Raw genomic sequence first — 71,029 nt, 5'->3', positions numbered from 1 at the left:
AGGGACAGAGTGCACCCTCAGCGTGTTTGAGGAGGATAGAAAACTGGGAGGAATGGCTGATAGCCCAGAGGTCTGTGCAGGCTTTAGGAGGGACCTGGACAGCCTGGAGAGATGTGTGTAGAGGAGCCTCATGACGTTCAACATGGGGAAGTGCAGGGTCTTGCAGCTAGGAAGGAATAACCCCATGCACCCGGACAGGCTGGGGGTTGACCTGTTGGAGAGCAGCTCCACAAAAAGGGACCTGGGAATCGTGGTTGGCAACAAATTCACCATGAGCCATCAGTGTGCCCCTGTGGCCACTGATAACTGGTGGCTGAGGTCTGACGGTACCCAGAGTGCCCCCACAATATTGCAATGGCAGGAGATGTCTTTGGGTGGCCTCTAGCTCCAGGCTGTGGTGTTTCACTGCGGGTGCAGGAATCGCCCTCCACTGCCCCTTCCCTGGGCCACCTGGGTCCCCACTGCCTCTCTGGGGATTGCAGAGCCCTCCTTTCCCCATGTGCACCTGGGTTTAGTGCTCTACCTTCTGGTCCCTGCACTGTGAGTCCTCCCTGTTTCGTTAAAGCTGCACTCAGTGCCCACTCCCAGGCAAACCCTGTGCCTGGAGATCCCCCGGGGGTTCTCTCATCAGCACAGTCACGTGTGGGACAGCCTGGCACAGGCAATGCAGAGACCATTGCCTGTCTGCAGTGGTCACTGAGAGATGAACCCTAGATTGAGGCTAACAGATCACCCTGGAATGCTGAGGTCATCCCCTGGATCTCATGGAGTTCACAAGCAGAAGAGCAGGCCCATTTGTGGTTGCACACCCTTGGGCATATTTTTTGATTCCAGTTTCTAAAGAGAGGCCAGATTCAGGACCATCATAGGGCAGATCCCCTTTTATTATGGAAATGTTATTCTGGAATCCAGCTGTGGCTTAAGGGAGCCCGAGGACTGGTCCTGCCTGTTCTTCCAGGGTACGAGGGAAAAAAAGCCTATCTCTACCAGGTTATGAGAGTTCCGGGGCCATATCTGCAGAATAAAGCATGGAAGGACAGCACGGAAATGAGGAGGACAACTCTAAATAGAGAAAGTCCTGCTGCCCTCCTGAATGTGTCTTCAGAAAAGATGCACTGCCACAGGAAGGCTGCCTCTAGACTTCAATTCACTTTAGTTTTGTGTGTTGGAGCTTTGCATGGAGCCATGGAAACCTGTGGTGACACTTGGTTGCCATTTCTGTCATATTAGAGAGATTTGAGATCACACTCTAAGCATAGGCACGAGAGCTGAGATCTCCTAAACAACACAGGACCCCTGGTCTCAGCCCACCTGCCCTTGTCCCACCATGACTCTGTACCCCAGAGGTCCCTTGGTGTCAGTGCTGGAAAAGACGCTGCAGAGGGAAACTCTCCTCCCTGCACTGGGCACATCCAAGGGAGCTCAAAGAAGCGGCTCAGAGAATCCCCCATCTCTGCTAGTGAAGAGGGAAACCTGGCTTCCCTCTTAATGACGATCTATGTTTAAGTGCTACATGAGAGATTCCTGTGCAGACGTGACAAAAATTAGGTATCTTAGGTATTAGGTATTTTAGTATTTATTGGTTTAAAATGGATGTAAAAGAGAAGTAAAAAAGAAAGAAATGGATAAAATACAGCCTTAATGCCAGATATCCTGGTGAGTGAATGAAACAGTTGTTACTACTGCCCTTGTACCCACTGGATGAGTTTCTTCAGTGCCTCCTTGAGCTCCTTGTTCCTCATGCTGTAGATGAGGGGATTCAGGGCTGGAGGCACCACTGAGTACAGAATGGACACAACCATATCTAGAAGTGGGGAGGAGATGGAGGGGGGCTTCAAGTGGGCAAACAATACGGTAATGACAAACAAGGAGACCACAGCCAGGTGTGGGAGGCACATGGAAAGGGCTTTGTGCCGGCCGTGCTCAGAGGGGATCCTCAGCACAGCTCTGAAGATCTGCACATAGGACACCACAATGAAAACGAAACACCCAAAGACTAAACAGGCACTAACAACAAGAAGTCCAACTTCCCTGAGGTAGGAGTGTGAGCAGGAGAGCTTGAAGATCTGGGGGATCTCACAGAAGAACTGCTCCACCACGTTGCCTTGGCAGAGGGGTAGGGAAAATGTGTTCGCAGTGTGCAGGAGAGCATTGAGGAAACCACTGGCCCAGGCAGCTGCTGCCATTTTGACACAAGCTCTGCTGTCCAGGAGGGTCCCATAGTGCAGGGGTCTGCAGATGGCAATGTAGCGGTCGTAGGCCATGACTGTGAGGAGAGAAAGCTCTGCTGAAAACAAGAAGAACAAGAAAAATATCTGGGCAGCACATTCTGAATAGGCAATGTCCCTGGTGTTCCACAGGGAATTGGCCATGGCTTTGGGAAAAGTTGTGGAGATGCAGCCCAGGTCGAGGAGGGAGAGGTTGAGGAGGAAGAAGTACATGGGGGTGTGGAGGCGGTGGTCGCAGGCTACGGCTGTGATGATGAGGCCGTTGGCCAGGAGGGCAGCCAGGTAGATGGCCAGGAAGAGCGAGAAGTGCAAGAGCTGCAGCTCCCGTGTGTCTGCAAATGGCAGGAGCAGGAACTCATTGAGGGAGCTGCTGTTGGACATTTCACTCTCTCCAGGCTTTGTGGATTGTTCAGAAAGGAACAGATATTGAGCAGTTATCCTAGATTTTTAAAGTTAAATATCTCCCAACTTGTTCCAGTTCTAACACCCTGCCCATATTGTCTCTTCATGGAGATGTTTGTGCAGCTTCCTTGAGCCTCCATGTGGGGTGGCTGAATGTGCTGTGAGGAGCAGGGGCATCTCCGCATGGGCTCCAGGGAAGTCTGTTCAGCTCTACAGTAGTGGAAAGGAGACAAGAGGGGTGATGAGCTCTGAGATTCACAGTTTTTCAGGTGAAATCCCCCTGGTTTGTAAAAGGGCTTTTCAGTATCTACAGCACCACTTCTAATGAATGTGTATTGAGAGCACAATTTGGGTATTTTTAACATTTATTTTGACGTGTATTTTCTTTGGGATGCCCCTCTCACCTCTGCAGAGTGTTCCTCAGAGGCAGAATTTTTCAGCATTTCTACTGGTAATCGTGAGAAAATGGATTTATAGTCACGTTATGCAGAGTGAGGAGAGCTCCTCTGCCTATTAGCCTTGATTGCAGCTGTTGTGTGCCCAAACCTCATTGAGGTGCATGATGATCACCCTAATCAGTTGGCCTAGAAAGAACCCAGCCCCTTCTAAGAGCAGACAAGTCCAGTTGCAAAACCTCCGATCTCCAACTTCTCTCCCTTTCTCAGGGCACCTGAGGGAGGTCTCCAAGCTTCGCTTCTAGCCAAGAATATGCAGGGCTCTTTTCAGCTGCCCATATGCAGTTTCCAAACTGTTTTTTCATACTCTCAGTCTCAGTAACAGATTCTTCAGAGGTCTCCTGGACATCACAGAGATGGCAGGAGGCAGCAATGTCCCTCCTGAGGGCACCTCCAAGTCTATTAAGACATTACAGGCAAAAGGGTCAAATGAAGTTGCATTGAAGATGGACTGTGCTTAAGGGAGAGTTAGCTCAGTTCCTAAACCCATGGGCTGCATTTCCTGGAGTTGCACAGGTTAGAGGGGACTGGAGACGCCTCACTCCCATGCGTATTCCTCTCTTCCACAGCTTGCAGGGCAGGTGTCTGACCTGCATCTGAAAACTCTGCAACCCCAGGGAGCTCAAGAGAAGAACAGGAGGGGAAACAAGGAGCAATCCTGCGATCCTTCTGCCAAGGGGAGAAAGGAGTGACAGGCAGAGGGGCGCTCAGGAACACCCTTACCTCACCTGTGTGGGCATGCTACCTCACAGATGGTGACACTGCAGGCCATGTATCTGAAGCCCCTATATTGGGCAGCAGGAAATGTGCCCATAGCAGGAGGGATGTCCCTGTCCTCTGCTAGAGATCTGGCTGTAGTGGAGTGGGCTGATACCCTGGACCCCAAGGCTGTGAGGGCAGAGAGGCTGCTGGGGGGCAGAGGAGACGTGGCAGGGCTTGCTCAGAGGAAGGTGTCTGCATTGGAAGGACTGAGCATGACTTCCCCAAATCCATCCTCCCATCGTGGTGGGCACTTCCCTCTCCTTCCCTGACCATCTCTGCTGCCCACAGCAGCACCTGATGGCACCTTACTCTGTCCCAACAATTTTTGTCAGTCTGTGCTCACAGAGCACATCACCTTTGTGTGCTCAGTTCTGCCCTACACAAGCCTCTGGGGACAGGGCACAGTCCAGGGGCATCGCTGTGCAGGCACTTTACGGAGCAAGTAAAATAAATTGCACAAGGTGATGCTGATGCTGTCTGCAGACTAAGGTGGGTTGAAGAGGCTCTATAAAGTTTCTCACAGACCCATTGATCTCTGAGAGGGAAGGCTTGAGTCCACTACCTTGGCAAAACAGAATACACTCCTCTTTTCTCCCTGCAGCAGTTAGGGAGATAACGGAAAGTGCAGACAGGAAGAGGAAAGTTCCTACCCTTGGAAGTAGCCCTTCTCTTGATCTTCCTCTTGAAAAGACTCTTGGGACATGTCCTGTGCATGAACAAGGTGAGCAGACTTGACCGAGGCAGCACAGTGTCAACAGGAAGATGATCCTGGCTGACTGGGACCAGCCCTGTCAGAGCTTCTCTGTGCAGCACTGACCCTTGCAGGCAGCAGAGTCACTGCCCAGGGTGTTCCCTCGGGTGCAGGGATGCTGCTCTGATTCAGAAACCTGGAGAGACCTATGTGCACACCCAGCACTTGACACCCCTGCAGCGATACCTGGAAGAAAGGAGCAGCGTGCCCTGCCCTGTGAAGGTGCATCAGGGAATCCCTGAGCTGAATCAGCTCCTTCTCCTGCCATGCGCTGGATACTCCAGGAGAGACAAGTCCTATCAGTCATGGGGTGGGATGGGTTCAGAAGATCCCTCCAGGAACCTCAGCAGCATTGCCCTGCAGCCAGAGACTTACCAGGGAAGGGCTTGTGAAGATTTCTTCCTTCAGTGAGCTCTGCTCTGTCCTCCCGCTCCACACTGCCGTTCCCCTCTCGCTGCCTTCTCTCCTCTGCTGTCCGCAGCAGCAGGCAGTGCCCGCAGCCCTGCTGCTCTTGGCACAGGAGCTGCTCCTGCACTCGGCTGTCTCTGGGCAGTGCTGACAGGCTGCCACGACCTGCAGCCCAGCTGAATCCATGAATTACTCTGTCCCTTGGGATTCCTCCCTCTGGGATGTGTTCCATCGAGTAACCTGTTTTCCTTCTCTAAAGAGTACAGGGATACAGATTCCAACGTTGCAGTTTATTTCATCAGATAATGATTATCTACCAAAGTTAGAAATGTCCCACGGGAAGTCCTGATTCACATCTCTTAACTAGGCAGGACACCCGGACAGGGATAAGAAGGGAGCTTGTTGATACATGGTGCATATATGATTCAGATGACTTATTCAGATGGCTTATTGGGGCTCCACATGTCTGTTCAGAAACGCCAGGTTTGGAGAAGGATTCAGCTAACTCATGAACTCCACAAATACATGGCAGGTGGGATTCCCCCTTACCAGGCTAAGCATGCACATGGTCTGCTTGCAAGCTCCTGGCCTAAAGGTCCTAATGGAATCACTGGAGATAGAGCTTCAGTGGGAGGCCAGGTCAGGAATTTCCTTGGACATCTCTAATGACCCTGGATGCCTTCTATCCTACTAGAGCACTACTCACAACAAAGCTGAGGGACAGGCAGATCCCTACAGCTCAAAAAGCTGATCTATTCCAGTGGAGACCATTTATAGAATCACAGAATGGTTGAGGTTGGAAGGAGCTTTGCAGATGATCTAGTTCAAACCCTTTGATCAAGCAGTGTCACCTACAGCATGTTGCACAGGATCCTGTCCAGGCAAGTCTAGAATATCTGTAGAGAAGGTGACTCCACATCCCTTCTGGGCAACCCATGCCAGTGCTCTGTCACCTTCACAGTCAAGATGCTCTTCCTTAAATTCAGGCAGAACTTCCTGTGCTTCAATTTGTTTCTGTTGCTTCTTGTGCCATCACTAGTCACCACTGAAAAGAGTCTGGGCCATCCTCTTCTGCCCTTTTTATCCTCCCTTCAGGTATTTGCACACCCTGATAAGATCCCCTCTCAGCCTTCTCTTCTCCAGGCTAAAATAGGCTCAGTTCTCTCACCTTCTTCTCATAGGAGAGATGCTGCAGCCCCCTGATCAACTTTAGACATAGATAGACATATACTGGGCTTTCTCCAGTAGCTTCATGTCCCTCTTGTACTGAGGAGCCCAGCACTGGACACAGGACTCAAGGGGTGGCCTCCCCAGGACTTAGAAGGCAGGATGACCTCCCTTGTCCTCCTGACAACAGTCTTGTTGGCTACTAGTCTGTAGGCTACTACAGCCCAGAAGACCTCTGGCCTTCTTGGTGGCAAGGGGACATTGCTGGTTCATAGGCAAGCTTCAAGGGGGCTTGAGTGAGAGAAGGCACGTTTCTCTGGTTGCAAGGGATGTTTGGAGATCATCTAGTCAGATGATGGTCAAGTCAATGTTTGTAAGCACCTGGGAGGCCAGCAGCAGGCACATGGCACTGCTCCTGCTTGGGAGGGGGTTCACATTGTCTGTGCTCCTGACTGGACAGCACCAGGCATTAGCAGGTCCATCCATGTCTGTGAGGGTGACCATGAGCTCTGCTCTTTGCTGAGTCCCGGGCAGGCCAGCAAGAGGCGCCTGGCTGGGCAGTTCCTTGGGAGGTCCCTGCTGGCAGAGCAGCTGCGAGGCCAGCGCTGGCCCATGGCTGGGGACGGGCTCTGAGGCCGCTCCTGTCCCAGCAGCAGCGCGGCCGGCAGCGGGGTCTGGTGCAGACACGCGGGGAGGTCCCTTGTACCAGCTTCACAGTCTGCCAACTGTAGGTCCAATTGCCTTCAAAACAAGTAGTTGAGTTCACAAATAGCATGATTTATTCAAATGCAACATTTACAAAGCAGGTTTTGGATGTCAGTAGAGAAAATTCTCTACTACTGTGTGGAGTTTTTAGCTCGCTCTAATATACAAATGCGCAATCATCACTCACTCCAGAAGATGGGAGAAGTCTGTCAACCTTGAGGAGTCTCCTCAGGCAGCGTCCTGATCCAGAAGTTACGATGGAGTCTTCCCTCTCCCCTCTTCCTTCTTCCCTCGTCCTTCCTCTTTCTTTTTCTTCCTCCTATTTCTCTCAGTTCACCTTTTCTATATTTTCTTTTACATTCAGGTGGAACTTGAGTGACTCTAGTCATACTTACTTTCGTTATTGATTGGTTTAAGTCTTGGGTTAATCAAAAATCCAGAGAACATGCTCAGTGAGGAGTGGTCATTCCTTGGAGGCAGGTAACTTTTGGAATGGGGTGTGTGTTGGTATTATAATGAAAGTAGAATGAGGAAAAGTTTGAGTGAAGTCCATGGGAAGGGAGTGATCTGCCACTATTGCTGGCCTAGCCTCAGACATTTTATTATACAATGATGTGACTTACCAGCTACATGGCACCATCAGGTTGCCACCTCTGCAGGGAGTTCAACAGAGTCTGGCTGCGGTGCCTTTGCTTTGCTCCACCCTCCATTCTCCCTCATTCGTCGTCTGCACAGCACCATCAGATTACCACCTCTGTAGAGAAGCCAGTAATGTTTGGCCATGGTGTCTCCATTCTGTTCCACTCTTCATTTACTCTTATCAGGGTGTGCTAGGAGGGCAGATTGTGTCGTCAAGGGAATCATGGAGAAGTAAACTCCACACATACCAACCATCCTGTAGGTGGTAAATGTAGGTGGTTATGTCTGTAATGCCTTAACTTCTCTTAGGCCCTAGTGTTTCTCTAATTTCCCCTTTCTCAATTTTCCCACACTTCCTCCTCAATCTCTCCCTTCTTGACCTTGCATCCATCTCTACCATTCTCCTCAAATCCATGGCCAATTCTAGGACATCAGGGACATGAGCTATGTGGGATGTGCTGTCCAGGTCTTTCTGGTTGTCTTGTTTGGAGGAGAGTTTTCTTTCCTCACAGTCACGGTCTGTGATCGCTATGTTGCCATCTGCAGACCCCTCACCAAACAAGGGGCAGTTCATGGTAGGGTCACCCAAGGACAAAGCACTAAATCCAGCCAAGCCCAAAGAAAGTCTCTGCAATCCCTGGAGAGGCAGTGGGGACCTAGGAGGCTCAGGGAGGAGGACTGGAGAGTGTTTCGTGCACTCACAGTGAACCACCACAGGCCAGAGCTACTGCAAACCTGAAAACTTCTGCTATTGCAGGAGCCCTGGGGTCACTCCGAGAACCATTAAAGAGCACAGACACATGCCAGCAGTATCAGTGGTGGAGAGCCCTGTTTGCCTGGCTCTACTGCCCACCCCAGCCACCAAGACCAGTGTGGAGTCAGGAGTCGCCCCATGGCCTTATGGCCCCACTGCCCCACTTGTCTCCCTGGAGATTTTCTGACACCAACTGACATGGGGACAAAAAGCTTCCAAGGGGTTTATTTGAAGCAGGCTATGGCTATTGGCGACTACAGCTTGTGTGGGCACCCGGATGCTGTGGGACACGATGTGGGAGCATCTCTGCAGCTCCCAGGACACAGCGCCTGTCGTTCTGTCTCGGCTCTGCGCCAGCCCCCATCTCAGGGTCCCTGTCTGGCACGTGCGTCCGCTCGCTGCTCCTCTCGCTGCCCCGCGATGCAGCGGCAGCAGAACACTCTGCGCAGAGCCCGAAGCGCCGTCCTCAGCCGCGAGCGCCATCGCCGGGGAGCCGCGACGTCCGGGAGGGCAGCGATGCCTGCGGTGGGAAGCAGAGCTGTGGGCAATGGGCTGCAGGGCGCAGGGCTGCACCTGCCTGTCCCTGCCACCAAGGGCTTCCCGAGGGGTTCTGTCCTCGGCACAGCAACTCCCGAGCGCTTCCTGCTGCCGGCCTCGGTGCCACCCCCTGTGCCAGGACAGGCCACTGTCCCCAGCAGGGCTCTGCACTCGGGTACGTACCTGGCTCAACGTCGGGTGTGGGGCTGCAGGAGGAGGGCTTCTCCTCCTCCTCTTGGGGCTCCAAGGCCACCTGCATGGGCAGAGCAAGAACACGCACCCGTCAGCCATCAGCTGGCCCTGCTGAGGGTCCCAGTGCCCCAGGCTGCACAATGGCAAAGGGTTTGGATCAGAGGAGGCTGCCCATGGCTGCACGTCCCAAGGGAAGGGACCTGCGGCTGGCACGGCAATGGGACAAGGCTCGTTGTGGGGCCGTAGCAGCAGGGCTGGACAGGGGGAACGAAGGCAGCCGGGGGCGTGTGTGGCACAAGGGGGCTCGTGCCCTGGTGTGGAGGGGGCTGCTGCTGGGGCTGCCCCTTCCCTCCTCACTCGGCATCCAGGCCCCAGGGCAGAATGTGACCTGGGCTGGAGCAGACTTCATCCTTGTGCCTTTGGCACTGGGAAACGGAGAGGAGCCGGCGTCTCCCCATGGAGACATGGCAGAGGGCAAACGCCTGGGGTGACAGTGGGATTCCATGGGCAGAGGGGTCCCAAGGGATTGGGCAGCTCTGGGCACCCCCTCTGCTCCCCCCAGACCCAGCTCACAGGGCAGCTCCCTGGGATGGCGGGTGCAGGTGAAGCGCTGCTTGCTCACCTGGGGAGCAGGGCCTGCAGCCGGGGGAGGAGCCGCTGGTGCCGTGTCCTCAGGCAGTGGTTGCTCTGGAGTGGGGCTGTCACTCACAGGGGGCACCTTCTTGTCAGACATCTCCCTGTTCACGAGCTGGCTCCGGAGGCTGGGTCTGACCCATGGCAAGGAGATGCTTCCCTCCACCTCCTGGCCTTGCAAAACCTCTTCACCAGCTTCCTCTTCCTCATCAGTCTGGCCCTCATCCTGCTCTGCTCCCAGGTCCTTCTTCCCACTTCTCATCTGCCACTCCTTCTTGGGAGCATGGACATAGAGCCGCTCCAGCACCTCCCACTTGCACCTTGCGTCTTTGAGGAGCTCCACTTGTGTGACCTTCGGGTTCCACAAGTCATAGAAGGAGTTTCTGGCGAGGAGCTAGAGGAGAGAGGGAGGTTTGTGAACAGAGCTTCATTTCCCACCTAAATGGCCTCCTGAGCACAGGGACAACTGGGATGTCACAATGCAGCTCAGCAGCTTGTCCCAGCACCGGTGGGGTTATGGCTGCCCCAGCCCTCCCTTGTGCTCACTTGTTTGGGTCGCACATTGAGCGATCCTGAGGCTGTCAGGGAGAAACATGTCCCCTCGCCCTCCTCTTCCTCGTCCTCGCTCTCCTCCAGGCTCTGCTGCTTCCTCAGGAAGGTGCCTTCTCGCAGCTGGGCCAAGCTCTGCCCGGTGCGCGCCAGGCAGCTGCTCTCGAGCTCCTCCAGCGGCTCCGTGCGGATGCTGAGCACGGACAGGCAGCGCGCGGTGTTGTCCGGGTGCACACGCAGCGGCTCTGCTCCCAGGTGGCAGACGATGCCCACAGGCTGCTGCTTTGGGCCCTGTCCTGTCCCTGCTCGGCGTGGTGGGGCAGCCTTCCGGCTCTCTGCCCTCAGCTCCACCGCAATCTCCGCAAAGATGCTGTCCACGAAGCCAGCAGGCTCGAGCAGGGACGAGCACGTGGCCTCCAGTGAGGCCGTTTCACCGGGTGAGCCGGCAGCAGCCGTGTCTTCTGCAGAGCTGGGTGGTGCCTCTGCGAAGGGCAGGCTGGGGAGTTCAGCCTCCCGGGAACCCTCCTTGGCTGCCAGTGCGCACTGCTGGGCATCCTGCGGGGCAGAAGAGGCTCTTTCCTCCTGGCACTCCTTGACGGGTGGCACTTCCACTTGGGGAAGCTGCAGCTCTCCCCCTTGGCACTCTGAGGATGTGCTTAGCACCAAGTCCTGATTCGGCACCGCTGCCTCCAGGTGCTGGTCCTTGAGCTGCTGGCCCACCTGCGGGGAGAAGGAGGCCCGTGATGGAGGTGCATGGATACAAGTGGCCCCTGAAGCACAAGAAATCTCAGCCCTGTGTCCAAGGGAGGCTCGTGGCTGCACACAGCCTGGCTGAGCTCAGTCCAGAGCTGCTTGCTGATCCTCAGCACAGAGCTCACAGGGTTTGGGTGGCCCTGGGAGGACCCTGGTTGGCGTCTTTTGTCCGAGAAAAAATACCCAAGGCCGAGAATAAATGAGCTGTCCTCGGAAGAGCTCGTGTCTGGCTATCTCACCCCAGCTCCCCTTCCAAACCACCCTTGTGCTCTCCGTGTCAGTCCCATCCCTGCTGCTCGCCTCTCCCTTCAGCCCCACTGCCCACCTGGCTCCCGCTCTCCTGCAAGCCTGAGAGCCCGTCTGTGGGCTGGGAGCAGGCGTTCACCTGCTGCTCCTTGTCCATGTCCAGGATCCTCTTGTGGGGACCTGACACTGGCACCAAGGAGAGCTGCTCTCTCCTGATCGAGCTGCTCTCCTCAGAGTGGGCACCTGGGGTATTTTCCCTCAATAAAGGCATGGTCACCATGGGAACCGCCCCCTCACAATGGCCTGGTGAGCACGATGCCACTGCCATCACAAAGCCCTGGTGAGTACCATGAGGACCCCATCACGATGTCCTGGTGGAGACCAAGGGGACCCCATCACGATGCCTTGGTGGAGACCACGGGGACCCCATCATGATGCCTTGGTGGAGACCAAGGGGACCCCATCATGAAGCCTTGGTGGTGACCATGGGGACTTCATCATGATGCCCTGACCATCTCCATGTGGATGCCCATCACCATGTTGCTACCTCCAAGTCCTGATTCCAACTTCTGAGCCTGCCTGGGAACTGCTATCCGGGGAGCAGAATGAATGTTCCTCCCTCCAGCTCTGCACTCCCCAGGCCTTGCAGAGGCTGCACTTCTTCAGGCGCTCCATAGCAGAGATCCACACAAGGCCATCGCTGTTGGTCTGCCCATTAATCCTCACCCTACAATCCTGACTGACTCTCTGTCTGTCCCTAGGCAGAGTTCTCTGCATCTTGCTGCACTCTCCAGGGTTTCCTTTGTCCACCTTACCTACACCTTTCCCTGCCATCCCAGCCCATCACTTCCTCACTCTTGCTGGAGTCTTCTTCTTCTCTGAGTCATTCTCAATTTAAGGCTCTCCTCACCAGCTCGGCCAACTGGTTGATGACCATCAGATGGGCAGATGGGAACAGTCTCCTTCCAGATGACATGTGACAACATGCAGTCTTGCTGCCTTGCTCTAGGCTCAGCTCCAGGTTCTCCTCCAGCTCCTGCTGAAAAAAAAAGACAAAAAGAAAAGGAAAAAAAAAGGAAAAGAGACTCTTTGTTCTTCATCCTCTCCATCCTCTCTCTTCTTGCTTGTCTTAAGCTGGTATGAGGGTACATTAAAGCAATATGAATTAGGGTATCTGAAATGCAGAATTAAAATCTGAATCCTTCGGACATGTTTCTCCTTCTTGTATCAGTGCGTGCCCAGATGTGCAGTGCTGCTGCTGCTGGAGGCCAGTTCTGTGCATCGCTGTGCAAAACAAAGGCCACTCCAAGGGCACTCACTGAAGACTCCAAGGCCAACAGGGAAATCAGCAGGTTGTGAGGAAGCCCCAAAAGTGCCTTCACCCACTCTGCCCATCGACAGCACTAGCATCACCTTTGCTGGCCTCAGCAGGCCACCAAGCACAGGAAAGGGGATAACCAGGGGATGCCACGTACCCAAAGGCCATGCCAGTGCCATAGGGACCATGGGTGTGCATGTGCAGGTGCTCTAGGTGAGCACACTTGTGACTCTCACCCTGGACTAGCCTGAGGGACAGGGCAGGATGGCTCCCAGAAGCACATTGCTGTGTTCCGCTGTGCTCCCCTGGCACAGTTAACTGCGGGTGACATTCCTCCTCTCCTGGGAGCTTTCTCACCCAGAGACTCTCACCCCTCACCCAGACTTGCTTCTGTGCTTCTGTGGTTCTGTGGCCCAGCTCTCATAGACAGCAGTGCCTGCCCTGCCCACACCCTGACCATGGGGCTGTTGCCACCTGCAGCTCCCCTGCCCTCCCCTCCTCTAAGTCTTAGCCAGCTCCTCAATGGCCTCCCTGATTTACCTCGTGGCTTCACACTGCTCACAGTGAGGAGAAAAAACAAAACAAAACAAAACAAACAAACAACAACAACAAAAAAAAACAGGAGGTACCAGTTGCTGCCCACAAAAAAAAAAAAAAAAAAAAAAAAAACCCTAGCTTTTGCCTATGTGGGATTTACAATTAGCAGGACACTAGGGTCTCCTGGTCTCCTGTCCCAGTCAGAGTGAGATGCTTCCTGCAACTCAGTTCCTTTTCCCAGTGCTGAACAAATCCAGAAACTCTTCTACACATTCAGGATAAGAGCCACCTCCTATTTTATGTTCTGATAATTTGAGACACGAGGAAGGACTCGGGCCAGGTCAGCACACCCTGTGGCACAGTCCACTATCCCCAAGATCTGAATTGCTCTCCCATTGCCATATTTCCTGCTTAAATTGACTATTTCTAACATCCCCTTTAGGGCATGACCTGGACATTGCAGCACCGTGACTCCTCCTGATACTCTGCTCACTCAGAGACCCAGCTACTGGTTTGTGCTTCAGGGAGGTTAACGCTTGCTCTGTGTTTCATATGCTGTCCCTTCAGCAAAGTCCTAAATTCTGGGTATATCTCCCCGCTGCCCTTCGTGTCCGTTCCCCTGCAGCCCTCCTGCCTTGGCAGCCTCCTCCAGCACTTGCTGCTGTCCAGCCCGGGCTGTGTCCCACACAGTGGTTAGCACAGAGCCATCCCGGGTCAGCTCCCTCGGCCAGGAGAGAGGCCAGGCAAGGCTGGCCATTCCCTCACTACAGCACTGAGCGCAGCAGGACGGAGCTGGCCATGCTGCTCCCCAGCTCTCCCCACTGCCCTGCCCTGTCCCCAGCCCACCCAGCAGAACAGCCCAGGCTGGGGGTGGCCCTGCAGCAGTGCCCACTGCAGAGCGGGGGGCACTCACCCCACAGCCCAAGCCCGCTGTGGGCACGGCAGCTCCAGGGTGCAGGGCTGTGCGTGTCAACTGCACTGTTAGCCTCCAAGCTGGAACTGTCCCTAGTGGCACAAGGACACAGATGACAGTGGCACTTTGAGTCCCTTGTTCCTGTGTCCCACAGATTCCCAACCCCCAGACTACCTGCAGCCCCCCAGGCCAGCCCCTCTCTCCAGCACAGTGCAAGAGCCCCTGCCCTGGGGATCCTCTGGCAGCTCCTGCTGCTTCAGCATGCACAGAAGCAGATTTCTCTTTCTCATTTATTCCTCCATGTAGCATAGAATCCTTTCCTCTTCCTCAGGGATGTCCCTGCGCCCTGGAGACTCTTTCCCCAGGTGGGTGCATCCATGCTGGCCTGCCTGGCAATTTGCGGAAACAGCCCTAAGCTCTCTGAAAAGCCCCAAGCTGGTGGTGCTTTTGTACCTGTTCTATAGAACAGGTGGGCTGTGGTGTCCCATAGCCATGGGGTTACTCTGAACTTGCCATGCATTCCAGGCAGGAAGCAGACCCAGCTGGATGGGCATCCTGACAATGACAATCCCCTAACAAGGGCTCTATGGCCACTGAGGGCATTTCAAAAGGCTCAGGCTGTCATCAGCTGTGTCCCTAGATCCAGACCATGAGCGGACGTATAATGTGCTATGAACTGCTCTCGATGCTCTCTTCCTTGTGCCTGCAATGTAGACATCTGCCACCTGCCCTGTCTTATGGGAGACAGGCAGATACTGCTTGACCATTCACCATCTGTGAGAGGACAGGATACACAGATGTGTGAGCTGAATCCAGCTCTCATTCCCCAGCACATCACCCTGTGAGTCCATTACCTTGAGCCCATGGAGAGCCCCAGAAAAGCAATGGGCTCTTTCAGAGCAAAAGTCCTTGAGCAAATTTGTGGCTTCAGCTTTGGAAGAAGAGTCAAAACCTCAAGCTCTTCAATTAATAAATTCTCTTTTATTAGAGTGAGGCCAGCTTTGATCTGACACAGTGATAGACATACGTAAAGAAGGCCTCTGCACCAGACAGCCTGGGTTTATCTTGCTGGAGAAGTGCAATAAAATCAAACACTTCTGTACAAACAGGTTATCACAGAGTGGGTACCAGAAGCATAGCAGTTGTCTGAGCTAAAATATATTATTAAATAATAAATCGCTTGTGAAGATGGATGGGCAGCTTATTGAATAGTATCAGCGGAAACAGTGTCCTGAGCTCCTTGCTCTTCATGTTGTAGATGAGAGGGTTCAATGTTGGAGGCAACATTGCATATAGAACAGTCAGCGCCAGATCCAGAGCCTGGGAGGAGATGGAGGAGGGCTTCAGGTAGGCAACCACGGCAGTGCTGACAAACCATACAGACCACAGCCAGATGCAGGAGGCACGTGGAAAAGGCTTTGTGGCGGCCCTGCTCAGAGGGGATCCTCAGCACAGCTCTGAGGATGTGAATGTAGGACATCACAAAGAAAATGAAACACCCAAAGACTAAATAGGCACTAAGCACAATAAGTCCAATTTCACTGAGGTAGGAGTCTGACCAATCTCCCTCTATCTCCTGGAAGCAGGAGATACTTTTCAGTGTAGTTTTCCTTGGCACCTTGGATCCCTTTTGGCTCCTTGGCTCTTCTGGGGGGCTTCACAGCCCTGGCGCCCTGGATCTTCCACATTTTTGACCCTGGACATCTCAGGACATGCCCATAGACTGCAGTGCTGCTGTCTGGGCTCAGTGCAGAGCCTGTAATGTGGTGCAGTGCCTCAAGATCTGCATTTTGACACAATCAGCAGTTTGTGAGGTGACCAGTTCCCTGCTCTGAAGCTGATGAAGTTTGAGAATATCCCTGCAACCCACCTTTTGTGCTCTTCCTCATCTCTGCAGAGTCCTGGGGACCATCATAGAGAAGGGAAACCCCATCTCCCCAGAATCCTGTCAGAGATGTGGCTTTCAAACTCACTGCCAAAGGAAAGACTTCTTTGGGTTGCTTATTAAATCTGTGACACTTCATCAATGATGTTGTGAGCCCAGTTCAGCACACCTAAGTGTCAGATTCAAGTGAGAGATTCTTGAGGACAAATGGCATGAACCAGAACACTAACTTTCCTTTAGAGGATTGTAACAGAACAAAAGCAAGCAAAAAATACATGCACAACACATATTCTTGATGCCGCACTCCTCGGTAGAGATATTGCTGACATTAGACCCATTGGATGAGTTTACTCAGGGCATCCTTGAGATCCTTATTCCTCATGCAGTAGATGAGGGGGTTCACTGCTGGAGGCACCAATGAGTACAGAACAGCCAGCACCAGATCCAGAGATGGGGAGGAGATGGAGGAGGGCTTCAGGTAGGCAACCATGGCGGTGCTGACAAACAGGGAGACCACGACCAGGTGTGGGAAGCACATGGAAAAGGCTTTGTGCCGGCCCTGCTCAGAGGGGATCCTCAGCACAACAGCCAGAATCTGCACATAGGACACCACAATGAAAATGAAACAATTAAAGGCTAAATAGGCACTCACCCCAAGAAGCCCAACTTCACTGAGGTTGGAGTCTGAGCAGGAGAGCTTGAGGATCTGGGGGATCGCACAGAAGAACTGCTCCACCAGATTGCCTTGGCAGAGGGGTAGGGAAAATGTGTTCCCAGTGTGAAAGAGAGAATAGAAGAAGACACCGGCCCAGGCAGTTGCTGCCTTTTTGACACAATCTCTGCTGTCCATGAGCATGCCATAGTGCAGAGGTCTGCAGATGGCAACATAGCGGTCGTAGGCCATGACTGTGAGGAGAAAAATCTCAGCTGAAGTGAAAAAGACAAGAAAAAATAACTGTGCAGCACATCCCAAGTATGAAATGGTCCTGGTGCCCCATAGGGAATTGTGCATGGATTTGGGGACAGTGGTAGAGATGGAGCCCAGGTCGAGGAGGGAGAGGTTGAGGAGGAAGAAGTACATGGGGGTGTGGAGGCGGTGGTCGCAGGCTACGGCTGTGATGATGAGGCCGTTGGCCAGGAGGGCAGCCAGGTAGATGGCCAGGAAGAGCGAGAAGTGCAAGAGCTGCAGCTCCCATGTGTCTGCAAATGGTAGGAGCAGGAACTCGATGAGCGAGCTGTCGTTAGACATGTGCTACCTCTGGGCATAGGGGACTGTCCAAGGAGAAGAAGATAGTGACAAGTTAGAACAGGAATCTCTGAGCTAATACCATTCCACATACCTGCAACATTTCATCTCTCCTTTACCTTTGTTCACCTCCTTTTTCTGATCTCTGCATTGTGCTGGCTGAGTGTGCAGTGTAGAGTGGGCACCTCTGCACACGGACTCCAGAGGAGTTAGTTCTGCTCTGCTAAGATGTAAACAGAGGTGTCAGACAGCCCTGTGCATTCCTGCACAGTTGGAACCACAGGAGATGGGCGTTGTGGGCTGGATGAAAGTCATCTGGTCTACTGACCCAATAGGAATATTCACTAATTACCATTTTGAGAGACAAACACAGCACACACGGGAGATCTTCTCTGAAAGAGAAGACGCTTTTAAAGGATTCATGTCCCCACAAACTTAAGGTAACCCGTGCCTTGACTGTTTTCTTGAAAAGTCTTCTTGAGGTGAGTTAAAGCTGAGTGTAACCCTGTTCCACACAGCCCCCTCTCAACAGAAGCATGAACCTGCCATGGGTTTGGTTGCTCCTTTCACTCAGAGCTTCTCTCTGCAGCTCCGTGCGGATTTCCCCAGGCAGGCTGAGTGCTGACCCTTGCAGGGGGCAGAGTCACTGCCCTGGGCACACAGCACCCGGGGGCGCAGGGACACGGCTCTGAATTACAGCTCAGCACCATGTCTGGGAGAAGGTAGTTGTGATGCCCTGTTCCTCTGAACATGTGGCTGGGAATGCCTGCTCTAAAGCACCGCCTGCTCCAAACAGGAGAAGCTGGGAGAGACACCCTGACACATCCTATCAGCTGTCACGTTCACAAGATTCCTTCAGGAACCACAACAGTGTTCCCCGTACCCAGAGACTTACCGTGTCAAGGGCTCAGAAGAGTTCTCCCTGATGTGAGCTCTCACCCATTCTCTCATTCCCAACTGCCTTTCACTTATGAGCGCCTCGTCCCAGCCTGGTGCCCACAGGCAGTGCCGTGAGTCTTGCTGCTCCTTTATGAGGAGCTGCTGCTGGGCAGAGCTGTCTCTCTGCAGCACCTGCCAGGTTGCCAGGAGCTCCTGCAGCCCCAGGAGCCAGGCCCAGCTCAGGAGCAGAGACCCAGCTGGAGAAGGGACATTTTCTGTCCCCTGTGCAGCCTCCAGGCATTTCTGGGGCTGCAAAGCTGACAGTTACTGAAAGCAAACCCTGACAAATAAATATCCACTGAAGCAGTCTAAGATGATCACAAGTCATTCCTCTGTAAGCCGTAAAGACAAGACTGAGTCCAGCATTGTAGCTGGTCTCAGCAGAGGATCGTTATCTGAGAGAGGTGGACATGTCCTGCTCTGGAAGCCCCTGCTCCCACCTCTTAAGAGAACAGAACCCCTGCACAGGGGCAAGAAGCAAGTTCATTTCCTCATGTTTCAGGAATTGAATTACATGAGTTCAGCAGTTCATCTAATGTCTATTGAGAAGCTCCTGGGATGCAGTGGGATTCGGTTCACAGACTGAAAAGGGGATTCCCTTTTCCCAACTTTTGGGGTGCACAAAAAGCTTTCTGCATGGGAGCTCCTTGTCCAAGCTCCCACTGTAGTCAGTGGACATGGGGGAGTCAGCTGCACATGCACACTTACCCCTTTGGATTTTAGAAGGGATAGAGACATATGCAAGTGTCTACTTGCTCTAAGAGAGCAATTAGGAGACACATTTCTATCCAGTGTCCATCAGCCCGGTGCAGAATCTTCTTGGCCACCTGACATCTCAGTGCCTATTACCCATTAGAGCTCCACTCGCTTAGAAGCTCAGACCTCTGCAAATCCAGATTTCAAAGACCTTGCATAATTCACTGCAGACAGTCAGTTTCATGCAAGGACAACAGGCCATGTCAGACGCATGGGGTTTCCAGCACAACAACAATGTTTCTAGAACATTCAAGATGGAACCAACAGGAAAATCAGGCCCTTCAGAAGTGGTTGGTGGGCAAACACCATAGGACACCTTGGTTTTCACAACTGCTCCCCAAAAATTGATTCCCACCACTGCCTTCACGTAAAGTCATGATAGACAAGGTTATATACCTTCCCACATTGTGGGGCTGCCAGGAGCTTTCCTTGGAAGTGGGAAGCAACATGGAAAAAGGAAACAGGCCCAAAATACAGCTTGGAAAATTCAGATTGGGCAATAGGAGGAAGAAATATCACTTGAAGAGAGTAGTGCAGTGGTGCTACAGGACACCCAGAGCAAGTCTGTCACCACCCATGGCTTTGTGTTTCAAGAAACAGTCACTGAGGATGGAAAAGCTATCAGTGAAGGAGAAGCTGTTGTGAGAACTTGATGGGGAAGCAGACAGATTGGGTGTCTACAGTCTGCAAGGACACAGGGACAGGTACAGGAGGACCTGTGGTAGAGATGGCCAAGGGTGCTGCCAAGGCTCCAGCAGAATGAAGGCCTTTATTCTCTTAACTGTGGCTGTTGTATCTGTCACCGAGGCCTACCAGGAATCATCAGGCCTTCTTTGCCCCCTTTATCCTTCTGGGGACCCTGGGAGGTGTCGTGTGTTTGTCCTGCACTGAGCACTGCACACCCTCACCCAAATACTGATGCCAGGAAGAGACTTGGGCAACACATGGAGGAAGGGATCTCCCTTTCCAGGGTTTCTCTGCCTGTGCTCTGCCATTTTCCTTGAAAAAACACATCAAGGGTGTATTCGGCATCAGAGCCACGTGAATTTTTCCTCTACCTAACTATTACCAATGATTATATTGTTTAGCTTTAATCAGCCCCTGGTGAGTTGTTGTAGTTAATGGCCTCAGTGGGATCCATTAATGCTCTACAAAACTTTAGGGTTTCCTTCTGACTTTGACTTCTTCACGGATTTCTTCAATCTTCTTTCAATAGCTGCAATTCATGGACTCAGCTCCAAGTACTGCATGAAGCTCATTAAAAAGCAAAAAGCCCTGATAAACTAGGACTCTCTTTGCAATTTCCTTCAAGTCTCCATGGCTAATTGGAGAGGTTTCAGGAGTGTAGCATAAAGATGAAGACAACAATTATATACATATATTTCATCTTTTTAAGGTTTTGCATTATTATTCCAAAGAATAGGTGATAGAACAGTGCCAATTCGCAGCCATCCAGAGTGACTCCTAATAAAGTCAGGAAATGCAGGAAAAGCCGTGTCCCAGAGATCAGGCAATGTATACACAAGATTCCTCCCCATCTCTCCAGCCCTGCCATTTCCCTCATCAGCCTCTCGGGAATTTAAATCGCTTGTGTTGACAGCTAGCCTTAGTCCACCAAGGTCTGCATTGAATGTTACAGCTCACCTGCCACAATTTTCATCTGTTTTACTTAGACCACTGTCTGCAAACAGGCACAGGGGGATCTTCTTCAAGCTACAAAGAAACAAAAAAATAAAGCAGAGTATAGTTTCATGGAAAATAATGACACTCTTTGAATGTATGCTAAGTCCATACAATCTGTACATATAGTAAGGACTTGGCTAATGGGGCAGACAGCAGAAAGACAGAGCAAGCTTTAACCTCCCTAAAGGGCAAACCAGCCACTGGGTCTCTGAGTGAACAGAGTATCAGGAGGAGTCACAATGTGTCCAGATAGTGCCCTAAAGGGGATGTTAGAAATTGTCACTTTAAACAGGACATGTGGGAATGGGAGACTTAGGTAGATGCACAGGAGACAGGGGAGAGAAGGGGGCAAGACCCCTGGCATGAAGAGCCGGGCTCACAGCATCACTGATGAGCTGCCACAGACTTAATAAGCAACGCAAAGAAGTCCTTCCTTTGGCAGTGACTTGGAAAGCCACATCTCTGGCAGGGTTCCAGGGAGATGGGGGTTTTCTTCTTTAAGATGGTGCCCAGGACTATGCAGAGATGAGGAAGAGCAGGAAGGGAGGTTGCAGGGATATTCGCCAACTTCATCAGCTGCAGAGCAGGGAGCTGGTCATCTCACAAACTGCTGATGGAGTCAAATGGGATGGGGACTGATGAGCGAGGTGGGAACTGCTGGATCAACACCCGCAGCCTGGACCTCAGTTCTTGTTCCCAGTGATCCTGCTGCTCTCCAACAAGGCTCCCAGCTTTGGGAGCTCCTTCCCGAGGTGTCACACAGAAACTGTCACTGCAAAGACCCCTGTGGATCCCAGGCTGTGGCAGCAGCTGCTCAGGGCTGGAGGCTGCCACAAGAGTCCTCCTGAGGGTCCCACCTTGCTCAGGGGACAATGTGGCAGCCAGGACTCCTGGGGCTGGGGCTTCTCCCAGCCCCAAGGCTCCCGTGGGGCAGCTCCAACCCTTGTGTGGGTGCTGGGGGCAGAAGGAGAGAATCCAGGGCAGGTTTCCCTGGCACTGGCTGCCCCTCTTCTCCCCCACGCCGGGGTGGGCAGTGCTGGCTGAGCCCAACACAGCAGCTCACACAGCCCCCCAGGCCCCCACACCAGCACCCCCAGCACCCGCAGCCCCGAGCTGGGCTCCCCTCCCTGCCCCGGCCCCGCACAGCCCCCAGCACAGCCAGGAGCCCCGCGGGGCCTCACAGCCAATGGCTGCGCTGGGCACGAGGAGGTCACAGCTGCCGCAGCCCCTGATAGGCCAGCTGCAGGGAGAGGGCGTGGCTGCTGCTTGGGAGGTCCCCGCTGCGGGCAGAGCTGATTGGGCAGCAGCAGGGCTGGCTCTGCCTGGTGACTGTGAGGTCACCGCTCCCGCAGCGCCTCATTGGGCAGCAGCCGGGCCCTGCGGGGCTCTGCGCTGCTGAGATCATCTCCGCGGAGCAGCTGCTGAGCCCGGGCTGGGCTCCTGGCGGGGAAGGGCTGGGGAGGCCATTGCTGCCCTGGAGGGCAGGGCCAGAGAGCTGGGCGGGACGGCGCTGTGACGTCATGTCTTTGTGAGTGCCTGATTGGCCGGCAGCAGGCAGGCAGGCGTGGGCGGTGGGTGGGGGTCTCTGTGGTGAGAGGAGCTGAGAGGGCAGCAGTGGTTCCTGTGTGGGGAAGGGGTTTGAGGAAGCTGCTGTCTCTGAAGGCCACAGGCAGCAGCAGGGATGTGGTGGGTTTGCCCCTGTGAGGTCACCTCCATGTGAGCAGCTGGGTTTGGGGTTTAGACTTTAGGGTTGTGATCAGTGGCACACAGCCCAGTTGGAGACCTGCAACTATTGGTATGAGGAGTCAGTCAAAACCTGTTCAGTTTATTAATCAGTGACCTGAAGGGACAGAGTGCACCCTCAGCGTGTTTGAGGAGGATAGAAAACTGGGAGGAATGGCTGATAGCCCAGAGGTCTGTGCAGGCTTTAGGAGGGACCTGGACAGCCTGGAGATTGGTGGGTAGAGGAACCTCATGACGTTCAACATGTGCAAGTGCAGGGTCTTGCAGCTAGGAAGGAATAACCCCATGCACCAGGACAGGCCGGGGGTTGACCTGTAGGAGAGCAGCTCCACAAAAAGGGACCTGGGAATCGTGGTTGGCAACAAATTCACCATGAGCCATCAGTGTGCCCCTGTGGCCACTGATAACTGGTGGCTGAGGTCTGACGGTACCCAGAGTGCCCCCACAATATTGCAATGGCAGGAGATGTCTTTGGGTGGCCTCTAGCTCCAGGCTGTGGTGTTTCACTGCGGGTGCAGGAATCGCCCTCCACTGCCCCTTCCCTGGGCCTCCTGGGTCCCCACTGCCTCCCTGGGGGTTGCAGAGCCCTCCTTTCCCCATGTGCACCTGGGTTTAGTGCTCTACCTTCTGGTCCCTGCACTGTGAGTCCTCCCTGTTTCGTTAAAGCTGCACTCAGTGCCCACTCCCAGGCAAACCCTGTGCCTGGAGATCCCCTGGGGGTTCTCTCATCAGCACAGTCACGTGTGGGACAGCCTGGCACAGGCAATGCAGAGACCATTGCCTGTCTGCAGTGGTCACTGAGAGATGAACCCTGGATTGAGGCTAACAGATCACCCTGGAATGCTGAGGTCATCCCCTGGATCTTATGGAGTTCACAAGGAGAAGAGCAGGCCCATTTGTGGTTGCACACCCTTGGGCATATTTTTTGATTCCAGTTTCTAAAGAGAGGCCAGACTCAGGATCATCATAGGGCAGATCCCCTTTTATTATGGAAATGTTAATCTGGAATCCAGCTGTGACTTAAGGGAGCCCAAGGACTGGTCCTGCCTGTTCTTCCAGGGTACGAGGAAAAACAAGCCTCTCTCCACCAGGTTATGAGAGTTCCGGGGCCATATCTGCAGAATAAAGCATGGAAGGACAGCACGGAAATGAGGAGGCCAACTCTAAATAGAGAAAGGCCTGCTGCCCTCCTGGAATGTGTGTTCAGGAAAGATGAACTGCCACAGGAAGGCTGCCTCTAGACTTCAATTCACTTTAGTTTTGTGTGTTGGAGCTTTGCATGGAGCCATGGAAACCTGTGGTGACACTTGGTTGCCATTTTTGTCATATGAGAGAGATTTGAGATCACACTCTAAGCATAGGCACGAGAGCTGAGATCTCCTAAACAACACTGGACCCCTGGTCTTACCGCACCTGCCCTTGTCCCACCGTGACTCTGTACCCCAGAGGTCCCTTGGTGTCAGTGCTGGAAAAGATGCTGCAGAGGGAAACTCTCCTCCCTGCACTGGGCACATCCAAGGGAGCTCAAAGAAGCGGCTCAGAGAATCCCCCTCTCTGGGGGGGAAGCCTGGCTTCCTGCTTTATCATGGTCTATGTTTAAGTGTTAAATGAGAGATTCCTGTGCAGACGTGACAAAAATTAGGTATCTTTATTTTAGTATTTATTGGTTTAAGATGGATGTAAAAGAGTGACTTAAAAAAGGAAATGCATAAAATACAGCCTTAATGCCAGATATCCTGGTGAGTGAATAAAACAGTTGTTACCACTGCCCTTGTACCCACGGGATGAGTTTCTTCAGTGCCTCCTTGAGCTCCTTGTTCCTCATGCTGTAGATGAGGGGGTTCAGGGCTGGAGGCACCACCAAGTACAGAATGGACACAACCATATCTAGAAGTGGGGAGGAGATGGAGAGGGGCTTCAAGTGGGCAAACAATACGGTAATGACAAACAAGGACACCACAGCCAGGTGTGGGAGGCACATGGAAAGGGCTTTGTGCCGGCCCTGCTCAGAGGGGATCCTCAGCACAGCTCTGAAGATCTGCACATAGGACACCACAATGAAAACGAAACACCCAAAGACTAAACAGGCACTAACAACAAGAAGTCCAACTTCCCTGAGGTAGGAGTGTGAGCAGGAGAGCTTGAGGATCTGGGGGATCTCACAGAAGAACTGCTCCACCACGTTGCCTTGGCAGAGTGGCAGGGAAAATGTGTTCGCAGTGTGCAGGAGAGCATAGAGAAAGCCACTGGCCCAGGCAGCTGCTGCCATTTTGACACAAGCCCTGATGCCCAGGAGGTTCCCATAGTGCAGAGGTCTGCAGATGGCAACGTAGCGGTCATAGGCCATGACTGTGAGGAGAGAAAACTGCTGAAAACAAGAAGACCATGAAAAATATCTGGGCAGCACATTCCGGATAGGAAATGGCCTTGGTGTTCCACAGGGAATTGGCCATGGATTTGGGAGCAGTTGTGGAGATGGAGCCCAGGTCGAGGAGGGAGAGGTTGAGGAGGAAGAAGTACATGGGGGTGTGGAGGCGGTGGTCGCAGGCTACGGCTATGATGATGAGGCCGTTGGCCAGGAGGGCAGCCAGGTAGATGGCCAGGAAGAGCGAGAAGTGCAAGAGCTGCAGCTCCCGTGTGTCTGAGAATGGCAGGAGGAGGAACTCGTCGAGGGAGCTGCTGTTGGACATATGCTTCCTCCAGTCATGTGGGACTGTCTAAAGAATAGAAGATATGGAGAAGTTAAGATAAACTTTTGAAGATGAAAGCCCTGAAGTCATTCAGTTGTCCGATACCATCCTCCATTACCTCGCTTTAGTAAGAGTATCTTAGTGCAGTTTATCTTGTTTATTTATTAGTCTTGTTCCCATCTATCCTGTACTCATGTCTCCTTGAGCTAGAGAATCATTATGCTGCCTTCAAAGGAGACCAGGCTCTGCTGAGAGCAGAGCAGTGCAGTTTCAAAATGTCCATCTCCAAATTTCTCACCCTTTCTCCCCACACCTAAGGGAGGTCTCCACACTCCCCTTCTAGCCTCACAGGGCTCATTTGAGCTGCTCATGGACAGCCTCTCACCACCACCTCTATACCCTCAGCATCTCGGCAGCTTCCTCACACATTGCTCAGATATCACAGATAGGCCATGAGACAGCAGAGCCTTTCTGGAGGGCAGGTAGTAGCCTGGCGGAACACCACAGGGAAACAGCAAAAGGAGCATTAGCACTGAGGACGGGCTCTCCTTAAGGGAGAGTCAGCGCAATGCCTAGGCTCACAGGCTGCATTTCCAGGAGCTCCACAGGACAAAAGGTGGCTTGGGAAACCTCACTCCCATGCAGACCCCTCTGTTCCACAACCTGTAGCATCAGTGTCTGAACTGCAGCTGAAAACATCCAGCTGCAAAAAGCTGAGAGCAAGACCAGGAAAAGCATGGACGGGAGGGGAAACAAGGAGCAACACCATCGATGTGCTGCCAAGGGAGGCAAGGAGAGGGACAGAGAGGCCTTCTGGAAAACTTTCACTTTACTGAATAAAAGTCTGGGTATGTCACCTCTCTGAGGGGGACGTCGCAGGGCAGTCCCTCTTAGCCCTTTGGTGGGGCGGCAGGCAATGGGCCTGTGGCAGGAGAGCTGCCCCTCTCCTCTGCTGCAGGTCTGGCTGCAGAGGAGGCGGCTCCTGCCCTGCACCCCGTGCCCCTTCCCTGCCCATCTCTGCTGCCTGCAGCTGTCCCTGCCACCAGCTCTTCCTCTATCCCAGTGCCCCGTCCCTGCCATTGCTCACAGATCCCATATCGTATCACCCTCTGTGTGCTCAGCTCTGCCCTACAGAAACCTCTGGGCCATGTCCAGGGGCAGCTCTGCAGTTGCAGATCCTAAGGAGTCGGTCACATGGGGTCCTATGAGTCCACAAAGACGATATGGATGCTGCCTGTAGGCTAAGGTGGGCATAAAGCAGCTTGCTGAGGCTTCTCACAGACCTATTAATCTCTAGGCATGAAGATCTAGGACTCCCAGTTCCCTGCCAAAACAGGAAACTTGTTCCTTCATTCCCCCTGCAATATTCAGGAGGCTGAAAGAGCAGAGAGAGGAAGGAAAGCTCCTTCCCTTTCAAGTGGCCCTTCTGATCTTGCTCTTTTAAAGGACCCCTCGCACGTGCCCTGTGTATGAGCTGGAGCTGTGAGCAGACTTCACTCTGCAGCAGCCTCTTAGCAGCAGAATGAACCTGCCCTGACGGGTGTCTGTCTCCCCACGCAGCGCTTCCTCGCAGCGCTGTGGGGAGCACCCTGGGCAGTGCTGCCCCTCGCAGGCTGCAGAGTCACTGTCCCGGGCACACAGCACCCTGGGCCTGGGGGATGCTGCTCTCAATCACAGCCCATGCAGAGCTGGGTGCAGAGCGCAGCTTCACACCCCTGCGTCTTCCCTGTGAGAAGGGAGCAGGATGCCTTGTCACTGTGAGCATGTGGCAGGGAATCCCTGCTCTGAAGCATCTCCTCCTCCTGCCATGTCCTGGATACTCCAGGAGAGAGACCATTAAAATCTAGATCCATAATTACATGCATTGAGTTCAGAAGAGACCTCCAGGAACATCAGCAGCTTTGCCCCGCTCACCGTGTCAAGGGCCGGAAAGGTTTCTCCCACAACAAGCTCTCCTCTCTCCTTCACACAGCCGTTCCCCTCTCGCTGCCTTCTCTCCTCTGCTGTCCGCAGCAGCAGGCAGTGCCCACAGCCCTGCTGCTCTTGGCACAGGAGCTGCTCCTGCACTCGGCTGTCTCTGGGCAGTGCTGCCAGGCTGCCACGAGCTGCCTCCGTCCCAGGAGCCTGGCCCCGCTCAGGAGCAGAGGAACAGCTGAACTCACCAATTTCTCTGTCCCTTGTGCCCCCTCCTGGGAAATGTTTGTTAAGTAAACTAAAATAATCACTTGTTGTCCTTTCCAACTGAGTGGAGAAAGAATGATTCCCAACTTGCCATCTATTTCATCAGAGGATGACTATCCATGCAAGTTAAAAAGGTCCCAATCTGGAAGTCCCTAGTTAGTAAGACTCTAATAGGCAGGACACTGAGACAGGGGCAAGAAGGAGGCTCATTGATTCAGATGAGTCAATGTGGGCATCACATGCTGGTTCAGAAGTCACTGATCTCGGATGGGTTTCACATTCCTCTCCTGAATACGCAGAAGGTGGGATTCTGCTTCCCCATGCTGAAGTGTGCACAGCACTGACATCTGCATGGGAGCTCCTTCTCTAAGCTCCCCTTGTAATCATTGCTGATGGAGGGTGGGAGTCAGCTGGCAACACACAGACACCTGGGGACAGTTGAAGAGGCAGAGGAGGTACCAAAAACCTGCCCATGTCTGTTTGCTCTTAAGAAGCAAATCTCAGACCCACATCCTCATGGAGCTCCAGGACAAGACCAGGTGGGGAATGTCCTTGGCCATCTCAAATGACCCCAGGTGCCTTTCACTACTGTGTGAGCACCATGCAGTATAAAGCAGAGACCCAGGCAGATCATCACAGTGCAAAAAGTTAATATAATTCAGGGCAGGCATATCATTCAGTGACATGGGAGTAGGCTGGCTGGGCCAAGACAGATGCCTGCATTGTCCAGCATAACCAAATGCCTCCTCTAGCATGGGATCTATGAGAAGCCATGTCCCTTTGGAGTTGAAACTGGGCAAGCACCCCAGGACCTCTCGGGTTCGCTACCAGTGCCCAAACAACTGGATCCCACCACTGCCTTTAGGCCAAGTCCATCCCTCCTACAGCCAAGCGTGCTCCCTAAATGGGGGAGGCACATCACACCAAGGTGTCTGCTCTGGTCTCTGCTCTCTTAACAGCTTCTTGCTTTTATCAAACAGAACCTCCTTTCACCCTGGATGATATGACTGGGCTAATGATAGCCTCAGGATGGCTGGATCATAGACGGCTCCAGCCCAAGAACACATTCAGTGATGCCTTCTCCTGCCTGGAGATTGGCCCAACTCTGTCACATGCCCCAAGGTGCTACAAATCAGCTCAGGCAACAAAGCCCTCTCCTGCCATTTCCTCACGGTCACACTATGTTTCTCCCTGGCCTTGGGCACTGCAGGCTTTGCTTGCTTAGTGGGAACCTTCTTTCACCATTGCATTGACATCTTCTCTCCATGCCAGCATTTCTCTGCTCTCAAGTGGGGCCATTGGACACACAGTGTCCTTGGCTCTTGGTAATAGGGTCTACCATGACCAATCTGTCTTCTGTGCCACATCCTGATGTTTTGCATCCCAAATATATGGAAATGCCTGTAGCCTGGCAGGAGGGCTTGAGGATTTGGGGGATTTCACAAAACTACTGTCCGTAGAGCTGTCTCTACAGAAAGAAAGCATGAAAGTGTCAGCAGTATGGACCAGGGCATTGAGAAACCCAGAGGCCCAGGCAGCTGCTGCCGTTTCAACACAAGTTCTGCTGCTCAGGAGGATCCCATAGTACAGGGGTCTGCAGATGGCCTCAAAGTGGTCATAAGCCATGACTGTGTGAAGAAAACATTCTCTTGAACTCAAGAAGACAGAGACCTGTGTAGCACGTCCCAGGTAGGAAATGGCCCTGGCATCCCTAATCGCTAGAGAGAGAGGGTAGGAGTCAGTAATAACACCTTGTAGTGCCTGAGGGGCTGGGGTGGTCCGAGGCAAATGCAAGGGTCTGCAAGTTCTCTTGGAACCATCCTGACAGACGGACATCCTTCCCAAGCACCAGCTGGTGGACATAGGGGCAAGGAGGGTATCCTTGACCACCTGAAATGGAAGCAGACATGTGCATTTAGGGCATGTGAGCTCAAATCAGAGCAAAGCAAAGTGACACACACACATCCCTGCACGGCAGGCACCTAAGTTCAGTCCAAGGTCTCTAAGCTGTGCCAGGTGCCTGGTGTGCCCATTACAGCCAGCCATGGCTGGCAAATACAGCACAGCACCTCCAGGAAAGACACAACCTCCTGGAATGGGTGCAGAGGGCAGGAACTCTGAGGCCTCTCAAGGTGGTCCAGGGCCTATGGACCAGCAACTGAGCACCAACACATGAAAGGAGGAATCAGTAAGGGGAGACACATGACACTGGGGTCTCTTTTCATGGTCTCTTTTTCATGAACCTATGTTCTTAAAGGGTGATGGGTCTCCTCTTCCTGAACCTTCCTATCCATGGTGATCCTAACAGTGAGCATGCTACTGATGTCCTGAATGTGGCCACATGAAAGACTGTCCTCATCCAGAAGGAATAGGAATTTCCTCAGCAGCAACTTGCCCTTTCTGGACATCCTCTTTACCTCTGTCACATGCCCAGAGATACTTTAGAGTCCCCTGGGGCAGCAACCCCATCTCCTGTTGGGGCTGCCTGACCCAGCTGGGCTGGCCTAGAACATTCCCAGGAGAGGAGGAATGTCACCTGTGGTTAACTGTGCCAGGGAAGCACAGGGGAACACAGCAGTGTGCTTCTGGGAGCCATCCTGCCCTGCCTCAGGCTAGTCCAGTGTGACAGTCACAAGTGCTCCATGTGTCCACCTACAACACTCCCCCTGCACATGCACACCCATGATATCCCTATGGCACTGGCATGGCCTTTGGGTGCCTGGCACCCCTTTCCCGTGCTTGGTGGCCTGCTGGGGCCAGCAAAGGTGTTGCTGGTGCTGTCAATGGGCAGAGTGGGCGAAGGCACTTTTGGAGCTTCCTCACAACCTGCTGATTTCCCTGTTGGCCTTGGAGTCTTCAGTGAGTGCCCTTGGAGTGGTCTTTGTTGTGGCACAGCACTGCACAGAAGTGGCCTGGGCATGCACTGATACAAGAAAGAGAAACATGTCCGAAGGATTCAGGTTTTAATTCTGCATTTCAGGTACCATAATTCATATTGCTTTCTTGTACCCTCATACCAGCTTAAGACAAGCAAGAAATGGAAAGGACAAAGAGCAAAGGGTCTTTTTTTTTTTTTTCTTTTCTTTTTGTTATTTTTAGGAAGAGCTGGAGGAGGACCTGGAGTTGGGCCCACAGCAACACTGCATGATGCACATTTCATTTAGAAGGAGACCAGGGGAGCACAGCGGGACACAGCAATGTGCTTCTGGGAGCCATCCTGCCCTGTCCCTCAGGCTAGTCCAGGGTGAGAGTCACAAGTGTGCTCACCTAGAGCACCTGCACATGCACACCCATGGTCCCTATGGCACTGGCATGGCCTTTGGGTACGTGGCATCCCCTGGTTATCCCCTTTCCTGTGCTTGGTGGCCTGCTGAGGCCAGCAAAGGTGATGCTAGTGCTGTCGATGGGCAGAGTGGGTGAAGGCACTTTTGGGGCTTCCTCACAACCTGCTGATTTCCCTGTTGGCCTTGGAGTCTTCAGTGAGTGCCCTTGGAGTGGCCTTTGTTTTGCACAGCGATGCACAGAACTGGCCTCCAGCAGCAGCAGCACTGCACATCTGGGCACGCACTGATACAAGAAGGAGAAACATGTCCGAAGGATTCAGATTTTAATTCTGCATTTCAGATACCCTAATTCATATTGCTTTAATGTACCCTCATACCAGCTTAAGACAAGCAAGAAGAGAGAGGATGGAGAGGATGAAGAACAAAGAGTCTCTTTTCCTTTTTTTTTCCTTTTCTTTTTGTCTTTTTTTTTCAGCAGGAGCTGGAGGAGAACCTGGAGCTGAGCCTAGAGCAAGGCAGCAAGACTGCATGTTGTCACATGTCATCTGGAAGGAGACTGTTCCCATCTGCCCATCTGATGGTCATCAACCAGTTGGCCGAGCTGGTGAGGAGAGCCTTAAATTGAGAATGACTCAGAGAAGAAGAAGACTCCAGCAAGAGTGAGGAAGTGATGGGCTGGGATGGCAGGGAAAGGTGTAGGTAAGGTGGACAAAGGAAACCCTGGAGAGTGCAGCAAGATGCAGAGAACTCTGCCTAGGGACAGACAGAGAGTCAGTCAGGATTGTAGGGTGAGGATTAATGGGCAGACCAACAGCGATGGCCTTGTGTGGATCTCTGCTATGGAGCGCCTGAAGAAGTGCAGCCTCTGCAAGGCCTGGGGAGTGCAGAGCTGGAGGGAGGAACATTCATTCTGCTCCCCGGATAGCAGTTCCCAGGCAGGCTCAGAAGTTGGAATCAGGACTTGGAGGTAGCAACATGGTGATGGGCATCCACATGGAGATGGTCAGGGCATCATGATGAAGTCCCCATGGTCACCACCAAGGCTTCATGATGGGGTCCCCTTGGTCTCCACCAAGGCATCATGATGGGGTCCCCGTGGTCTCCACCAAGGCATCGTGATGGGGTCCCCTTGGTCTCCACCAGGACATCGTGATGGGGTCCTCATGGTACTCACCAGGGCTTTGTGATGGCAGTGGCATCGTGCTCACCAGGCCATTGTGAGGGGGCGGTTCCCATGGTGACCATGCCTTTATTGAGGGAAAATACCCCAGGTGCCCACTCTGAGGAGAGCAGCTCGATCAGGAGAGAGCAGCTCTCCTTGGTGCCAGTGTCAGGTCCCCACAAGAGGATCCTGGACATGGACAAGGAGCAGCAGGTGAACGCCTGCTCCCAGCCCACAGACGGGCTCTCAGGCTTGCAGGAGAGCGGGAGCGAGGTGAGCAGTGGGGCTGAAGGGAGAGGCGAGCAGCAGGGATGGGACTGACACGGAGAGCACAAGGGTGGTTTGGAAGGGGAGCTGGGGTGAGATAGCCAGACACGAGCTCTTCCGAGGACAGCTCATTTATTCTCGGCCTTGGGTATTTTTTCTCGGACAAAAGACGCCAACCAGGGTCCTCCCAGGGCCACCCAAACCCTGTGAGCTCTGTGCTGAGGATCAGCAAGCAGCTCTGGACTGAGCTCAGCCAGGCTGTGTGCAGCCACGAGCCTCCCTTGGACACAGGGCTGAGATTTCTTGTGCTTCAGGGGCCACTTGTATCCATGCACCTCCATCACGGGCCTCCTTCTCCCCACAGGTGGGCCAGCAGCTCAAGGACCAGCACCTGGAGGCAGCGGTGCCGAATCAGGACTTGGTGCTAAGCACATCCTCAGAGTGCCAAGGGGGAGAGCTGCAGCTTCCCCAAGTGGAAGTGCCACCCGTCAAGGAGTGCCAGGAGGAAAGAGCCTCTTCTGCCCCGCAGGATGCCCAGCAGTGCGCACTGGCAGCCAAGGAGGGTTCCCGGGAGGCTGAACTCCCCAGCCTGCCCTTCGCAGAGGCACCACCCGGCTCTGCAGAAGACACGGCTGCCACGGGCTCACCCGGTGAAACGGCCTCACTGGAGGCCACGTGCTCGTCCCTGCTCGAGCCTGCTGGCTTCGTGGACAGCATCTTTGCAGAGATTGCGGTGGAGCTGAGGGCAGAGAGCCGGAAGGCTGCCCCACCACGCCGAGCAGGGACAGGACAGGGCCCAAAGCAGCAGCCTGTGGGCATCGTCTGCCACCTGGGAGCAGAGCCGCTGCGTGTGCACCCGGACAACACCGCGCGCTGCCTGTCCGTGCTCAGCATCCGCACGGAGCCGCTGGAGGAGCTCGAGAGCAGCTGCCTGGCGCGCACCGGGCAGAGCTTGGCCCAGCTGCGAGAAGGCGCCTTCCTGAGGAAGCAGCAGAGCCTGGAGGAGAGCGAGGACGAGGAAGAGGAGGGCGAGGGGACATGTTTCTCCCTGACAGCCTCAGGATCGCTCAATGTGCGACCCAAACAAGTGAGCACAAGGGAGGGCTGGGGCAGCCATAACCCCACCGGTGCTGGGACAAGCTGCTGCGCTGCATTGTGACAGCCCAGTTGTCCCTGTGCTCAGGAGGCCATTTAGGTGGGAAATGAAGCTCTGTTCACAAACCTCCCTCTCTCCTCTAGCTCCTCGCCAGAAACTCCTTCTATGACTTGTGGAACCCGAAGGTCACACAAGTGGAGCTCCTCAAAGACGCAAGGTGCAAGTGGGAGGTGCTGGAGCGGCTCTATGTCCATGCTCCCAAGAAGGAGTGGCAGATGAGAAGTGGGAAGAAGGACCTGGGAGCAGAGCAGGATGAGGGCCAGACTGATGAGGAAGAGGAAGCTGGTGAAGAAGTTTTGCAAGGCCAGGAGGTGGAGGGAAGCATCTCCTTGCCATGGGTCAGACCCAGCCTCCGGAGCCAGCTCGTGAACAGGGAGATGTCTGACAAGAAGGTGCCCCCTGTGAGTGACAGCCCCACTCCAGAGCAACCACTGCCTGAGGACACGGCACCAGCGGCTCCTCCCCCGGCTGCAGGCCCTGCTCCCCAGGTGAGCAAGCAGCGCTTCACCTGCACCCGCCATCCCAGGGAGCTGCCCTGTGAGCTGGGTCTGGGGGGAGCAGAGGGGGTGCCCAGAGCTGCCCAATCCCTTGGGACCCCTCTGCCCATGGAATCCCACTGTCACCCCAGGCGTTTGCCCTCTGCCATGTCTCCATGGGGAGACGCCGGCTCCTCTCCGTTTCCCAGTGCCAAAGGCACAAGGATGAAGTCTGCTCCAGCCCAGGTCACATTCTGCCCTGGGGCCTGGATGCCGAGTGAGGAGGGAAGGGGCAGCCCCAGCAGCAGCCCCCTCCACACCAGGGCACGAGCCCCCTTGTGCCACACACGCCCCCGGCTGCCTTCGTTCCCCCTGTCCAGCCCTGCTGCTACGGCCCCACAACGAGCCTTGTCCCATTGCCGTGCCAGCCGCAGGTCCCTTCCCTTGGGACGTGCAGCCATGGGCAGCCTCCTCTGATCCAAACCCTTTGCCATTGTGCAGCCTGGGGCACTGGGACCCTCAGCAGGGCCAGCTGATGGCTGACGGGTGCGTGTTCTTGCTCTGCCCATGCAGGTGGCCTTGGAGCCCCAAGAGGAGGAGGAGAAGCCCTCCTCCTGCAGCCCCACACCCGACGTTGAGCCAGGTACGTACCCGAGTGCAGAGCCCTGCTGGGGACAGTGGGTCTGTCCTGGCACAGGGGGCGGCACTGAGGCTGGCAGCAGGAAGCGCTCTGGAGGTGCTGTGCCGAGGACAGAACCCCTCGGGAAGCCCTTGGTGGCAGGGACAGGCAGGTGCAGCCCTGCGCCCTGCAGCCCATTGCCCACAGCTCTGCTTCCCACCGCAGGCACCGCTGCCCTCCCGGACGTCGCGGCTCCCCGGCGATGGCGCTCGCGGCTGAGGACGGCGCTTCGGGCTCTGCGCAGAGCGTTCTGCTGCCGCTGCATCGCGGGGCAGCGAGAGGAGCGGCGCAGCTGAAAGAGCCCAGCAGGATCCCCAGAGTGGGGCTGGCGCAGAGCAACAGACACTGAGTCCTGGGGGCTACAGAGAGGCTGCTGCGTCGTGTTCCAGAGCAACCACACGAGCGCTAGGTGGAAACAGCCATCGCCGGCTCCAAATAATACTCTTGGAAGTTTTTTCTCTCCATATCAGTTGTTTTCAGAAAATCTCCATGGAAAGACTAGTGGGGCTGTGGGACCCTGAGGCCATGGGTGACTCCTGACTCCGCACTGGCCTTGGTGGCTGGGCCAAACAGGGCTAGTCAGGACTGACACGGCTGGCACGTGTCTATGGGTCTCACAGTGATCCCAGGGCTTTGGCAAGACCTGGGAATGTTTTCAGGTGTGCATTAGTACCGGCCTGTGGTGTTTCACTGCGAGTGCATGAATCACTCTCCAGTTCTCCTTCCCTGCGCCTCCTGGGTCCCCCCTGCTTCTCCAGGGACTGCCGAGCCCTCCTTTCCCCAGGCATGCCTGCATTTGCTGCGTGGTCTTTGGGGGACTCTACCATGGGCTGCCCCATGTTTGGTGAGACTGCACTCACTGCCACCCCTAGGCATCCCCGGGGTTCCCCTGAGCTCTCCTGGAGCCTCAGGTTCCCTTCCACAAGGATGGGCATCTGTCATCAGCACTGTCACCTGTGCGACAGCCCCAGGCATTCAATTCAGAGACCATTCTGCACCTCCAGTGGCAGTGCTCCCAGGGACATGAACCCCGAATGCAGCCCTTGGTCCCTGAAAGACCACGCTGGGCCTCTGACCTCCTCCCCTGGAGCCCACAGAGTGCACAGGCAGAGCAGGGGCCCTTTCATGCTGCAATCCCTTGGGTGCATTGGTGTACTGTTGACCCCAGCTTCAGAAGAAAGACACAAAATTAATGTTTTTCTGGAGGCTAAGTCTGGCGTAAGGCTGCCCGTTGCCTTGTCCTGCTTTACTTAGGAAACACATGGAAACACAACCCCACCACCACTCTGTCCCTTCCAAAGTCCAAAGGTGTCTGTGTGTGTCCAGCTGCCACCCTCTCTCCATCCCTATGGATTACGATGGCAGCTTAGACAGGAAGCTCCTGTGCAGAGAGACATAAAATTTAGTCAAGGGGAAACCTCCTGTGAACTTGTGGAGCACAGAGGAGGGAACTGAACCCCGCTGCATCCCAGGAGCTTCTCCATGGGCATTTGGTGCATGGATTAACTCCCTGTGAAGAGCCCGTGGAGCAGGAGGAAACGAACCAACTTCCTGCTCCTGGGCAGGTGTCCGGTCCTCTTACGTGGCGGGAGCAGAGTTACTGGGCACACCTGCCGAGATGAAGCCCCTTTTTCCTTATTGTCCATTTCCTCGCATGGACTCGGCTCAGTAATTTCAGTCCACTCGAAGTCTCCTGAACCACTCTCCTCCCCTTTTCCTCCACAGAGTGCTTCCCGCAAAGCAGCAGCGACTTGAGCCTCCTCGTGCAATTGTTCAAGCATTAGCCGCATGGGACGATATATTTTCGCAAGTCACCGAGCTTCCTTTGAACCTACTTGCACACCATCCCACAGTTCTTTTCCCACTCGCTCCCAGGACTCGAGCTTATATACCTGAGAAGTTTCCTCCATAAGTTTTTTCTGCTTACAAAAAAGCAGTAAGTCAATTAAATCGTCTTTTGAGATCTCAGTCTCAGTCTTTTGAGCGAGCTTTAACAAACTTTCTATAGTAGCACGCTCCGTTGCTGATGCAGCAATTTCCATTCTAGTTGCTGATGCAGCAATTCCCATCCTGCTCCCTGACTCACCAGGTCAGTCCTGACTCACCAGGTCAGCCGTGGCCACGATCCGCCTTTCTTCAGGCGCCCAGCTACTTCTCCGCTGGCTGCAGGATCCCTCGCGTCCTCGGCTCCACTCTACCCACGATCATATCACGTCGGGGTCACCAGTTGCCGAGGCCGACCCCGCGAGACCGAATGAATGACACTTCAATGTGAAGCAGGTTCAATTCGCTTTACTATTGTCTACTATGTAGCTTTATATAATTCTATTACCCGTAAGCGCACACACTCCCTAAGCAACAGCATTCCCATTGGTTAGGCTCTAGTGTCCATGCATAGTTAGCTTTCAGCTGACCGGCATTCTTTCCCAATGCTCTGTTGCTGGGCCTCCCGGATGCTTATCTGGTTATGGCTGGCCTAATTCATTAAAAAGTTGCTAACAGGCGTTATCTTCTCTGGGTGGCCTTGGTTCCCATTGCTTCAGTTCCTCGGTTCTCATCGCCTCAGCTCCTCGGTTCTTATCGCCTCAGCTCCTTGTATTCTTGCAAAAGCGCTAAGGCCCCAACATTGCTGGGATGCTAAATGGCCCACAAGAGCAAGCAAGCTTTGGCTCTGCTTCCCAGGCCGAGCTAAGGAGCTTCTCCCACCCCTGAGACACGAGGCCTCACCTGCAGAGTGTACAAATTCACTTCTTAACCATTACTAGAGCTACTTGTCTCATATATTCTGGATAAATCAGGGCAAAGTGTGTGCCAGGTAAGCTCTGTGTTTTATATCTCAGTTGTTTTCTTGGATGGGTTACAGATGCAGGCTTTGTCCAGGCTTCACTTAAGCGTGGAAAATAAAATGTCCAGATTTCTAAAGTGGATGCCTGTAAGTTAAGTGAAGGCAATTCTTGTCTATTAGTGCTTTGTGTGAAAGCCACGGGCCTGCACATGCTTGCACCACTGGGCACCAGGAAGGTTTCCTTGCATCTCCAGGGAGAGGAGAGGGAAAAAATTATAGAAGCAAAAATCTGTTTCTTAGCCCTTGAAGATGGTGTTGAAATCCTGACATCTTAAATGCATCTTTCACCAGGGAGTCGCTGTTGGTTCATTCTGTGGTAACAGGGAAACTTCTTACACTGAAAAAGAAGGGACAGGGCGGGAAAGGCAGACCCAGAAACAATCTTCTGATAAAGCTTTTGCACTTCAAACTTTTGGTTCAACTTTTTTTGTACTGCTGCTCTCAGCAGGAAACTGTTGCTATGGTGTTTTAGAAGTGTCTGTGTATAAATGGGCAAATAGCGGTGGTCTTCCCTCATGTGATGCTATGGGGGTGATCCTTCCTAAAAGTCACTTTTTGTTTCTTCCTACCTGTGCTGCTGTTCCCAGAGTTGGGTGTCTGACCTCAAAACCGCATAACCCTGTTAAAAACAGCAAGGAGAAGCACATCACTGCAGGAAGAGCACGGGGCAAGAGCTAAAACTAAACCCTAAACTAAATCCTAAAACTCACCCTGTGAGTGCGTATTGACGGAAGAGGTCCTCTCAGCTCTCAACAGGTATATACAGAAATGTTTTTTGGATCTGTATGTCTTTTCCCACCCTAAATCTTTAATTCTGGGCCAGTTCGTTAAAGGCCGTGGGTGGTGGGCCTGGGCCCTCCCAAACTCCCCTCCCTGCTGATAGACGCGGGGGAACTGCTGCAATCTCAGACTCGTGACGGGACAGCCATTTTTTGAAAACGGAATTATATAAAAGCACAATAAAGAACATGTATCATGCTGCTATTGCACATGGCATGGGACATAACACCTAGCAATGCTCAATGTCCAACTGTGCAATCTTTGCATGTAAGTTTTAGTCGTCATGCCATCTTTATCTCTAGCATCTCTTTATCTCTATCTATTATCTTTATCTCTTTCTATTATTTTTATCTCTAATATCTCTTTATCTAGCTGCTTCTTAAGCTGATCTTAGGTCAAGACTGCCTGTGTGTAAATGGGAAGAGTCCTGCATTATAGCAAATCTACCCAACCCTGCTTTTTATGCTGGGGTCAGCGTTGTACTGCACAAAGCTTCCTTTTTCAGGTGAAACTTCTAATTGTGGACAGAGTTGCTGCATTAAGAAAGAGGTATTTCTTACATTCTAGCTACTCTATGAACAGTTCTTCTAGCGGTATTTGTTTTTCTTTCATATAGGGTTTTTTTTAAAAAAATGAAATGCTTGATGTTATTAGCTGCCCTGTAGATAGGGGTCTTCAGTAGTTCATATGAAAAAGAACCACGAGTTTTTAGTACGCACATCCTCTGATACTTTCCATTTCACCCACAGCAGGTTCAAGCAAGAAGAACAAGAACAGGAGGAAGAAAGCAACTGCAAGATGGTAGAGGGAGTTCTGCTGGTAGAGTAGGCAGGGTTTATTCCAGGAAAAGAAAAGGAGAACCTGCAGGATTCTCTATCTCACCCACTAAGAGAGAGGGACACGCTGCTGAGAATAGGAATATACAACCAGGGAGACCCTACTGGAGGGAACTTGATTGTCAAATGAGAGGCTCTTGCAAAAAGGAGGAGCACTAGATGAAAGTACATAGACAAATTGGCATAACAAATTGGCAGGCAGAGGGGGCAGACGACCTGCGTGGATGAGCCGGGAGCTTGTGGCAATGCTCAAGCAGAAGGCAGCGGTATACAGAATGTGGAAAAAAGGACAGGTCCAATGGGAGAAATACAGGAACGTAGTCAGGGAATGCAGAGATGTGACAAGGAAAGCTAAGGCACGGCTGGAAGGCAATCTGGCAAGGGACGTTAAAAATAACAAAAAAAATTTCTTCAAATACATTAACAGCAAAAGGAAAATCAGGGAAAACGTGGGTCCGCTGGCGGATGGGATGGGCACCCTGGTTACAAATAACACAGAAAAAGCAGAGTTGCTCAATGCCTTCTTTGCTTCGGTGTTTACCAAGGGCAGCCCATTAGAGCCCCAGGCCCTAGGGACAAGAGAAGAAGCTGGTGGAGAGGAAGACTTGCCCTGGGTAGAGGAAGATTGGGTCAGAGAGCACCTAAGGAACCTCGATACCCACAAATCCATGGGCCCTGATGGGATGCACCCCAGAGTGCGCTGGGAGCTGGCAGATGCCATAGCTAAGCCGCTCTCCATCATCTTTGAAAGATCCTGGAGAACGGGGGAGGTGCCGGAAGACTGGAAGAAGGCCAATGTCACGCCAGTCTTCAAAAAAGGCAAGAAGGAGGACCCAGGCAACTACAGGCCAGTCAGCCTCACCTCCGTCCCCGGAAAAGTGATGGAACGGCTCATACTGGCTGTTGTCTCCAAGCACATGGAGGACAAGAAGGTGCTCAAGAGTAGTCAACATGGATTCACCAAGGGGAAATCTTGCCTGACTAACCTGATAGCCTTCTATGATGAAATGACCGGCTGGATAGACGAGGGGAGAGCGGTGGATGTCGTCTATCTCGACTTCACCAAGGCTTTTGACACCGTCCCTCACAACATCCTCCTGGGCAAGCTCCGGAAGTGTGGGATAGATGAGTGGACAGTGAGGTGGATTAGGAACTGGCTGGATGGCAGGGCCCAGAGAGTGGTGATCAGCGGTGCAGAGTCTAGTTGGAGGCCTGTGGCTAGTGGGGTCCCCCAGGGGTCAGTCGTTGGTCCAGTCCTGTTCAATTTATTCATCAATGACCTGGATGAAGGCACAGAGTGCTCCCTCAGCAAGTTTGCTGATGACACGAAACTGGGAGGAGTAGCCGATACCCCAGAGGGCTGCGCTGACATCCAGAGGGACCTGGACAGACTGGACAACTGGGCGGTGAAAAACCTCATGCAATTCAACAAGGCCAAGTGCAAGGTTCTGCACCTGGGGAGGAATAACCCCAGACACCAGTACAGGCTGGGGACCGACCTTGTGGAGAGCAGCTCTGCAGAGAAAGACCTGGGTGTCATGGTGGATGATAAGTTGACCATGAGGCAGCAGTGTGCCCTCGTGGCCAAGAAGGCCAATGGGATCCTGGGGTGTGTTAAGCAGAGTGTCTCCAGCAGATTGAGGGAGGTGATCCTGCCCCTCTACTCAGCCCTGGTGAGGCCGCATCTGGAGTATTGTGTCCAGTTCTGGGCTCCACAGTATAAGAGGGATGTGGAGCTTCTGGAGAGAGTCCAGCGCAGGGCCACAAGGATGATGAGGGGCCTGGAACATCTGCCCTATGAGGAGAGGCTGAGGGAGCTGGGTCTGTTCAGCCTGGAGAAGAGAAGGCTGAGAGGGGATCTAATCAGTGTATATAAATACCTCAAGGGAGGGAGTGCAGAGGACGGTGCTGGTCTCTTTTCAGTGGTGGCCACTGATAGGACTAGAGGAAATGGCAGGAAACTGAAACACCAAAAATTCCATAGGAACTTAAGGAAAAATTTCTTCCCAGTGAGGGTGCCAGAGCCCTGGAACAGGCTGCCCAGAGAGGTTGTGGAGTCTCCTTCTCTGGAGATCTTCAAAACCCGCTTGGATGCAGTCCTGTGCCACGTGCTCTAGGTGACCCTGCGTATGCAGGGGGGTTGGACTAGATGATCTCTAGAGGTCCCTTCCAACCCTAAGCATTCTATGATTCTATGATAACTCAGCCCTCAGCGCTGCCCTCGCGTGCCCACAAATCAGCGCTGCTGCTCTGGCGCATCTAGAAAGCAGAACTGTGACCGGGGGGGTAGGAGTGCGGCTGCTCTGACAGCTCCTCGAGGGTGGCGCACGGCATGGGAAGCTCCTGCAAACAGCAGGTTGAGCGGGAGGCATCCTTGTTCTTGGAGCCGCCCTTGAAGATGTTGCCTGCATCAGCCCAGGTAGGACTGGGGGATACAGCCATAGCAACATGAAAGCACAGGATCTCATTATTGAGACACTACTGGCTGTTAGGCTGCAGCCACTGTTTTCAAGAAACAGAAGCAGAGACCAAAGCACAACCGCAGGCAGCAGCACCCGCGGGGCTGGAGAGCGCGTGGGGCCCCGCGTGGGTCGGTACCGCAGAGCGGCCGGGAGGAGGCGGCGCGCATGCGCCCTGCGCTGCGCAGGCTCCCTGCTGCCCCCCGCGCTCAAGGAGCGAGACGGCCATGGGGGGTGCGCGCATGCGCCCTGCGCGCCGCCGGGCTCGCTGCTGCCCTCGCGTGCCGGGGCGGAGGGGCTGCAGGAGCGGGGCTGTGCGTGTGTGCAGCGCCTCGGGCGGCCCTGTGTGGCGCAGGGCGCATGCGCAGCGGCCGGCAGGTGTGCAGGTGTCCCTGGAGGGCTGCGCTCGGGCCCCGGGACGGGAGGAGGCGGAGGGAGGCCGGGGAGCAGTGAGAGCAGGGGCAGTGCTGGTGGAGGACGTGGCCGCAGGAATATATTCCCTGGAAAAGTGACTTTCATCGACATTTTCATTTCACATTCCCATGCCAAATGAAGGGGGTGGAAGCGCGTCTGAGGCGGATGTCATGTGTGAAGCGGATGGAGGCGTTTCTCCTGTTGCCATTGCCCTGTGTTCCGCGCGCCCGCATGCCCATATGGCGGGGACGTGGGCGCTGCTGCGCCCCGATGGTGAGGCGTGGCGCCGCGCGGGCCGCAGCTCCTGGCTGCGCTGTGGGGGCTGCGGGCAGGGCGGCCCCCGGTGAGCGAGCAGGGCTGGGAGGGCCGGGCCACGGCCTGGCCACGACTCCTGGTTCCCGGGGCCGAGAGGCCGAGGAACAGGAACGTGCGTGACGTGGCTGGGTTAGCGCCTGCGGTGCCTGGGGTGGGCTTGGGGGAGCGCAGCCCTGTGCCATGCAGGGGAGCGACTCTGGCGTGTGCTCGGCCTCCGGAGCGAGCTGAGGTCTGACGCAGCCTGACGGGCAGGCTTAGTGTTAAGAGCCCGAGAAAGCCTAGAGCTCTGTGGGGAGCGGCACCAGAAAGGGCTGCCTGAGGAAACGCAGCGCGGTATCCAGCCTGGTCCTGGGACGCCCTTTAGCTTGGAGGCAGATCGAGGAGTGGTGGCCTCAGCCTCCGGAGCGAGCTGGGGTTTGGCGTTCGGGGCCACGTGGGTGACTGTCGCTCTTTTCTTCCGAGCCGCCTCTCGGCTCCCTCCATACATGCAGGACGCAGCCTTTCCGGGATAACCCTGCTGCGCCGGCGCCCACGGAGCGCACGAGCATCTAAGGGCCGACCTGTCGGCAGCGCTAGTGCTGAGGAGTGTGCTCGGCCGTAGGGCAGTGGCTGCAAAAGTGAGTTTGCTCTAGCAGAGAATGGGGCTTACACAGATCCGAGCAGCAGCTCCGGAGCCAAAAGGGCTGTTTGCCCAGTACTAACTGGGAAAAGCAGTAAGCACTTTAGTGTTGTAAGACTTTTAGAGGGGAAATTGATTTTGGAAGGGAAATGATTTTGACAGAGAAAGAAAATAGGAGTGGGTGGGTAACTTTTTCAGAGGATAAAATATTTGGAGGGAAACCAAATCACAGGGAGACATTTGCGGGGGGAACATTTTTTGGAAGGGATATTTTTCAGGGAATTTTTAAAGGAGGAATGGGAAAATGGTTTGGGGGAAACTTTCTTGCGGGTTGTTGAGAGATAATTATTTTGGTGGGGGGAAGTTATTTGAGGGAAGAATTTTGGTGCAGTTTTTTTTTTTTTTTTTTAATGAGAATTAGGTTTAAGAAAAAGCTCCTGATATTTGGGTATGTAAAGGTAATATAAATAATATAGGCTCTATAAATAATATTTTGAAGCAAAGGTATTCTTTTGGAGATGGTGTTTTCTTTGGCTTTGTTTTTTATTCCCAACATCTAAAGTACGCTCCACTTAAGTGAACGTAACAAAATAATTTTGGAGAAATATATAACTCTTCCTAAAAGTTGTTGCTATGTACTAGGCAAATATCTGAATTTGGGGATTTTGTTTCTTTCCCTTTGGCAACTCTGTTGTCAAAGAGAAGCCAATAACTACTGCTGTTCTTCTCCTGAGCCAGATAAAAATAAAAGCTTTCTCGTGGTTCTTTCTTGTAGTTGTAAGGTAGCATTATGTTCTTGCTGAAATGAGTGGAATTGTTGGAATGAGTGTCAAAGCAGTGAAATTAAGGAGGAGACCCCAAATGTGTGATCTCCTGAAATGAGGGCTGGGGGGCAGCATTGCTCTGGTGAGGAAGTAGATGGTATTTCCAACCTCTGGAATTGGTGGAAACAGTTCCCTGTCCTTGTCCTTTGAATTACTGAATCCCATGTGTCAGAAATTCTAATGAAGAAAAAGGTAATGAAGACCTTTGAAGCTTGGCTAGCCTTCAGTGTTCTTTAAGAGTTTCCTTTAGTAGGTCCAGATACTACTTTGAATGAAAAAGCAGAAAATATACCAATGCTTCCTCTTGCAAAGCTGGCACAAACTGCACCGTTTAAATAGCAATGTTGAGGGTGTTAGTAATCTTAGTGCCTTGAGTCATTTTGTTCTTCCTTTACAGAGCTCCTCTAGCCACCAGTAAATTCTGCTGGGAGGATCCGTCAGGGAGATTTCCTACAGAACGGATCAGGGAAGACTACTTTGGGAACGGGAGGAATGCGCCGTTGTGGCCTGCTCAGTGCCAGGACGCAGCTGGGGCCTTCGCTAGCGGCGTTTTCATTTTCGCATGGCCCAGTTTGAGCTGCTGCTGCTGATGCCAAAGGAAGTCGTGCGGGTGGAGCGCCGCCAGCTCAGCAGGGCCGGTCAAGCAAAGAGCAGGAGAGAGCAGGTGAGAGCCGGGCACGGCTCGGTGGGGATCAGGCCCCAGCCCACGAGGAAGAGGTTCTTCCAGGTCTGCAGTGGGCATGGGAGGCAGGGGCTCCCCTTAGAGTGGGCCAAAGAATTGGATGTGTGAATATTGGAGAATTTTGGGGCAAAAGTCGTCTCTCTCTTCTTGTTAAGGTAAGGCGTAAAAGGGGTGCGTGCTTTGGGAAGAGTTTCTGTTAGCGTTTTTGGTGGGGGGGGGGCTTAATTTGGCTGCCTAGCCGAGGCGTCCGGCCTCGGGGAATTCTGTGTGCGTGGGCGAGCTCAGCTCAGCACTTAGTGCCCAGCGTGGCCTGCAGCGGTGCCGGCAGGCTGGAGTTAACGCTCCGCTTCCCGCTGGGAGAGGCTGGTTTCAGAGCTGGTGTGTGAGCAGGGTGGGCAGAGCAGGGGGTCCGAGCGGTGCCCGCTTGTGGTTCTGGGATTCTTGGTGCCCGCCTGTGGTTATGGAGCTGCCCCTGCTGCTTCTTGGTGGGGATGGGCTCTTGCTTTTTCTCTTTGAGTAGAGGGTTATAAACTCTGTGTTTTCAGGGGAACAACCGGGGAGCGAACAAAAAAAAAAAAAAAAAAAAAAAAACCCTATATAAAAAATAAATAAATACCGCTAGAAGAACTGTTCATAGAGTAGCTAGAATGCAAGAAATACCTCTTTCTTAACGCAGCCACTCTGTTTACAAGTAGAAGTTTCACCTGAAAAAGGAAGCTTTGTGCAGTACAGCACAGCATAAAAAGCAGGGTTGGGTGGCCTTAGGCCTAGATTTGCTATAATGCAGGACTCTGCCCTTTTATACATGGGCAGTCCTGACCTAAGATGAGCATAGGAAGCAGAGCCAACGCTTGCTTGCTCCTGTGGGCCATTTAGCATCCCAGCAATGTAGCCTGCAGAGCCCAGCTAGAGGAGAAACACGAGGACACAGAAAAAGCAAACGAGGAGGGAAGCAAAACCGGACGTTTTCAGTGTGTATTCTCTCGGGCTTCTCAGAAGCTACTTTCAGGCATCATTCTCATAATTTCTCAGCTTCACCCCTACTGCACAGTTTGTCTTTTGTTTTTTTTTTAAAAAATGGAAAGCCATCCTATTCTCTAAGATCCATACAGACCCATCTTGTCAATCGAAGGCAGCAGCCAGCTAAGTTGGATATCAAGACAAGGCAAGATGGGAGCTTCCTGTTTTCTTCACTATGCATTTTTCTTGTTTGCCTCAGCTATATAACTGATAAACCAAAAAGGAGGTAAACTTTCCCATGATCTACTTAATATACCAGGAACAAGGAAGAATTCTAATGCTGAAATTATTCTACAATTAAAACAGACAAACTCGAATGCTGTTTTACTTAATAAAAACCTATTTTAAAACTTTTTTTTATTGTTTGAAATGTATATTTGCTTTATAAATATGGAGGTGTAAAAGACATATCTTAAAACATTTTAATAGCTACAAAAATATAAAATACATATAAAATATGTAATATATATAATTATAGTACAACTATTAAATATATCTTATTTGTTTTATATATATTTTATATAGGTATATGTCTTATACATCCATATCTGTATGTATGTAATAAATATATTTACAAGTACTCTTTACTGAACCATACACAGCTAACAAGAGAATGCAATTAAAATTTTATTTTAAATAAAGTATAAGTGAAGTGTTCTGAAGATCACATTATGAAGCACAGTAGAAGTTACTAATGATTTTCTTCATTTCCTGATAATAAAGAAAAGACAAATTAAAAATAAGCACAAATAATAGTTTAAGAACCTGATAGTTTCTTTCTTCACACAAAGTTAAAGCATCTGTAAATACATTCCCCTGATGGTGATATTTAGCTATATCATGTGCTAAAAGCATCACAATGTTTTTTTTTTTAAAGAAAAACGGAGGAAACAAAGAAATCCAGGCACATTTAGTTTGAGCATTCCAACATTAAGTTCCAGAAGCCCACAAGTGCTGGGATAACATCAATATTTTCCCTTCTCAAACTAGTATGTGGCATTATACTAGGTGAGAAGGGAACGTCTGTCAGGCGTGACCTCCCTGAATCCAAAATATCCCCATTTTTGCACAGTGAGAACAGAGGGTCTGTTCTACCTCTCAATCAGATGTGAGGGAAGAGATGGAGATACCAGTGCCTAAGCAAAGAGGCTCCTTCTTTTCAAGGTAAACTGCAGAGGGACCAAGAATTTTATCTATTCTCACACACAAGCGCCTCAGGGACGAGTGGGCTCATGGCTTCTTTGGACCTGAACACTCCATTTGCAGCATATCTAAACCAAATCAACACTGGGATTGCCCAGCTTGGGCGGTGGATGCCTCCTGAAGACATCTGCAAATGTTTGCCTGCTTGTAGGAGGGGGAGAAAGAGGAAGTAACAGACTGAGAAGAGCACCCTCCTTTCATGGTCCCCCTACACCTTGGATACACTTGTGGATAGCAAGACCAGCCATCCACAGTCTCCAAGGTTAATTGCTTTGAAGGAGCTGGGTGGGTGGAACCGTTGTCTTCAAGTCCAATCTCTTTTTCCTGCTGAAACTGAAAAGAGTTATGCCAAATATAACAAGGGTTTTGCAATATGGATAAATGTCTTCCAAATGGAAATGAGTAAGTCTTATAACATGACAGCTAAGCACTAAAGCAATGAATATGAAATAAGCATGATATTCAGAGGGCATGCAGAGTGTGTAACCATGACAGAATACTATATATAACCATTAGAAAACATATATAAAATTTACCATATTGAGTTTAGTTCTGTCATAATCGTTCCGGTGCTTGTAAATGCACTGGCTGAGGAGAGAGTATATTTTTTTCTAGGTAAAAGATGTTGAAGGTCCTTGTCCTCTTAGTGACAGAATCCAGCAGATGCTGAAAACAAAATGGAGACAACACGAGTTGAAAATGGCACGAGACCTTCTGCAAAAGCTCTTGAAGGCTTCAGGAGCTAAACAGTCCCATCCCAGCACAACTGACTGCCAACACTGTTCAGGAGCCGTGCGTGGAGTGAGGCTGTTGGAGTGGACCCACACACAGCAACCAGGCAAGTGGAAATACTGCCCACGACTGCCCATCAAGCTCCGCTTCCCTCACAGCAGTGAGGGGAGAAAGTTCCCTACCTTGTTCTAAAGAAAACTGAAAACAGACATACCACAAGCTTGCTGTAATCCACCACAACGGGGGGATCCGGCTCCTCAGGAATTCCCACCGGACTCTCATGACGTCCGGCCAGACTCTCATGACGCATGTAAGTCTCTGGGATGAAAACACTTTCTTAAGTCATGATTTCTCTTTTTCCGGAACATGGCTATCCATCAGCTATCCCACAAGTGGCATCCAATCTTTCTCTACGGTTCCCTGTTATTTGTTCACTGAGAAATACTTGCCTTCTACTTTCTCCTCCATAAAAAGATCTCCAAGATCAAAAAGCAGTGGGAGTGAAAAGCCCAGGGTTGAGAGGAGAAAAAAGCAATAGTCAAAATGTTGCCATTACAGCAGTGCCTACTTAAGGAAGTTGAATGTTAAGAAAACCCATCTCCCATTTGAAGCAAGCATTAGGATGTGAGTCATCTCTGCCACATCGTGACTAAGTCTACACAGGCCGAGTTACAGCTCCTTATCCCAAGCTGCTCCGTATCAGAAAGATGCAAGTGCCATAAAAGAAAGCAAATGATTGTTGGTTTGCCAGGAGATAGAATTACAAAACTGATTTCAGAAGCAGAAGAGCAGCAGCTGAAGAAAAATGACTTTGGTGGCATAATCAGAGGGACAGAATCTTAATGGAAGCAACACAGTGCAGTGATTTGTAAAGAAATAATAGAATGAAATTAAAGGAGGCTAATGTAAACCCCTCAGCAACAAAATGGAGCTAACTGGTCTGATGGACCTTTCGCTCACCTTCTGAATCACCCTCTTGGAAACTTGCTGTATTTTGGGAATCCAAAGTTTCATTTCAATTTCTTAGCCCTGAATTGGGAGAAAACTGGGCTCTTTTCTTTTCAGAGCCAGATTTAGTCACAGAGGAAAAATCTCTTGTTTTCTGTTTCATGTTTATTTTCATAGACATTTGTCTGTCGCCGTGGAAGACTATTGTGGCTTTCTTCCACACGAGAACCTCCTATGAACTCACCTTCAGTCTGGTGCATGCTAGAAGCACCGTTTTCCAGGAACTCTTCTCCCTCACTCTCTACTTCCTCTTGGTCTTCTCCACTTCTATTCACTTTACTCCACTGCAAAATCTTTCTCCTCTTTGTTTCACCACTGGAAGTGCAATTGTTCCTTTTGCGTTTTCTTTTGGATGGAACTGCAATAAGATATTAGAAAAAAACAACCCAAAATATAAGCAAAGCAGCTCCTCCTTTAAAATTTGCTCTTCTTATCTTCCTCGTATGTCAAGCAAAACAATCAAAGAACTGAAAGTACTGACAAATCTCACTACACATGTAGGTCTAAAGAAAAGTTTGCAAGTTCATGTGGTCCATTTGCTGTTAGATTTTTAAATTCATTCAAGACTTTAAACTAGATTTGAAGCTTTTAAGCCCAGAAAATTCCTACTGTAGCCTTGCTTTGCAGTCCTATTGTCTGCCTATTGGGTAAAGTTGCTTACTGTCTTATTACATGAACTAATAGAGATGAATAGCAAAAAAGCCTTTGGAGAAAAGCTCTTTTTCAAATCTCTTATAAAACCAGTAAAGATCAAAAACAGAGTGAATGTTGGGAAGAGTTAAAAAGAGACCATTTCAAGAAAGTAACTGAAGGATAAAGAAAATTCTCAGTAAAGTTTTATGATTCAGATAACCTGTTTAAAACTGTTTTTGTCCTTATGCCTTCCACAAAGGAAAACAAAAAACCCCACCCTTCTTTCTATTTACAGAATATTGCACAAAACAGATGGGTGAAATCCTTGGCAAAGTTTCCACCGGCAGAAAACTTGTCACAAGAAGGATATCAATGGCATTAGCAATAACACCCAGAAAGCCTGTTGGTGGGGGAGAAAAAAAGAAAAAAAAAATCTAAAAAGAAAAAGCAACTTGCCATTAGGCAGTGGTGTAGGGCAGGCTCCAGGCATCACTGGCATCTCTATTCTTTCGTTATACTTGTTATCTTGTTTATTACATCCAGAAACAGAGGGCTGCTGTGGCATCACCTCGTAGTGAGATGGCACATCCTGTGTAGAGCTGCAGCCTTGCAATGAAGAACGGACAGCAAAGAAGTTGGTCTCACTGATACACAGCTCTATTAAAATTGCAACTAACTCTGAAGTATAAGTCTGTTAAGATGGGAGCACAGTCAGTAAATTAAATGAGAAAAAGAGGGACTTGGAAGTTTTAGGGGAAGATGAAACCACATGTAATTTATGGCTGATCCTGTACTGGGGAGCCAGAGACAAAATGGCAGGCGGAATCTTGAATTTTTTTTGCAAACATCTGCTCTTCTCCTGTTCCCAGAGGAACCACTGACAGCCAACAAACACGTAGCGAGAGCTTTAGGCTTTATTCCAACAGCCCCAAAGAAATCTGACTGTTTATTTCAGAGTTATAGTATACCTACATATCAAAGTCTTTCCCCAGGCAAACTGTGGTGGTAGCTGCTCTGACTTTCTAGGAGGAAACCAGGGCTTTCAGTGACTACTCAAAAAAAGGACATTGAAGAGCCTCAGGGGGTCAGCAAAATAAAATACAAAACACTTTTTGCTCCTCAAAAAGAAATCCTTTTAGTGCAGTGCTAAAGATAAGCCTTTCGCTAGAGCACACCAACACCGGGCAGTTAAAACTACACCCAGACAGTACAGTATTACAGACCCAGAGCAGTTTACCTCATCTGCATCAACAGGGTTTGTGAAGGCCTTGAAACGTCCGTCAGTAGCAAGTCTGAGAGTAACATCCCTTAAGAAAACGCTAAGTGCACCAAGGGCCTCCTCCTCCTGCTCCTCTGCCCCTTGCGTTTCTCCCCGTGGTGGTTCCCGAGGTTCAGGCGGCGGCGCCACCGGCAGCACTTCCAGGGCCTGCCGAGCTTAAGGGAACCAGAAAAGTTTATTCCATCCGCAGCACTCAAATAGGAGCACACACAGAGTTACTGATAGGAAACCCACTACCAAAACAAATACTGTAAGGCTGTTAACATACAGTTAGCAAATTTTTATCTATAGAATAGGCTCACCTGCTTTCTTTCTAGATGCAGGAGGTTTAGCAGCTTGACTTAATTTTAAGTCCTCAAAAAAGTTGCTTCTCTCTTCCTTAGCCAGGCAACGGGATATCGAAAACTTCTCCATAATCTTCAATAAACAACTCCTGTATCTATGGCATGAGAAGGAAAGACATTTCAGGTACAAGATCACTACACCAAAAAGAGGATTTTTTAAATTAAGCTTAATAATGATCTGAAAAATAATAACAAAAATGTTATCTTCCTGGTGATCAAAGGCTAGATTTCTTTAGGTCAGGATGGCAAATATCTTCTTTGAGGAAAAGCTCTAGAATTTAAGCTCAGGGAATGGACGAGCACAGGATGCACTAACAGAGTGATGACATCCCCCACCTTTGAGGTTTCCTGCTGAAATGGAAGCGAGTCCCTTGACTCACAAAACAACCAAGACAAACGTTCTCAGCGCTGCTTTGTGTCTAAGCAAATCTACATGATTCAGAAGGGTGCCCTCGTAATAAAAGGATCCATTTTCTTGAGGGAGGACAGTATTCGTATACTTAAAGGATTCGTAAAATGAAACTGAATAAAAGAATTAGGAAAAGTGTTGATAGAAATACCTTATCTTGGAGATCCATGTACGATACGTTTGCTGTTGCAAGCAACAAAACTGGAGCAAATGCTGGAATGTTCTCTAGGAACATTGTAAAGGTAGTTTTCAAGGCAACGCCAGCTGTTTCCTACCATACATCGATCCGTGGAATATAAATTATACTCGGTGCTGTCCTCTGAGCTTCTCAGATAAACTAGTAAAATGAAAGCTTTGGTAAGAGCAATGAACCAGGAGCACAGGCTGCTCATAAATAACTACGCCTAATAAAAGAGAAGTGCATAAAGGCAAAGTACCAAAAAAAAAAAAAAAAAAAACCCAAAAAACCAAAAAGCCCCACACACCTCACGATGCAAAACTTATTAATAGTAGAGTAAAATTTCTGATTTGACTCAAAAATTGAGAGAGTTACACAGAGATCCACATTGCTGCCTGATTGCAAGACTGCTTACATGTAAGTTAACTTCTAAAGAGCCACAAGACTCAATAGAACATCTGTGCTTATGTGTCCATCTCTCATCAAAGGTCAAAATGTTATAATATAGTAGCAAAGTACAGTAAAAGCAGACCACCTCCATTAACAATTTCACTTACCTCACTCGAGCAGTTTACAGACAGTCAGTCAATCTCATGAGATCAAAAAAAGAAAAAAAAAAAAAAAAAAAGATACCTGTGCACATATTTCCTCTGGTCATGAGGCACTAGCAAACAGAACTGGCAGGTCCAAGGTATAAACTGGAAACTTTTCCAGGGCGTGTATGACTGCAGGCGGCAAGTGGGGGCTTTGCCCACGGTCTGGCTCTCCAGAGAGCAAGAACCTTGGCCTGTGACACCTTGGCTGGTGAGAAGCATTTCTGGGAACAAAATTAGAAAATAGCAAGTTTAAAACACATAGTGATGAATAAAGACATCAATGTTAATTTGTTCTGTTTCAAGTTTCTCTTGAGAGAAGACACAAGCAGCATAATCTCTTTCCAAAGACACAGCAAGCTGAAGATTCTGAACCTAAAAGGGGACAGGCATTTACCTCTTGAAGTCAAGGAAGTTTTTCTTCTTTCGACAAGTCTTTTCAGGAAAAGTCTCCTCATCTTCAAAGGCTGAAAGTGACTCCTCATCACTCCAGATGAAATCGCTTTGTAAAGTAGCGTTCATATCATCTGCAAGACAAGAAGGGTTTTTTTTTAACTTGCCTGGATAGTCTGCATGTCTCACTCTAATACAGCTTCCAAAGCAGCCCCAAAACCCACTTATCTCTCTTTCTCCCTTGGATGGGCTCACACTAAATGCTATTTTTGAAGACTTGATCCTACCACAGGTCTAAAGAGATTGCACAAGGCTCTACAAAGTTCGCCTAAGTCTTATGTTTTGCAAAAGTTATATTTCTTTATTGGCAAAAAGTCCCTTTTTTTGCCCCAAGAACAAAGAAATGTGATTATTAGCAACAACTCCTGTACTTGCTAGACACCCACACAACCCCCAAGGCCATGTGTGTCTGGAATCTGTGTCCCACAGTAAAAGTATGGGAATTAAGTGAATGTGATGGCCACCAACTGGCCTTTGTCTTAAGACTCCTAAGCCAGGGTGTGTAGATCAACACATCTTCTGTATAAAGATCCTCCAAGATCACTCAGGGAGGAGAAAGCAGAAGCGGAGAACAGAGAGGGGAAGCAATTATGGATCACCTAGCATCTCTGCTTGCACTTGCGGCTTTCTGCCTGTTCTACCAATAAAAATGAACCTAGCAACTCTCCAGGTAGAAAAGCTAGCAGGATGTTGCCAGGAAATGTGACGCATGTGATCTCACACATCGCACAGTGTGATCCACAAATACTTCAATTCCTATGAGGTGAAATGATGATAGCTAAAACAACAAGTAGTTTTAACCATTTGTACATGTTATTGTCCTACCTTGCTGCTGGTCCTTCTTTAGGACAAGTTCTGCGTGGGGAAATACTCTCTGCAGGACTCGTAAAATTCTCTGAAAAGTCTTATTAAGCAGTGGTTTAAAAATGGGTGATAATGCTGGTCCGGGCAAAGCCGCAGACCTCTGTGAAGCTGGTACAATTCTTTCCATAGCCATGAAAAAATCTTTTGCTGTTATTTTAATTGAAGAAACATCTAGCTGCAGTTTCTCAGAGCTTCTGTATATCTGAGGGTAGCGGTGCCGCAAAGCACAGAGGGTGGCTTCAGCACATGCGGACTTGATATCAGCACCACAGTATCCTAGTAAAACAGAACATCAAATGGAGCATTATGTCGGGCTGTGGCAAGACAGAAAGGTCAAGGTGCCAAAGTGCAACATGCAAAGACTTTGCATGCAGGTTAAAACAGTCTAATAGGAAATGCGAAAAGTGTTGCTGCACTACAGAGGTTTTGTTAGCCACCCTGCACACTTACAAACCAGCCAGACTTTTCTCCTGAACCTTCTAAGCAAAACTTTTCTCCTGAGGAAGTTGCCCCAAAAGCCACTCGCTGTTTGGAGAGACAGAAAGTAAAGCAATAAGTGGATGGAAGTGTCTCACTCTGATGGCTTGGAGGTCACGCAGCTGGCTCCCTGGCTAGTTGTGCAGCGAGCTGCAAGAGCCTGGTTCCCCCCTGCCGTGCGCCACGAGCTGGAACTCCTGCAGACCCAGTCACATGCAGGAACTCGCTTCATTTTTGAACTTACCAGCAGCTTTTTCAGCCAGCTCATCAAGGAACGTGTCACGTGGTGTAGGGGTCCAGTTTCATGTGTGAATCTTGAAAATCTCTTTTCTAGCCTAGAAACAAAGTGTGTGCATTATAGTTTATCTTGAGTCAAAAGGCAGAGGCAGAACCCCTCACATTAAAATTCCTACAAGTTTAAAATAATCACTTGCCTTAATCTGTTAAAGTGTAGTGAATTCACTCCCTTCTTTTCAAAGCTTAATATTTCTGTTTGTTCCATTAAACTCTTTCTGCAGACCTAAGGCCAAAAGGCAAGTAAAGCTTCTATAAAAGTTAAGTTTTGACAAGTAAGAGACCTATTGATTTGGGGAAAGAAACATTAGAAAACTGCAAAGAAAAGGTTTTCCTCAAAGAAAACTTATCTCAAATGTAGCAAGATATCATGATGACAGACTCACTAGTTTGCTCTTCTGTCAGTTCATTCAAGCAAATAATCCTAGCACTGGTTCCAATTGCTGCAATTGCTACAAAGAGCAACTGTGATTCAAGCTAGTATCACCGATCCAGAAACTGGATGGAAACAGGAGGCAAATGCTTATGGAAAATACACTGTTTCATTAAATACACTGCTTGGTGCATTTTTACTTGCTTCCAGTCATACTCCACTTTATCCTTTTCCCAAGAAGTGCTAATTAAAACATACAAACAAAAACCTAACAATAGTCGAGATATTCTGGCTAACTAGCAAAAGCCAGAAAAAAAAATCAGCTTCACATGGAATTTTCCTTTTTTTAATACTTTGGGTTGTTATATACCCATTCTTTCATTGCTTAGAAACAGTGATTTTAGTGAAAAGCTACTTTTAAACCTACTCATTTTTATTTGGGACAATGGAGTTCCCTAGGGCTTGTCCCTCTTCTTTCGTACCGTGTCCACCCTCCGCACCAGGACGGTCTCTCAGGATACTGCTCCTGTGTGTGAGCTGCACGGGGCTGCATTCCCGCTTACCTGCTCCACAACACCGTGTTGTGACACGGCTTTGTCAGCAAGAAGGATTTGCTGGATGAGCACCAGGATTGAATACAAGTTCCTACCTCTTTATCTGGCAGTTTAAAAAGGAATTCTCGCTCAAAGCGCCCGGCTCTGCGTCGCGCAGGATCTATCCAATCCAGCCTGTAGGTGGCTCCAATGACGACGACTTCTCCTCTGGTATCCAACCCATCCATAAGGGCCAGCAGTGTTGATACAACTGAGCTAGCAGGAAAAAAAAAAAAAAAAAAAAAAAAAAAAAAGCACATTATTTTGCTTCACTGGGTTAGTAAATTTTGTTAAGTTATGCATTATTTTCTCTAGTGATCCCTGAGAAAGGACAAGCTTTTGCTCATTAAGATGCTGATGAGTGAGAGGGCCCATTTTAAGGCTCTCAAAAATAGAGAAGGTCACTTAAACGTTATGCTGATATCAAGCTGAGTGAATGCTTTTAAACTATTGCTTAAAATCACATGAAATTTAGTATAATTGAGCTACAAGTTTGCAGGATAATATTTCATATATAAACAGATTTTGGTCTTCTTTCCACAAAGATAAAGCACATTATGTGTAGAAAATGATGGAAGGATGAAATTTATGGGCCTGGAATAGAACCGGGATGCAGGAATATGACGTAAGTAAAATGGTGCTACCCTACGAGGAAACGCGTGAAATGCGCTGTGGTTGCAACATCCCTGGAGCAGATTTTTAGAGCAACGGAGATCTCTAACAACTGAGCTGATGGAGTGACGTGTTCTCCTCCTGCATCTGTTTCCCTCTGAACCTGAGCCATTATCTTGTGCAACCTCCTCTGTGGTTTTGGTGGGGAAAAAAATTGTGGTTTGAGGATTTTGGGGGTTTTGTTTGTTTTTTTAAATCTTCCCCAACACATCTCCAAGATTTCAACTCTCCAATCCAAAGTACAGAGGCACTGGGAAAGAGAACACCAGTGTTCCCATTTCAGTCTTAGAAATGGACAGTATAAATAAATAAATAAAATAAAAGTGAAAAAAAAGACAAGTCTTCCTCCAAAATCTTCATCACAAAAGATTACAGTCCCAGCTCTGCCAGAGCACACTGCAACCTTACCTGCTCAAAGAGCAAACGAAGTTGGCGCTCCGACTCCCCTGCCCACTTACTGAGGCAGTCAGCACTTTTTCTCATGAAAAAGGATATTTTCCTGCCACCTTGGCTGCACTCGTTGGTAAGGGCCCAGGCAACCAGGGTCTTTCCAGTCCCTGGAGGGCCGTAGAATAAGCAGCCTGTGTAATAAAGAGAGATTCACATGGGACAAAATTATCAAAAACGCCCATTTGAAGCCCCATCCCTAAGATGATCAACCCCCTCCTCCGAACCAACACACTTTATATCCAGAACTGCAGTAACAGCCAAATTGTGAGAACAGTCAGAGCAGGAGGAAGTTTTGTGTTTCTAAGGGATGTCACATGCCAATAAGCAAAATTAACCAAGGGCATTAACAAACTCAGACCCCCGCTCTGCTCTGGAGAGAGGGCAGTGTCCAGCAGGACACGTCCAAAACGGCCCCCAGGCGCCACAAGGACCACGGCAGAAGGGAGACAAACAAGAGCCAACTTCTGGGGCTCCAAGTTTTATAATACTAGCTAGTTCTTCAATTCGAGTTGTCTAATATACTCCCTTTTTCAAGCACCACACACCAGGTCTTTGATCATGCCAAGGCCTTTGCTTACATTTTGAACCTGCACATGCTCAAGATTTTATACATTTTAAATAAAATATTTTCACTACTAAAAAAAAATGCCCAAATGTTTGAAGCACAAACAAATACATTGATGCCTCAGTGTAATATCCTCCCCAAAACAGCGGAATTAGCATTTTGTAAAGCTGTGTTACCTTGGCGGCTGAATTTGGAGTTTCTCAAAGACTTTTGGGTAAAGCATTGGAAAAAGCACCATCTCTTTAAACGCTGCAAGCTGGTCAGAAAGACCATCCACACCATCAAACTGGACCTAAAGATCAATTCAACAGAATAATTTCACACATTAAAGAAAGCTGCAAAAGGTTCCATCAGAAACCCTGGAAAAATCCCTCTAACACAACAACTTAAATCACTTACCGCACTATCTATCTGCATTGCGCTGATGCCAGCCACAGTTGCGCTCATGTTCGCTGGATCCGTGTCAATTCCCTTAAAAAAAAAAAAAAAAAAAACTTTAACCATTTTGCGCTATGCAAATGACTGACATAATTAAGTACAAAGTAGAGATGATTTCTAAACACTGCTTTGTTTTAAAAGCACCCCAGGGGGTAACTCTACACATTTCCCTGGACTGTGTCACAGGTTTCCCTTGCGGGCGGCCCTGTCCCAGGGGTCCCACAGCTGGAGGCGGGGGGCGAGGGGTTGCCCTGGGGCTGCTGCCGGCCCCTTCCCGCGCTCCGGGCCGCCCTCCTGCAGCCGCCTGCGCCCTCCCGCCGCGCTCACCCCCTGCTCCTGCGCTCTCGGCTCTGGTTCCTCCGCTGCAGCCGCATCCCTGGCGCCATCCGCAGCGGCGGCGGGGCCGGGCGCGAGGGCCACCGCGCAGCGGGGTAAACTGGTCACTGCCGTCCCTGCCCGGCGGGACGGCGGCACCGCCATGGCGCAGGACAGCACGCGGCGACACCGCGAGTTCTGGTGCGGTGCCCTCCCCTCCGCCGCAGCCGTGGCCCTCCCCACGGATCCCTCCGCCGCGCCGTGCCCCGCTCCGCTCCACTCGCGGCCGCGCCGCCTCCTGCCCGCCGCTCCCGCCGCTCCCCGCCGCGCCGCCAGCCCGCGCGGCTCCCGCCTGCCCCCGCCGAGCGCCGCCGGCCGCCTCCTCCCGCGGACTCTTTTCTCTGCGGCCGCTAGTCCCGGCTCGCGGCGGAGGGACACAGCGCAGCGCCACTCTCACAGCGCAGCGCGCCACCACATTGGGGCCGCCTGTTCTGCCGGCGCCTGATTGGCTGAGGGGGGCCCCGACCCTGCCCTTTTTTGCTGGGAGGCGGGGCTCTCCCAGAACCACCCCTTAAAGGCGCTGCCCCTGCGCTCGGTGTCCCGGGTCCTTCGCAGTTCCCTGGAATAGCCGTGGGATGGCTGCAGCTTCCCGGTATGGAGAGCTCCGGCCTTGAGCACCCGCGGAGACGGGTTGTAAATGGGATGGGCCAGCACTATGCGGCCTGCCCCATACCCAGAAACAGTGCTATTCCACACTGCCAATGGAAAAGTTGCCCTTAGTGGGGAAAACACCATTTTGCTTTCCTCTATTAAAAAAAAAAAAAAAAAAGGACACAAGGCAAGTATTAAACAGGGCTGGAGCCCCCTGCCCAGGTCACCGGGGCCAGGTCCTGTCAGCTTTGACCCTGCTTGAGCAGCGGGGTTGGACTAGACGATCCCTAGAGGTCCCTTCCGACCTCAGCCATTCTCAGATATCCAGGGACTGAGACCCCACCACAGTCTTTCCTGGCAACATGAGCCAGTGTTCAAGCAGCCTCCCAGCAAGTAATTTCTTCTATTCATTTACCCTGTGATGCACCCATGTACTTTCTTTCTAAATCAGTGAGTCTCGAGATGACAACAGGCTTTCAGGTATGAAAACATTTTTAGCTCCTGTTTTCTCCTCAGAATAAAAGATTTTCACATGAAGACAACTTCAGGAGCATCTGCCCCTGCGCAGAGCGGCGGGGACATGAAATGGCAGCGAGGTCATGAAATGGGGCGGCGGGGTGAGGGAGGTGTTTGGAAGCTGTGTGGCTACACCCGAAGCTGGGATCAGTACCCCCTGGAGGAATTCTGTGCAGTTTTCACCTTCAGTGAGAGGAGGCCGGTTGGTTGTCGTTAAAGGCAGCCCTAGAAGCACTTGGGGCTGCCTCAAAGGCCTTGGGGTGCCTGGGCTTCTGGGGCCTGGCAGCTGGCCCTGATAGGAGGCCTATGGATCACCCCGTACTGATCCATATTGATGATCCCTACTTATCTCATGCTTTCGGAGCTGCTTGTAAGACAACACATCTTTCCAGTAACCTGCCAGTGTAGCAGAATGGTGTATTTAGGCGGTGCTGTTGGCTGCTGAGTGCTCTGGAAATGTTAAAACTGATGCTGTGGTTTTGTTTTTTTTTGTTTTGTTTTGTTTTGTTTTTCTGCAGCACAGGTATAAGCGGGTGCGATGTGTCGCCTGGCAAAGAACCACTTGTGTTAATCTTTATTTAAAATTACTTACGACTTTCAGATTCCCCTATGGAAGCAGAAATGTGGACATAGAAATGAACCTATTGTCTGGGTAAAGTATTTTGTTCTTCATGTATTTTTTTATGTATTTTGTTATTTATATAGGGCAATGTTAGTTTTTTTTTTAACAAGTAGCAGTTCTGTATTGAAGTTCTGTATTAATGACACAATGCCAGTATTTGTTCTTCTGCAACAGATATGGAAACACTGTAAATCAGGTCTCTTTTTTACTGCTTGTAGGAATTTAACAATGAAATACTCAATAAAATCTACACATGAAGAACATTGGTAACAGTGCATAACAAGCTTGTGAAAATTATTTTGCGTATACTTGTGAAGCCATCAAATTTACAGAATTTCAAGGAAGAGATGTTTGTATTTTTGAGAAATGAATGAAAGAAAATACCTCTATGCACTTGGCACAGGATGGAAAAATACAAACAATACATTTCTTCAGGTGTCAGTGTGTAAATTGATTCCAATTCGTGGCTTTATAGTGTTATTTGTAATGAATGGAATTCAGTAACTGCTGTTCTAGAATTCCTTTTAAATGGATATCATTACAGTGTTTTTCCAGTTATCCTGTTAATGCAGAAGCGTTCTTCTAGCTTGATGTTATTTCTGTATATCAGGAAATGAAGATTAATTTTGGATTTATGCTGTAGTTCTTCACACTTTTAGGCACGTGACATGCATCATTCCAGAATGGGAAGGATTTTTGGGGGAAAAAGATGACAAAGTGAGTCTTTTAAATCACTTCAGGAATAATTAATTCTCTCACAAAATATTGGCACATTATCAAGAAAAAAAAAGAAAAAAAACAGTTTATTTTAAAAATAGATCTGAATGTTATCAAGAAGACCTATGATGAAAAAGAGGAATAGAAGTATCACAAAAGGCCTCTGTGAAATGTTAGTTTTCCTTCAAATTCATGGCTTGAAAGCTGTCTTTTTCTTTGATATTGCAATGCCTTGCAGAGTTTGTTCAGCTTGAAGCTCATTTTATACTAGAGTCTGTAAATGCTTTTCTAAGTATGGTTGTTACATACAGTTCTATATCCACTTGATAATTTGGTCTCTCAGAATACTTGCACAAAGATCTTTTACATTCCCTTTCCATTATGGTCAGCTTTGTTCAATATTGAGAATGTGAGTGGATTTAATGTTCCCTTTATTAACAGTGGTTGCTAACAGGCTAATTTAATTCTGCAAAACAACAGTGTAAGTAACTTGTGTGCGGAAAATCTCACTGTCAAGAGCTGCGTGTCCAAAAAGGAGACAGAGGAATCTTAAAACTTTATTTGAATAAAGGAAGAGTCCACCAGGCATATCCCTGTGGGGTCTCTCCAACTGCTGGAGGATGCAGCCCCCTTTTATCCTAATTTCTCGAGTGAGGGACGCCCTCTCCTTTTCCCCGTTGGCCAAGGTACTCAGAAGTTACATCCTTCCCGGCCTGCCTACACCAAACTCCTGCCTCCTTCCATCTGCTCTCACCTGAGCTCGCCCTCCTTTTGGCCTATGCTCTCCTGTCCCACTCACTCATGGCTCCGCTCAGTCTCCTCTCCTGCATATATTCCTTTGTCCCACTCATCAGCCAAAGACTGTGGGGGAGTCCCCTTATTTGTGAATACACAAACTTGTGTATTCCACTCAATCCCTCCCTCTCCTTTTTTTTTTCAATATTTGTTTTTACAAACCTCTACACCCATCTTTAGAAGCATAGCGAACTCTGCATAAGTTATTAACTAAGCACCTGGGTTCCATAGGGCTGGCAACCATGGCTAGTCTTCATATCCTCCTGGACTCCCACAGACCCAGCATTTATTCTCCTGACCCAACCCCAGACAGCGTTACAGCTCTAAGGAGAGTTATCCGGGGCTTTCCATCCTTTTCCTTCAACTGAGAAGTCCAGATTTCAGGCATCATGGCCATCCATGCTCAGCTGTCTTGACTGATGTTTCTGTGGTTCTAAGGTCCACTCCACTTTGCTCCCAGTTGTGCTTTTTTCTGCTTTTTGGCCAAGAACCCATGTCCTGGTCATGCAAAATCCAATGGCAGGATCTGTGCGAGCTGGACTTCCTGCTGGAGAGACTTTACACAGGAAAGTATTCTGCCCACATATTGATCACTCATCTCTACCTTCCCGCCAGCTTGGGTGTTAGTAGGGTGGGGAATCTCGAATATTCTTTCAAAGGAGAACAGTTGAATGTCTCTCTAGGTTTTGTTCTCATTCTTGAATGGTAGAAGTTGTCTCCATGGCATCTTAGCTTCTAACACCAATTTTAGAAGATGCCTTTTAATGTTCCCATTCATCCTTCGCACTGTACCAGAGCTCTGGAGATGCCAAGGGGTATGCAAGTCCCCTTGAATCCCCAGGGCAATCACGACACCTTGAAGGACTTTTCCAGTAAAATGGTTGCATCTGTCTGTGTCTATCGCCTCTACCAACCCATATATTGGAGTTCTTTGTTCTAAAAACACCTTAATTACAGAGCCAGTTGTTGCTGAGGTAGTTGGCAGTCAGAAATGCCTTGGGCCATCCTGTTACCGTTACCAGAAGATGCTTAAGGCTCCCTATACGGGGCCTCTCACTAGAGTCTACTTGGATCATTGGAATGGGCGCACAGCCCAGGGTCGTCCTCCCCTTGCAGCTTCCCTTGTGGCTCAGCTGTTTGCCTTACAGCCCTCAATAGCCCATTTCCCCAGAACAAAAAAAAGACCAAGGGCAGCGCAGGTTTTGAGGAAGGCCCCTGCCAGTCCTCGGGAGCCCCAATGGCTTCCTTCTTTCTTCTGCCCCACTATTTTTAATTATCTCTAATGCTTCTGGAGGAAAAGATATCTTTTCTGGTAATGGCTGGACTACCGGCAGGAGAGGAAGGATGGTGCCTACCGCCTCCTCCGAGTGTCCTGTCTGATGTGCCCTGATGCGAATTATCGAGACTCTCCTGGGTAGGTTAACAGGTTTGCTACCTCCAGGAGGCAGGTAATCACAGCCTTTGTACCAATGCCTTTCTCCGGCAAGTTAACACACCTCTCTCTTGGCACAGTTTTCCAAAGTTATGCACCATCCCACATGCATATTTAGAATCTGTAAAGATATTTGTTACGTTGCCTTGGTATAATTCACAGGCTCTTATTAGAGAATACAATTCTGTGGTTTGGGCTGAGCAGGGAGATGGCAGCTTTCCTTCCTCTAGCAGATCCGTTCCCTTAATGATGGCATATCCTGTGGCCCATTTCCCTTCTATTACTTTTGAAGAACCATTAATGAATGCATTGTCCCCATCTGGCCAAAGTGCTCTTCTCAGATTTTCCCTAGCCCGAGTCTGGAGATCTGGTACCTTTGATGCTTTTCCCTCGGGGCCAGCCAGGCTAGAAGCTGAGTTAAACCCTCCCCCGCTTCTTAATTTTCAATCTCGTCATCCATGTGGAAGCCCTTGCAGTTAGTAATGCCTTGACCTGCTGTAAGAGACAGTTGTGGATTGTGTTTGTCTCAACACTGTTGTTGCACTGTTTACCTCAGCGTCCTGTCTCTGGGAAGATTGTGAGATCAGCACGAGACTCAGATAGTGCTCAGCAGAGGCTGCGGAACGGCACTACCACTCGAGTTGGCTGCACAGGAGCCCCAGAGCACGCGGCATGTACGACACAAACACCATGCACCAGAAAGCGGGTGGACTCTTCGAGAACGGGGACATGAAGGGACTTGTATTCCTCCCCTGCTGTGTGGCTTCTTCCCCTGAACGGCACCTGTGCCGAGGTGACTTTGGGACAACAGAGAAAAATATTATAGCGTCTTCATTGGCTCTGGGGATCGCTGCCGAGCAAGCATTGACCACGTTGTACAGACTGGGATGCTGGCTAGCAAAGTCCAGCAATGCTACAATGACAGCTTTGTCCTCATTGTGAGGATGGAATGGGCGCACAGGCCAGGGTTAACACACGTCTCTCTTCGCACGGTTTGCCAAATATGTGCACCATCCCACATGCACATGGGTTAGGGTTGGGTTAGGGTGTTAGGATTAGGGTGAGGGTTTAGGTTTAGGGTTAGGGGTTGGGGTAGGGGTTAAGGTTGGGGTTAGGGTTCGGGGTTAGGGTTAGAGGGGTAGGGGTTAGGGTCCGGGGTTAGGGTTAGAGGGTTAGGAACAGGGCTATTTAGGTTTAGGGGTTAGGGTTAGGGTTATTTAGGAGTAGGGGTTAGGGGTGAGCAGTGGGGGTGAGGGGGTAGGGGTGGAGGGGCTGAGGGAGGTTGGAGGTGGTATTAGGGGGTTAGGGTTAGTGGTTAGGGTCATTCAGGGTTAGGGGTTAGGGGTGGGGTTGGGTTTGGGGGTTTGGGGTTAGGGTTGGGGTTAGGGGTTAGGTTTAGGGGTTGGGGTTAGGGTTGGGGTTGGGGTTATTTAGGGTTCGGGGTTGGGATTATTTAGGGTTTGGGGTTGGGTTTGGGGTTGGGGTTATTTAGGGTTTGGGGTTGGGGTTGGGGTTATTTAGGGTTTGGGGTTGTGGGTATTTAGAGTTCGGGCTTGGGTTTGGGGCTGGGATTATTTAGGGTTCGGGATTGGGGTTATTTAGGGATCAGGCTTGGGGTTGGCGTTGGGGTTATTTAGGGTTCGGTGTTGGGGTTATTTGGGGTTGGGGTTGGGGTTATTTGGGTTTGGGGTTAGGGTTGGGGTTATTTGGGTTCGGGGTTAGGGTTTGGGGTTAGGGGTTGGGGTTACGGGTTAGGGTTATGGGTTAGGGTTCGGGGTTAGGGGTTCGGGGTTTGGAGTTAGGGTTTGGGGATAGGAGTTAGGGTTTGGGGGCAGGGGGTAGGGGCTAGCAGGTAGGGGGTGGGGGGTAGTGGGTAGGGGGTAGGGTTAGGGGGTAGTGTTAGGGGGTAGGGTTAGGGGTTGGGGTTAGGGGTTCGGGGTTAGGGTTAGGGGTTTGGGTTAGGGGTTACAGATAATGGATAAGGGTTAGGGATAAGGGATAGAGTTAACAGTTAAGGTTAGGGGTTGGGGATAGGGATAAGGGATAGAGTTAAGAGTTAAGGTTAGGGGTAGGATCTGGGTTTGAGATAGATGTTCGGGTTTAATTTTGTTGTACTTACGGTTAAGAGCTCAATTTGGATTTAGTGCAGTTGTATGTCCTCCTCCTCCTCCTCCTCCTCCTCCTCCTCCTCCTCCGAATCCTCCGAATCCTCCAAATCCAAATTCTCCAAATCCGAATCCTCCGAATCCTCCTCCAAATCCTCCTCCAAATCCTCCAAATCCTCCTCCTCTTTATCCTCCTCCTCCTCCTCCGAAGGGATAGGGGTTAGGGTTAGGGTTAGGGGTTAGGGTTAGGGGTTAGGGTTTAGAGGGTTTAGGGTTTAGAGAGTTTAGGGTTTAGAGGGCTTAGGGGTTAGGGTTAGGGGTTAGGGTTTAGGGTTAGAGGTTAGGGTTTACGGTTAGACGTTAGGGTTAGAGGGTTAGGGGTTAGGGTTAGGGTTTTAGGGTTAGGGTTAGGATTAGGGTTTGGATTGGGGTTTGGGTTACAGTTAGGGGTTGGGGTTAGGGGTTGGTGTTTGGGGTTAGGGTTAGGGGTTAGGGTTAGGGTTTGGGGTTAGGGTTAGGGGTTAGGTGTTAGGGGTTAGGGTTAGGGTTAGGGGTTAGGGGTAGGGGTTAAGGGTAGGGGTTTTAGGGTTAGGGTTAAGGGTTCAGGGTCTATGTTCTCGGTTGGGGTTTAGTGCGGTTGTAGTTCATTCTTGTCCGACCTTGTCCGGACAATAACTTGTTCTCGTTTGAACTTGGACTTCACTTGTCCAACCAAAGAATCCTATTTATCTTTATGTTGAGTTTCGTAGTGTCGACGCGAATTGTATTCCTTGAACGCAGATGCTGAATTCTGGCCTATCAGACAAACAGATCTTACTCGGTCCTCCGTGAAAAACTAATAATCAGAAGTCCACTTTTCTGGGAATACCCTGCGCTCGGAGTCCATTTTTCTTTTTTTTAACACGATGGTGCACGTGCTTCCCACCGGTGCTGGCTGCTTGTCCTGCCCGGGAGCTGGAGGGAGGGAGGGAGAGACAGGGCAGCCGCCCCCCTCACTGATGCTGCCGCCCCCCTCCTCAGCCCAGGGTGGCCAGAAGGGACCGAAGGAACTTTGGCACGCCGGGGCTCTGGCGATCCGCCCGAGTTGGCTGGACCTCACAGTCCAGAGGCTGCCGAGGGAGCTTGCCCGGCAGAGGAGATGCCCGCGCCTCTCACCTGCCGCGCGTCGCGGAGGAGGAGGAGGAGGAGGACGGGGCGGTGGCGACGCGGTTTGTAGCCGACAGGCGCCCCTGGGGGGGCAGGTCGAGGACGAGGCGCCGGTTTCAGCCCAGGCCCGGCAGGTGCTTGTGGGCTGTGGAGGCCGGCGCGCCGATTAAGCAGCAGGAAGTCATCTGCGGCTGTTTGGTTTCCCCCCAACCCCTGGTGGGGGGACAGGGGGGTTCTGTAAATACCGGTGGGCCGGATTGAGGACCTCGGGGGGGCCGTATCCAGCCCGCGGGCCGTAGTTTGAGGAGCCCGGATCTACAGCATCACCCATAACAAATGAGAATTCTTAAGTTGAAGATTAAGACGATTAACCCTAAGTTTCTGCCTGATAGATTTGGTGTATTTTATGCATCGCAGATGCTCGATCTTGAAAACGAGGCAACGTGCCCTTCTCGGACAGCCAGGGATCAACCCCAGAATCTTTCACCAACTACTACAACTCTCCACATGCTGCAAATGACCCCTGTATACTGTTGTTCCTTATCTAAATCCAGTGGAAAACTGCAAATTTCAAACAACGGTGGCGGATTAGAAAGAAGAGGGTGAGACAGGCAAGGAACAACTTGGTTGCACATCACTGGACAGCAAACCTTAGGTGTGGTTGAATTCATTTCAGAAGAACAGCGGGAGAAGAAGTCTCCAGAAAAGGATTAGGCAAGGGTAAATGCTGGCAATTAGGCTGGGAAGAAAATGAAACCAAAGGCATTCATCACTTTGCTGAAGAAGCTATCTCATTTCGGAAGTTCGTGGAAAAGGATTATACGTATTTTCAAAATTCTTCAGAGAGCAATGAGATGGTTCATGCTACAGCTTTCATTTCAGTTGGCCTACCATTAAAGCAATGATGTGGTGCTTGACTAAAACTTGAAAGACTGAAAAGTTGCTGGAAAAAGTTCCCTATCCTTGTCCTTGAATTGCTAAATCCCATGTCTCAGAAATTCTCATTAAGAAAAAGGTCACTAAGACCTTTTAAGTTTGGATATCGTTCAGCGTACTTTCAGTGTTTCCTTTAGGAGATAGTCCAGATACTATTTGAAAGAGAAAGTCGAAAATATACCAATGCTTCCTCTTGCAAAGCTGGCACAACTGCAGCATTTAAATAGCAATGTTCAGGGTGTTAGTCCTTGTAGTGCCTCGAGTCACTTTGTTTGGCCTTTGCAGAGCTCCTAGAGCCACCGGTCGATTCTGCCAGTAGGATCCATCCAGGAGATTTCCTACAGAAAGGATCAGGGAAGACTACTTTAGGAATGGGAGGAATGCGCCGTTGTGGCCCGCTAAGTGCCAGAAAGCAGCTGGGTCCTTCACTAGCAGCGCTTTCATTTTCGCATGTCCCAATTGGAGTCACTTCTCACGATGATGCAAAAAGAAGTCGTGCGGGTGGAGTGCTGCCAATTTGGTAGGGACGGTCTTGCAAAGAGCAGGAGAGAGCAGGTGAAAGCTGGACACGGCTCAGTGTTCCCTTGGCATGCTCTTTACAGCCTCACTCCAAAAGGCGCTCTGTGATTCTTCCATCTCCAAACTCCATGCTATCACTAAAGTACACTTCCTGCATTTCTTTCAGCGGGAAAACTCCAACGACCCTGTTTTTCACCCCAACCACAAACTGTTCCCAGCATGAGTCTTGGCACGGCTTCACACTTCCCTTGGCATGCTCTTTGCAGCCTCACTCCAAATGTGGCTCTGTGCTTCTTCCATCTCCGAACTCCATGCTATCACTAAAGCACCCTTCCAGCGTTTACTTCGTCAGGAGAACACCAAAAACCCTGGTTTTCACCCCAACCACAAACTGTTCCCAGCAAGAGTCTTGGCACTGCTTCACACTTCCCGTGGCATCTTCTTTACAGCCTAAATCCGAATGGGGCTCTGTGCTTCTTCCATCTCCTAAATCCATGCTATCACTAAAGCACACTACCAGCATTTCTTTCGGCAGGAAAACACCAACAACCCCGGTTCTCATCCCAACCACAAATTGTGCCAGGTATGGGTCTTGGCACTGCTTCACACTTCCCTTGGCATGCTCTTTGCAGCCTCACTCCAAATGGGGCTCTGTGCTTCTTCCATCTCCTAACTCCATGCTATCACTAAAGCACACTTCCAGCATTCCTTTCGGCAGCAAAATGTGGAAGAGTGCCTGGCTGATCGGGGACATCTTCGGATGCACAACCCGCGCCTTGTCAAGTAATGTACAGGGGGGGTGGCAATGACCTGTCCTTGACCAAGATGGAATAAGGAAGCTGCTGTTTCTAAGCAAGCAACTTGCGGAATCTTGCCCGTACCGGTTAAGGAAGGGGGCTTGTGATTGGGCCATGCAAATGCGGCCTAGCAATCTGCTAAGCAATGGCCAACAGCCAATCCTGTGAGCTTGGGAGAGCCTCTGGATACCTGCAGGGTATAAATGTTTGCATACCTCGGTTAATAAACAGAGCAAGATGGAAAACTCACATTGAGTCTGTATCTTGTAATCCGGGTCGATCTCCTTCATCTGGTGCCCGAACAGGGACCTGGCACAATGGTGCGGGTATTCGTTGGAGCTGGCACAACGGTACGGGAACGGTCGGTCTTGGAACATCACGCTGAGTGGTGAGCGGAGACCGGGGGATCGACACGTGGCGGTGAGTGCATTGGCACACTGGGACTGGGTGCAAGGGCACAGGTCCAGGGGTAGAAGTCACAGGGCCCCTCCGCGAAGACTGCCTTAACCATGGATAGGGAGGCGGCAACGCAGCTGCTATTGCAAATTCTCGCCAAGCGAGAGGCGACTGTGAGTATGAAGAAGCTCTATGAGCTGTGCAAATGGGCACGAGGCAAGGGACACTTGCAAAACCCCAAGCTCCTCCAACATATTCTATGAGAGGAATCAAGCACAATGAACAGACCCGCTGCAAGCTTTCGATCTGGTGCAGAGTGAATGGGTTCAAAGCTGAGCCACGATTAGTATTCGACATGGGAAGACATGGGGTGGCTGCTTTGGGATCGCATCGCCAGCGAGGATAAAAATGTGAGAGACCTGGCGACTACGTGGAAGTCGGTCTTGTCTACCCTATCGAGCACTTCAGGAACAGGGCCACCGTGACGTCGGAAGACGCTGGTGTTTGAGAAGCAACTTGCGCCTGCTCCATCTGCGCCTCCATTGCCAGACCCTCCACCCAAGAATGAAGAACGGCCCTGCTGGGCCAAAGGCTTACTGGATCATCTTGAGAAGCTTGAAAAGGGGACTCAGGGTGGAGGGGGAGCGGATATGGTAAAGGAAACTTGCCTTGACGTGGGAGAAACAAGTGAGTGGGAAGTCATACATGTCATTCCTTGATCACTTAAAGGAAGCCTTGGTGTGTGCCTCCATGATACCTGAGGCAAGGGAGGCTGTATTTATGTAATGGAGTTGTCATGCTCTTAAAGCAGATTGTTAGTTATACCCAAGTTAAGAGTTGTTCGCTTTGCGGAACAGCAGACCAATGTGACAACTTGTTAAGTGGATGGGGAATTTCGGGATGGTTACAATTGTTAATCCGAAGTGCAGGGATGGTGGTGTTTATGTTGTGTTAATTGTACCTTGCTTGTTGAAATGTATGTCTAATATGATTGAAAGGCCTTAGGGGAGGGTTGGCTGGCTGAAGAACAAAAAGGGGACAGGGGTACTGTAGGTCATGAGCTACAGAAAAGGGGAAGTAGGAAGGAACGAAACTGAAAGCAAGTTTGGCCATGCGGAGCAGGATGGAGGTGCGGCTTATGTACAGGCCAATCAAATAAATGCATGATCGGCTAGCAACAACCAATCCTGTGTGTCACATTGCACATGGTTACACATTGTGTAACCAATAACAATGTAACTACGCATGTAGCTAGGCAGTGTTACAAAAATGATACTGGATGAATAGAGCAGCCATAGATTTCCTGCTACTGGCCCACGGGCACAGATGTGAAGACTTTGACGGGATATGCTGCATGGATCCACAAGACCATTCTAAGGTAATCCACCAGCAGATCCAACAGTTGACGGAGCACACCCAGAAGACCCAAAAGGACATCGGCCTCTTTGGTCTCAATGGGCTATCGGACTGGCTTGGGCTTGAGGGCTGGCCATGCTCATTACTAAAGACGGGTTTAACATTCTTGCTTGTATTGCTATTTGTGTTATGAATCCTTAGCTGTGTGTTTTCTTGCATCAAATGCCTGATGTTTTCGCTCACTAACAAGGCTTGGTTGCTGCAAAAGAAAAAAAAAGGGGGAATTGTGGAAGAGTGGCTGGCTGATCGGGGTCATCTTGGGATGCACAACCCGCAGCTTGTCAAGTAATGTACAGGGAGGTGGCAATGACCTGTCCTTGACCAAGATGGAATAAGGAAGCTGCTGTTTCTAAGCAAGCAACTTACGGAAACTTGCCCGTACCAGTTGAGGAAGGGAGCTTGTGACTGGGCCATGCAAATGCGGTCTAGCAATCTGCTAAGCAATGGCCAGCGTCCAATCCTGTGAGCTTGGGAGAGCCTCTGGATACCTGTATGTTGCAGCTTGGAGCGGGTCAGGAATGCCAGACATCAACTTCATAGAAGCTGGAACTGACTTCGTATATTAGCTTACATGCAGTACATTTATATGATTCTAGCAGTTAGTGATGTAATTACACAGGATCCTAATTGGTAGACAATGATCTAACTAAGACCCTTACAGCCCCCCTTACTTGTTTAGCTCATCCTTTTAGTTCAACAGCTCTTTTATTCCCTCTGACCTTGGTCTACTTCCTTATCTCCTAGTTAGCAGTCCCTTTGTTCTTTCACTGAAACCTGAAGGCTGGAATTGAGCAGGCCTGCTGGGCAGCCATGTTCGCGGCTCTCTAACCATTCCTCTACAATTCCCCCTTTTTCTTTAGATTAGATGACCCCGGGAAGCAAGCCAGCCTTGAGGTGTCAGATTCGGATTGCATGAAAAAGCAGTTAACAAACGTGACATTAAAGCACGCAAACAGGTACAACCAATCATTAAGCCAATTACAAGCAACAGTCCCCATTGTAACATTAACAGCGATTTCATCAACGATTTTATCCATCCCCCAATTCCTAACCAGTCTGTTATTCCATCTAGACCAAAAAATCCCACATCCTTTGTTACTTTCTCCGTGTGCTTGATCAAGTCATGGATCTGGCGGTGTATGGCTGCCGAATGATCCTTCAAGTCCATGCAGCACATGCTGCCAAAGTCCTGATACCCATGTCCATGAGCAAGAAGCAGGAAATCAATAGTGGCACAGTTTTGCAGTACAGCGTGTTGCACCTGGGTTAAATCATCTGACAGCTCACTAAGCACAGTACCGGTTGCATTCGCTTGTTTCAAGGCCTAGCAGGCAAGGAGCTCAATATTTCAGTGTGCCCGCGCGGCTGATACCCCGGGGACGAAGAAGGACGCTGCTACAACCTCCAAAGTGCTCCAGAGATCAACACTATCCTCACATTCTGAGCTAAGAGAGTTCGCTGCTCCTTTTGATTGCCTTAACAGGGTCTTGCTGTTCCCCAGAGGGCCATGTGGCCAAATCATACTAAGGCAACCAAATGTGTAAGGCCCACCCATAGGCTGGGACGGAATGCCAGCCCAAGCTCGGTTCCCACATATCAAAAACCACCCGGTGGGAAGCTTCCTAGGCTGGATAGTTCCCGTATTGTGGGTAACATTTCCGTTACACCATTCCTTTTCCCCTCTTGCCTCCTCAAGGGTTTTTGCATACTCAACTTTGAGACCTTCCAGTTCAACCTCGTATCTACTGTTCTCATTTTCCATTTTCTTCAGTCTGTTTCTCTCCCCTTCTAGTTGAGCCTGGAGATGAGCATTTTCTTGCCTTAAAAGACTATTCTGGGATTCAGTAGAAGACATCTGAACTTTAGTAGAAAGAAGTTCTTCTGTTGCAGCCCGTTCTCTTTCGGCAGCTGCTGCCAAAAGGGCTTGAGATTCACCAAGTCTGTTGGAAGGATTCTTTTCCAATTTTTCCCACAAGGAGGTTTGCGCTCCCAGCATGGCTTGCAAATTTTCTATCTGCCGAAGCAGTGGCCGTGTAGCAGATATAACACTTTGGCTCGGTTCTTGGTTCCGACTCTCCTCTTCTTGCAGTCTCTGTTGTAGTTCACTGATTTCCTGCCGTAAGTAGTCCTCTCTTCTTGCTGCCTGTTGTTCTGCACGTTGCAGCGCTAGCCGCAGGTCTGCCACCTGAATCGCCAAAGCTTCTTGTTGCTGCCGTGC

General features: G+C 50.6%; 2 pseudogenes; both read right to left on the bottom strand.

The window, feature by feature from the left end:
• Positions 1-14,017: 14,017 nt before the first annotated feature.
• Positions 14,018-52,125, bottom strand: LOC148594231 (ATPase family AAA domain-containing protein 2-like; annotated as a pseudogene).
• A 393-nt stretch (positions 52,126-52,518) lies between these two features.
• On the bottom strand, positions 52,519-56,928 carry LOC148594230 (ATPase family AAA domain-containing protein 2-like; annotated as a pseudogene).
• Between the last annotated feature and the right edge of the window lie 14,101 nt (positions 56,929-71,029).

The sequence above is a fragment of the Tinamus guttatus genome, unplaced genomic scaffold (genome assembly GCF_059628265.1).
Source record: "Tinamus guttatus ecotype Peru unplaced genomic scaffold, ASM5962826v1 Tinamus_guttatus_pri_ptg000279l, whole genome shotgun sequence".
Lineage (NCBI taxonomy): Eukaryota > Metazoa > Chordata > Aves > Tinamiformes > Tinamidae > Tinamus > Tinamus guttatus.
The sequence above is the reverse complement of the archived record's forward strand: the minus strand, read 5'-3'. Positions and strand labels throughout refer to the sequence as shown.